The sequence below is a fragment of the Spinacia oleracea genome, chromosome 6 (genome assembly GCF_020520425.1).
Source record: "Spinacia oleracea cultivar Varoflay chromosome 6, BTI_SOV_V1, whole genome shotgun sequence".
NCBI lineage: Eukaryota > Viridiplantae > Streptophyta > Magnoliopsida > Caryophyllales > Amaranthaceae > Spinacia > Spinacia oleracea.
Window position 1 is genome coordinate 89,554,672 of NC_079492.1, and position 72,089 is coordinate 89,626,760.

At 39.6% G+C, this 72,089-nt stretch overlaps 2 protein-coding genes across 3 annotated transcripts; both read left to right on the plus strand.

Annotated features, from left to right (window-relative positions):
• The first annotated feature begins 18,719 nt into the window (after positions 1-18,719).
• LOC110787023 (DNA replication complex GINS protein PSF3) lies at positions 18,720-29,631 on the plus strand. Of its 2 annotated transcripts, none has more exons than XM_021991603.2 (8): positions 18,720-19,099; positions 20,626-20,709; positions 22,832-22,970; positions 23,068-23,139; positions 23,223-23,323; positions 24,514-24,606; positions 28,779-28,918; positions 29,002-29,631. In XM_021991603.2, exons 3-8 carry the CDS (start codon positions 22,926-22,928, stop codon positions 29,112-29,114), a joined length of 564 nt encoding a protein of 187 aa, XP_021847295.1. In that variant the 5' UTR covers positions 18,720-19,099; positions 20,626-20,709; positions 22,832-22,925; the 3' UTR covers positions 29,115-29,631. The 2 variants fall into 2 exon arrangements, with proteins under 2 accessions (XP_021847295.1, XP_021847296.1); XM_021991604.2 differs by having other exon boundaries at positions 18,741-19,099; positions 20,626-20,704.
• Positions 29,632-30,984: 1,353 nt separating this feature from the next.
• LOC130463350 (uncharacterized) lies at positions 30,985-32,701 on the plus strand. The gene is made up of 3 exons (XM_056832448.1): positions 30,985-31,377; positions 31,435-31,888; positions 32,100-32,701. Exons 1-3 carry the CDS (start codon positions 30,985-30,987, stop codon positions 32,699-32,701), a joined length of 1,449 nt encoding a protein of 482 aa, XP_056688426.1.
• Positions 32,702-72,089: the final 39,388 nt, after the last annotated feature.

Genomic DNA, 72,089 nt, shown 5'->3' on the forward strand with positions numbered 1-72,089 from the left:
GAAGAAGTCTTTGAAAATCATTTGAAATCCGAGTCCTATTGTGTACAATCCGAGGTGTCCTAAGTAAGTTGACTTATAGAAGGGTTCATACAGGATTACATGAGTGAATCAAAATACTGTTACGATTTTTAGAATGATGTCTAAGGATTTGCTGGAAGCCAGGGTGCAGGCGTCAAGATATGACTTGTGCCCGTGTGGCACATGCTTTAGGCTTTTAGGGCCATCATTTCCAGAATTGCGGGAATATAAACCTCTTTCAAATTGACTTAGATTTACTTGGTGTATGCCTGCACAAAAGGTCAAGGTATACTTAGTTCTTTCCCTAGCTCTTTCATTTCAATTTTTAGCCCCCATTTGCTATTATGTCTTCTCATTAATGATGCTTTCAGATTTCGATTTTTAGATGCCCGTGTCATATGTCTGAGTAGGGTGAGCCTTGGTTAAGTGCTAAGTCCTATTGACAATGTCTGATTTTTTCAAAGGGGATTCGTAAGCATTTGAATTACCATGAACGGGTGCCCTGAGTTCGAAGGAACGATGGGGCGATGCCGTAGAACAATCCTCTTTATTGCAAGCTTACTGCCTTTACTACTTGTTGGCGATTATGACTGTGTCTAGTGGTGAGAGAAGGTCTTTATGTGAGTTACTTTGCTTTAGGGAGGGTCAAGTCGAGTACTTTAGAGGTCAGGGACGCTCGCGCTAGCCCCCATTCAATTGAGGCAAGGCGATCTTTTGAGTATTGGCTAAGTGCCCAGGAGTGTGAGTGCTCCTTATGGCAAGGGTACGTGCCCTTATTATTTTTCGATGTGTGCTCATTTTGGCATCTTGATGACTTGGATTCTTCCTTTGACTTGAATTTTTCTTTCGACTTGGATTGCAAGTAATTAAATTTCAATAAGGGACTCTATTCTTTATTCTTGTTATTCTATAGGCTTTAACATTTTTGTAAATTGGTTGGACCGAATCATGGATTGCCTACGTATCCGCCTTAAATAGATTTAATTTGGAATCAGGTCTTGCGTAGTTCTTAGCCAGAAAATGGTTTCTTAGAATGTCGATTTTAAACAAGTACGTTCGAGTGGAATCGTAACGTTTGAAATAGGGTGAAATAAGTGAAGTTTATTATTATTTTAATCTGCTGCTTTGCCGTAAGCCAAAATTTTGTTTTATTTTTTAAGTACATGTATTTGCACAAAAATCTTTTCATGTGTTTTTTGGTACGTATATCTGAATACGTGTTGTACCCCTCCAAGTGTTCGTTATTGTTCCGTGTATGTGCGGATAAAATGACGAGCACTTCTGGACAAAATTTGGCAAGCAGAGAGATTCAGCGCCCAGGCTGGGGCGTTATAGATTCCGGCGCCCAACTCTGGGCACGGAAAATGATTTCTGGGCAGATTTTTTTTGGTGCGTTGCTTCTTTTCCTTTTGTGCCAAATATTTGCGAATCTTTTTTTGTGCGCTAAATGCTTTTTTTTCTTTTTAGACGAACTTTAAAGGCGCTTTGCAAAGTTTCTTTTTTATTTTTTATTTATTTTTTATGTTAAGCGTAGAATGTACTTTTCATTTGTCTTTTTTTTTTATTCGTGACTCAAGACGGCTTGAAAGATGGGTTGAATGAGATAGGATAATTTGTATTGGTATTAGTTAAGCATGAGGATTGGAAAGGGTAAAAGATCGTAGAACTTTATGTAATTTTTGTGGTATGATTTGGATTGGTTGACTCAATTCTTTTCCTTTGTTTACTTGGGTAAATTTCGCACTTTGGGAGGTACGGCTAAGTATTTCATGGCTCGCTCTTTTCGCTCTCCCTTTTCTCTTTCTCTTTTTTTCTTTTTTGCTTGGGATTCCCCCCCCCCCCCTTTTTTATTTGGGCTAAAAGGTAGATGGTTGTGGTCTTTGAGTCACGAGGCGAGACTGAGTGAGCCTCGTTTGGTAGGCCTATAGTGGACCTTTAGTTTTAGTAGGCCTAGGGTGGACCTTTAAATTGTCTCACTTTGCAAGCGTATTTAGTCGTTTCTTAAAATGTGCAAATAGCGTAGATTCAAAATGTTGATTTTACTTTATTGAATTTTAACGAAAGAATTACATCGAAAATAATTTTTTGCTTCTTTTCAGACTCCAGTTTCCGGGATTTAATTGGAAGTTGTGATTTAGACTCGAAATTTCATTAATTTTTCTGATTATAACCCGTGTATGAATACAAGGAGGTGGCCTAGACTCAAAATAATGACGTGGCGTAAGCCTATAATACTTGACCAAGCGACTCTCAGACTTAGGCTAATTGGACCATAACTTTCGTTGGTTGACACTTTAGACTTTAACCCTTGGGTGTTCATTTGTCATGCGCCATTTTGCTTAATGTTGGCAAGGTAGTTAGTTGGGGAGATCGAATTTTCATTTTTACAAGACTAGAATTATTAGTGCGGCTTCCCTCTTAGTGTGTATTGCTTTACCCCAATGGTAGCCTTATGGCATGCCGATTTGGGTATTTTCATGGTTCGTCATGTTGCATTCATGGAAAATCTTTTAGTCCGTACTTAGGAGTATTTCAAGGAGCGAGTGGCTCGAGAGGACTATGATAGTCGTGACCCAATGTGATCATAAGCCTTGAGGCCATTAATTTTTTTTTGCCAATGGTATTGACACCTTAGGTTCACTTTGGGGGTTGTGCGACTATGGAGGAATGATTTTCAGAATGTGATTGTTTCCATTTTTGCAAATACTTGAATTACATAATATATTCTTTTTATTGGTGAGAGAGAGTATTGAGGCTGTAGATTCTTAGCAAGGGATGACCATTACATATGGGTGCTTATTGATTTCTTTTAAATGTTAGGAAGGGAGACTCAATATGGTTTAACCTTTTAACTTGCAGGACGACACCAAGCATTAGGACCGATTCTATGTATAAGACAACTAAGACTTAGGATTTAGATTGTACTTTGGCATAGCCTAGTCTAGACTCGGATTTATTTATTTTTTATTCGGACGTTATTTTTCCTTGAAAACTTTATTTGAACATCATTTTTTGAATACTTTGCCCATGTGACATTCAAGGTTATTCAATCATCGTGCTCGATTTAGTGCCGAACATAGTCGTCATAGAAAGCCTGATGACGACACAAGGAGTTGTTTATTTTATAAGTCGTTCTTAGAATTGAGTGCCTTTTTCATACGTCCTCGTAGCAAATTTGTTACGAATTTTTTATTGCTACGTATATTTTGTGTGCGGGCACCGAGGCTACGGTGCCTGGCCAAAAGGCCAAGCAGCAACTTTAGCGCCCAGCAGGGGCGTTGAAATAATTGGCGCAAAGCCAGGGGCGCTGAAAATGCGTCCCTGACTGGTACTCGTATTCTGTTCGTATATTTTTTTTCGTACGTACGACTTAATTTTGCGTGCTTGCCCAATAACGTCCTTTGCGCGTTATGCAGCATCGTGGGATCCGTTACAGGCCGTCCTAGGCGTCGCTTATTTTTGTGGCGATCGCCCGGGATTGCGGGACACGTATTTAGGTATAACTCTTTGGCCAATTGATGTTTATGAATGTTTGGGCAATTTTTAGGGTCGTTGGTTTTCTAGCGTTATTTGTCACACACAATCACAACACAATCACGTAATTCGCTACACATAACTAACATTACAACGTAAAGCAAAAATAATATGTCACGTAGTTTATGATAGGCTTCTATGGGTAATATTTGCGCCGGCTTGGTACCGCTTCTATCGTAGATCTAACACATGCCCCGGTCAAGGTAGTGCATTCAACAGACGAATTTCGTCCCAAGAGGCCAATCACGATGTAAGCCAAGGGGGCATGCACCAATGAGAGGGACCTTAGTGGGCGAGCGATTGGGTTTGGGACGGGTGTACTACTAGCGAAAAGTGCCGAGTGGACAACATTCGAAGCGTATGCACCCCCCGGTTGGCGATGGGTATCCTTAGTCCCAACTCCCGAGATGAAACATGCCAAGGGAGCCGAGATTCGTTATGCGGTTCTGTCCGTTCACATTAATATGCTGATTTTCAGGTCGTCCCAACTTGATAAGGAAATAAACGCGGAGTAGGATCGTTTCACCCTTCGGCTATTTTAATTACCTACGAGCACAAGTATTTCATTAACGTTCCCCAGCGGAGTCGCCACTGTGAGGGGGTCGAAAAAGCACGAGGCTAATGCATGACCTCGTCCCTCGTGGGCGTGACGTCGTCAGATCAAGTGTAGTTAGATTTCCTGTGAGTTTACACCCAATCGACTAGTAATATAGGAGTCGCCATTCAGTTTTTATCGACAATGAGAAAAACTGACAAAACCCGGTTATCGTAACATAAAGGGAGTGCAATTATGTTCGACCACGACGGCCGTAGGTTCCCTTGTGATCCCTGGTGTGGGGATCGCTCAACGTACACCCGCAGGACAGAGATTGAGAGTTCGGGGAACTACCGAGAGGAGTGCTCATCGATAACTCTAGAGGCAGGTTATCCTTACTAGCTCAGCATAAATAATTGAAGGACATGCGTTAAACTATTAAACTACTCTGAATTGATTTTAGCAATATGCAACACATAATACTAAATCGATCGTGATTATCTTATTTAGATTGATTTAAGGTACCTAGCATGATAATTCAATTGTCCAGGGTATTATCTTATTAGGCGTGATAGATCAATCAAGTTAATAGTTTGACAATTTTATAAAAGGGTGATGAAAGCGATTAAATCATATGAGGGACACATTACAACGCACCCTTGAGAGGTGCGTCACGGTTCTCAGAAAACTAACCACTTGGCTTTGCTATTTCTCCTTTTATTTAACGAATCTCTGGTTTCTGAGCAGTGTTCCAGTATTTAGGCTTAATTCATCAGCTATAAGGGACAGGATACATTCTGTTCGACTTTTGGGTCGATTGCGACAGAACGCGGGATCAATTTCGCAGCGTGAGGCTTAGGTTTAGGGTGGAGTCAATACTCAGATTATGAATTGTGTGTTGTGTTCTTTTCACGTCGGCTTTAGGGGTCTATTTATAGGAAAAGGTGGCGTAGAAAGATAGATTTTCAGGAATATGAATACGAAACGGATTAGGAAAAGAATCCGTCCCAGGTATTTTCGGCGCCCAGCACTGGGCGTCAAAGATTTCGGCGCCCAGGGCTTGGCGTTGAAAATAGGATATGGGCAGAATTCTTTGTCAGATTGGACTCTAGAGTATGGAGTCCATTAAGAGACTTAATCCGAGTTATTTGGTGCGTATCAATTTACGACGGAATGCGTCTGGGCCCTTTACGAACTATAGGTTCGTTATGAGTTTAATTAATACGTTAACTCTTTTATCGAATTGCGATAGGAATAGAATTCTTTTTACAATTTCTATCTCTTTTAGGATTTATGTTGGAGTGCAACGCCTAATTCTGACAGGTTTCTATCTTTTTATTCTTACTACTTTTAGCAAGTACCTTTTACGGCAGCTACTATTTTTAGCAGGTTTCTATAAATGGAAGCTTTGGCTGAAATGAAAGGGTGATTTGAGATTCGTTATTTTATAGGAGATGCGTTGCCAAGTGGAGATTTATGTTCTCATCATCGAACCTTCCCTTTCGGGAATGGGGACAAAAGTAGGTGTCTACACTACTAGATTTAATAATCTCATTAGTAGCCTCTTGAGATCTAGTACACTAAATCTCAATCTCAGAGTTTAATCTTCTTAATTGCTTTAAGAAGCTATCTCTGCTTTCTGATTCGGGTTGAACAGGATTGGGCAAGGATTCACAATAATACTCGGGAGAAGCAATAGTGGAATCATGAGGCAAAATATTGATATCCATGCAAGGTTTAGATACGTCATTAGAATAGGCATGATTATCATAAACATTAGAATGCACCTCATTATAACAAGCATTCAAGGGAGAGGGGGTAGAAACATGTAGATTATGCTCATAAATAGGATTAGCACATGGAACATGAATGGCCATTTCACACTCATATAAATCTCTTGCAAACCACATATAGTAATCCCACATATCATCCAAAGACAAGGCTCGAAAATCACCTTTAAATTTACTTTCTATCACATTCCTTGTATACTCATTTAAACCACCATAAGCAAAACCACAAGAATCCCAAAGATTAAGATTGTGGTAACCAATAAAATCATTTAGTCTATCGAAATACACCCAAAAAGGCTCATTTACGAATTGTGGGAAAGAATAATAATCCATTTATTTTCAAAAAAAACAAAAAAACAAAAAACAAAAAAAAAACTAAAGAAAATAAAATATATACATGGTCTCAAAGAACTGGAAGTTCTCCGAGACTCAAGAAAATAATCTAGACCATAAAATTAGAAAGCAGAAAATAAAACCGTTTCCCCGGCAACGGCGCCAAAATTTGACAGGCTAAAGTCGTATCACCTTATCAAAAATAAACCTAAGTCCACTAGCTAGGTAGCAAGGGAAGTCAGGATCGAATCCACAGGGAAACAGTGTTCTTTCTATTACTAAGAATAAAATCTAGACTATTGGGAACAAGAAAGTTGGTTGATTTGTGTACTAAAGCTACGACAATAATTAAACGAATGAGAATTCAGATATTAAAGAATCTAGGGCATAGGTTCACCAACGAATAACAATCCAGGATGATAAACAATCGAAAATAATCAATAAAGTAATTAATTAGACTAGCATGCTCTCTCGAATCGATACTAATCATAGACTTAGAATTAACGGGCTCTCGCTACGTATTAATCCTAATTCCACCTATTGACACAAGCGTAAACATCAAATTGCATCTTTAGAATCTTAACTTGATATTGCTAGACTATCACAATCAGACCTGCGCAAATCTTATCGCATAGTAGAATAAACCAATCAATAGGAATCAATTACAATACCAACAATCAACAACATTCAATCATCCCTTCATAATTATTCATGGATCCCCAAACCCTAGAAATTAGACTACTCACACATGTTACCAATAAACAAAGCAATTAATATGATTGAAAACATGATTAAAGCAAACAATAAATTAAAGTAAGAAGCAATACCTAAATGAAGAACAATGAAATAAGAAAGCTTGAATTTTTGATTGAAAATAAAAACTAAGTCTTGGAACAAATTTAGAGAGAATAACTAAGCTTAGGAAAATAAACTAAGTGCTTAATACTAGAAAATAAGGTGTCAACTAAAATAATAGGGCTTAGTATTTATAGTTTTCCCAAAATAACACGCAAAAACCGGAAATAAACTCGCGAAAAACCGCATCAGGTTGACGTCGCCCGATCGGGCATTCTGCTCGACAAACAAGTCGATCGGGCGAAATTCGGCCCAATCGGGCGGATGAGAAAAGATCCATATAACTTCCAGGATGGCTGCCCGATCCGGATCGGGCGAAGCCCGCCCGATCGGGCGCGCGTTGATACTGCACGATTCTCTATCTTCAAAACCTCATATCTCCTCCGGTATTCGTTAGAATTACGCGAGTGACCACTCGTTGGAAAGATATTGAAGTCTAGAATCCAAAACAATTGGAATGACTTCATTTTGAGTTTTAGAACTTGAGTTATGATTATAATAGTGGACTACATTCATTTTTCTACTTCTTTCATTATTCGCTTTGCTTCAAAACTCTTCCAACTTAATTTGTGCTCTTGAAAGTACATAATCTCTTGTATTGATTCAAATGAGTAGGAAATGCACTAAAATATGCTAATTCCTACAATAATGAACCTGAAACTACAAACACACTACAAGGAGCACATTAGTACTAAAAATCGCTCTGAAGAGCTCATTTAAGATCAAAAAGTACTAAGGGACGGGGGTAAAAACACTATAAAATATGAACATATCAACATGTTTGGTTGGACAGGTTTATAGCTGTTTCAGATCCAATTAGTTAGCCTGTTACAGCTGCCCCGGTGTTGTCGTGTTTCAGTCTGTGAAACACTGACCGTCTTGGGTCACGTTTCCATGCCTAACATGCTTGTTGTTATTGTAGAGGATTAGGGTGCCTGCATTTATGTGGGAAGGGTATCTTTATTTCTACAGTTAAAAGAAATTATTCTCTTATGTAGGTGGTTATGTTTGTATAGTTCTTCTTTTGGGTTAGGGTTTGGCATATGTTCATGTTGTTATTCGGCTTGTTAAATTGTTCAGATATTCATTTGATTGAATATTCTGCTAATATGAACGATTTGATTGAATTTTATTTGTTTATTTGAAATCTTGCTTTGAATAATGGGGAATCGAAAAGTTTGGGAAATTTAGTATTTTAGGTTCTTTCATTCTATCTGTCCGACTTCATAAATTCGGTCGAATTTGAAGTGAAAGGACAGTTAGAAGCTCTTAATGAGTAATATATGAATAACAACAATTTTAATTGCTCAAATTTGTATTCATTGCGATTTTTTGTTGGTGGAATCTTGCTAATATATTTTTTTGAATGTGAATTTTACGGTGGATTCTTGCTGATATATTCTTCGATGGTGAAATATCTCTTTCGAATTCATTGGCAATATTGGGCATCTGGGCTATTCTATTAGTATTATTACATATGTAATAAATACATTCATAATAAATTACAAATTTACAAATAAATGTGTGTTTAGCCACTCCTGTTGTTCTGTTATCTTCTTATTGTCTTAAATTGGGTGATTTTTAGTTGAATTTCATGTAATAAATTCCAAACGTTGGGTGATTTGTTTTGTTTTATTTGAGTTTTGAGTCGAGTGTTAATTTATTTATTTTTGGTTGAAGAACTGGGGGCAAATGGTGAGACAAAGAATCGGTGTAGCATTTTGGGTTGGAGATAATTGCGAATGAGTTGAGGCTTGATGAAGGGCACCAAGTCTGTGTTTTAGGGGTTTTACAAGAAAGACGGGAAGGGATTAAGTGAATTTATGTCTGCAAAGTTTGATTTGGTAGTGTTTGGATCTCCTTCGTTGAAATTCTTCTTCCAGAATTACTCAATCTCTTTTGCTCACGTACTTGATTTCACTGCTAAATAAAGATTGTAGTGCTACATATAATCGATGTAATTATATTTAACATACAATAATTCTCTTTCTTTTAACCCAAATGTTGTATTTGTGTTATGAATATGTTGCGTTTATTTGATTTTTGAGTGATTCTCTTTTGTTCCAATACGTTGACGTATTCTTGCAAAATTTGTGCCTTCGGTATAGATTTTTGTTGTTTTGCGAGATTATTTGGTTTAGATTAGTTTATTTTGTGAATGTGATGTTTCTACAATATATCCACACTTTAGGGTTAGATTATTTGGATATTAATGTTGTAGTAGCCGATCATCGTTATTGATTTAAGTGAGTGGTTGATTTTCTTCATATGCAAAATTAGGGTTAGGTTGCAGTATGGACTAATACTTCAATCATACAATTGATTATTGTTTGAATGGTTGATTGATTCATGTTGTCTATATGATTTCTTTTAGGTGATCCAAATTATTGTCAACAACCTAATTGGCAAGACCATCATTCTCGAGGTTCAGAGTTCTGACACATTTATCAATGTTAAGATCAAAAGCCATGACGAACAAGGAATCCCCCAAATCAGTAGCATCTGATATTTGCTGGGAAAAAGCACGAGGATGACGGAATCCTTGCAGACTATAATATTTAGAAGGAGTCTACCCTAAACTTAGTTGTTCGCCTTCGTGGTGGAATGCAGATCTTAGTGAAGAATTTAATTGGGAAAACAATTACCTTGGAGGTCTAAATCACATGCGCTATTGAGTGTTGACAATGTTAAAGCCAAGATTCAGGATAAGCAGAGGTCGATCTTTGTCGGGAAGCAGCTTGAGGATGGGCGTACATATTGCTGATTACAACATCCATAAGGTGTCTAGTGCTTACTTTTCTAACTGGTATGAAGTTGATTCATTATTTATTTGTTTCAGTCGTCTTCATAACAAGTATCCCTCTACCCCCAGTCTCCCACTATGTCCTTTTCTTGTCCATATTATGCATGTCATCTGAACTCCTGTTAGTAGGAGAAATTTAGCTCCTTTGTCTGATGGGAGCTCAAGACTGTGAGCTTGAACCTCTATTTGATAATTTTCATCAACGTATGGCTGAATATTACTATGTTCAAGTGGTGTTGACATTCCCCTGCTTGCAGGATGCGCTGGTTGGCTTATCTTCAAATTTGTGGGCAGTCCTATGATTGCAGGCGTCGTGCCAGGAACCAGTAGAATGATACTCTAAGATAGTGAGGAAGGTTCTAAGTGGCACGAGGCTCTCGTAATTTTTATTCAAGACTTTTGTTTGCTTCACTGCTGCTAACTTCTAAGCATGCTATACTAGAGTATTATTAGTTTACTCAGCCATTATAAAAGGTATGACTAAACAACTGCACAATCTATGATATGGAAAACCAATTATAAACATAATCACATTTTACAAGTCACAACTTCTTACATAAATCAAGGTATCAACTAGCAAAGTAAATGGAAATTTCACCAAAATTAAGAGGAAAAACGAAAGAAAAATTCTTGTACTCCGTTTCCGTGTGAGAATGTTCAACAATTAAAATAACTACAGAAGAACCCCGAAGTAGAAAAAAAAAAAAGAGTTATGGAAATTTCTTGACATCTAAAATCCTATATAGAATGGCCCAAAACACGGGTTAAATTATACTCATAGTTGACATTATGTTCTAAACAAATCGTTAGGTAATATTATTCACTTAATGCACCCTGTTGAGTAACTTCTCATAATTTATGACTTTGTTTTTATCTTGTTCCACATTTATGATTAATTGTGTATGGTTATTGGTCTCTTTTTGTGACTAGATCAGGTAGCAAAACAGGCATCCCACATGGTACTAGCAGATGATAATTTCAGCACAATTTTTGCTGCTATCTTTGAAGGTCGACCAATCTACGACAACATAAAAGCCTTCATCAGATGGTTTGACCCCCTCATTTCTCCTCTACCTGATTTTGTCCGCCCTTTCTTTTAGGAAGTCCCTAATGTAGACATGAATACATGGATCTTATGTTGCAAGTTTAATATGACCGGGGCAAACAACTACATGTTAAGGTTTTAGAGTGAGTGCATTGAGGAAAAAGGTGTTACCTAGATTTATTATAGCTAATTTACATATACAGTCATGATTACCTTTATGAATCTTTGAAGTCCTTCATTCATTTTGGTATTGAGTTGGTTCTCTGTCTCTATTCAGTTTTACCCCTTTAATTGCCAAACTATGTCGAGAATGAGGTTATGAGGGTGATCGGGTCATTGTATGTCTAAAAACCTTTGTTGGCTTATGGCTCATATTGAGGGAAAAGAGAGTGAGGGGAAAAGGAGATAAGTGTCTGTTTTCTTCTATATATATGGAAATTAACATTGATATTGTCTATAACTATACTCAGCAGTGGTTAATAATTAATCTGGTAATTGGTACGTTTCCTGATTGTAACCATCTTGATAGGATAATATTGTACTGTTATTGAATGACATAGGTTAATAGTGTACAATCTTTCAAAAAAAAGAGTTAATAGTGTACAAATACTACGTAGTAGTAATTAATTGGTCTTCAATTAATCATGATAAGGACTATGGTTATATCATAGCTAATTGCAGATCATATAGGAGGCTAAACAAATAATGTCCATTGAATTCATGTGTTAATTCCAACATGCAGTTCCTTCCCTTTTCTGTCAACACATCTGCAACCCGGAATCTCCGAACTAAACTGACGGGCCATGACATTTAGTTTTGGAACATAACGTCCATCATTGGTATTTGGTAATAACTGAAATCATTTCTGTAGGGGGGGGGGGAGACTTTTACCTGACATGACGTTATCTATGAGAGATATGTTTCTTGTAGTTGCTTTGATGTTTTGTTTGATTTCAATGTTGAATAGTTAATTTACATATGTCTACCTTCTGCTGTTTGGTGTTCTCATTATAGACAGTTAACAAAAACACAAGAACATATAGGTGGCCTTTGCATAGATTTCCTCAGCTTCTTTACATAGGAGGGTCTGATAATACATATTTTTGAAAGGACTCCCTGGGTTCTAAGTTCTAAGCAGAGTAGCAGACTACTTACATGAAACAATGTGATAACGCCCAACTAACAACCTTAAAATTGAAGTTTTTTTTCTATATTGTACTCCAGGCTTCCCAATTCCAAGTTTGTTCATTGGTGATAGCAGGGCCTAATTATCATTTAATTGTATGCGTATTTATTTCCATGTTCAAGTTTGGTCATTGACAATATTTTTGCATGTGCAATAAAGTGTTTTGCATCAATCTTTTATGTAATCCTATTTAACATAACAAACTTTTATATCTTGGGGGACCGTGCGCGCTGAAACATATAGGTTGAGGTAGGATCGACAACAACCCTCTTCAAGAGTGATGCGCTCCAATGGTGTGTTAAACTAATGGCATTAGAAAAGATGGCGCTATAGGGTAATGTTGAGGAGTCTTTACAGCCGGAGAGTAAACGCTTTAAGAAATGCCTCCATTTTGTATGTGTGCAAGCCCTATTAGGATCAATATTATTTATGTGTGGAAGCTATGTAGTACAAGAACATATGTGTTGCATGATTTTAATATTTAAACAATCTTATATGATGGGTTTTTTTCATGACAGGAGTGAAAACAAGAGTTAAACAAACTCTCAACCTCTTCCAATCTCTAATGAGATCAGAGTACAACTTTCTAATATGGAATGCATGGGATTTTGTGTTCTTAGGAAATACCAATTGCAAATTTTGATCACTTCTGATTTATGTATTAGGGATTTCTACTTAGCCTACTTTAAGTAATTAACCATGTTTTTCATCATCTAATTACAACTATATTCATAGACGAATTAGGCTAGTGATGTGTATAGTGGTTTATGATATAGTTTTTCATATCTTGGGGGACCGTGCGCGCTAGCGCACGGTCCAACAACTAGTCATTAAAAAATCAACACTTTAAGCTTTATGATAAATCTGAAAATTTAAGTTGATTCCCATAATTTAAATCGTCATTAAATTATGTGAATCAATCGCTTGAACAATCGGAATTAAAATCCTACTAATAGGTCATTAATAAAACCATGTATTGACCTTAAAAATCGACACTTTAATTAATCATTAAATCTGAAAATTATAATTCTTTTGAATTAAAATCAATTTTTTCAATTCAAATACGAAATATTAAAACACGATGTTCATAACCGTTCCCAACAATTTAAATAATCCAAAACAATTAAATAATTGGAAAATTTGGTAATATTAATCCAACCTTTTGCCGATTTTCTTTTATTAAGCCCACCTATGGCATATTTCTTAATAATCCCACCTTTACTACCTAACGACTTTTATTACGCCTAACATGTCATAAACTTGTTGTAGACGGTAATATGTCTTTAAGTGGCAGTACTCTCTCTCGATATATTCAGTCATCATCATCACTTTATCACCACATTGTTGACTTTTTCACCTGTTATTGGTCAATTAAGCCCAATAAAAGTCGTCGGGTAGTAAAGGTGGGATTATTAAAAAATATGTCGAATGTGGGATTAATAAAAGAAAATCGGCCAAAGGTTGGATTAATATTTCCAATTTTTCCTAAATAATTTTAAAACGAAATTGGAAAATTTAAAAGTATACAGAGATTAACAACAACAACAACAACAACAACAACACACACACGCAACAATTGATGTGTTATGTGTGGGGCAGCGACGTGGAGCAGGAGCAGCACGAAGCAACAACAGCCATAGCATGAGCAGCGCGGGTGTGCGATGTGGGCGAGGGCGAGGGCTGCAGGCGAGGGCGAGGGCGAGAGCTGGGCGCAGAGGTGCTCGGCACAGCAGCAACCGCGCGCAACGTGTGCGCGCGAGGCTACGAGGGTGAGTACGCGAGAGCGAGGGTGAGTGTGCGCGTGAGGCGGGCACGGTGCGTGCACAATGGCAACACACGAGGCCGGAGCTGGCAACGAGCAAAGGCAACGCTCGTTGCCTTGGATCCGAAGGAAAGGGCGGACGAAAAGAAGGAGAGAGAGAGATTGCTGAAAAATATTAAGTAGGGATTTAATGAAGGGAAGGGGTATTTATAGTTTTTCCTTCCCTCATGGGCTAGGTTTAAGGGTTTTGAGTTGGGCTTGCTTACGGGCTTAATTAGAATTAACTCCTTGCAAGCCTTGTTGGGTTTGATCATGAAATTGGATTGGGCATAGATTAAAATTAAATTCGTTTTCAAAATGTGACCTAACAATTCTCAATTAAATAAATTCGTTGAATTTATTTAATAAAAATCCAGTTTCGTAAATAATTAATTATTTAATTATTTAAAAATAAAATACATTTAATTCCTATTAAATGCAATTAAATTCATAAAATCTTTATAAATACAATAAAATATATTTATAAATTACGAAAAATATGAGGTATTACAGCGATCTAGCCCCTTATGACCAATGTGATTCAAAATGTTATGTGCGGAATGTGGATATTCTTTATGGATGAGTGACGATGATTACTCTAATATTGTTATACTTTCTTGAATAAGTGTTTGTTGATGCGATTTCTATTATCAAATCTTTCCTTTTAAAGAATACATATGAGTTATGTATCGAACATAAAGTAGAATATATTAATGTCATGTCGCGCTCTAGAATGGCCAACAATAATGACCTAGCTGATGTTATTCGCATCTTGACAGAAAAGCTGACCCAGGAAAAAACTGAGCGCCCGATTCTGCTGGGGACATGTTTGAAAGACTTGCTAAAGTTAAGCCACCATAATTTAAGGGGCAAGCTGGCGCTACCTTTTTAGAGAACTGGGTTAGAGAGTTTGAGAAACTCTTTGGGGCGGTAAATTGTCCTGAAAACATGAGAGTAGGCCAAGCTGTCTTATACATAAAAGATGAGACCGATCTGTGGTGGAGAGAGAATGGAATTAAACTAAGTTCTATTGAGAGGTTTAATTGGGACTCATTTGTTGTTGCAGTAAGGGGGAAGCTTTACCATCCTTTTATGAGAAAGCAAAAAGCACAGGAATTCATAAACCTTAGGATGGGGACTATGACCATTGCTGATTACTATAGAAAATTTATAGCATTGTCAAGGTTTGCACCTGAGGTTGTAGCCACGGAGGAGCTAAAGGCTCAAAGGTTTGAGAAAGGGTTGACCGACAAGATCCAGCTGGGATTAGGTGGGGAAACCTTTGCGTCTTTAGATATTGTGTATGGGAGAGCTGCCCATAATTATGGCTTGTAGTCCAGAAGGGACAAGAAAAATGTTGTAATATAATTGGGGAGAAAAAAAAAGAGTTTAATGCTAGGGGAAGTCAAGGGAACTTCAAAAGGAACAGGAATGGAAACGGGAATGGAAATGGAAATGGAAATTTCCAAGGGAGAAAAAATCAGGGCAACAACTACAACAATAGGATCCAATCCGAGAGAGTGTACCACTGCAAGAGGTGCAACAATAACCACCCTGGGAAGGACTGTAACGGAGAATTAGTGACCTGTAACAATTGTCAGAAAAATGGGCGTAGGGAGTATGAGTTCTTCACTAAGAAAAAGGGGCACAATGGTAATGGGAGTGGTAACCCGGGGAAATCAGAGTTTAGCCATTCAGGGAACCAGAGTTCGAAGCCAGTAGGGGCACTAAACAACCAGCGAAACCGCAGTAAGTCTGCCAATGAGAACAAAAACCATAATAAGGCTCCGGGTAAACTGTTCGTGATGAGTAGAAATGAAGCTGAACGTTCTGCAGACGTAGTTTATGGTACTTTTTTTTATTAACTTTGTGCTAGTTAAAACATTTGTTTGATTCGGGGGAGACTTATTCTTTTTTTTCGTCATATTTTGGTAAAAGTCTGAAGTTAGTAGATTTTGAAATGATTAATGTACATGTTAGTATGCCTACTGGTACAACCATAAGGTGTACCAAATTGTTTAAGAACTTGCCTTTGAAGATAAAAGATTGCGTTTTTCCTTCTGATTTGATAAAGTTTAATCCGAGGGACCTAGATGTAATTCCGGGGATGGACTGGCTAAGTTTGTACAAGGATAAGATAGATTGTGAAATTCAGAAAGTAAGTTTAAGGAACCCTATTGGAAAGTTGACCTCATGTAGACGTTTTGAGAAGTCCAAGAACATTGAGTTATTTCTGTAATGCAAGTAAGGAAATTGATGAAAAAAGGGTGTGAATTATTTTTCTGTAGTGTGCTAGATGTGACTAAAGAAGTCGAAATGAAGATCGAGGATGTTCCAAGTGTGAATGAATTCATGGTTGTGTTTCTGAGTGAGGTTGCAGGTCTGCCACCCGCTAAAGTCGTTAAGTTCACTATAGACTTAGTTCCTAGAACGACACCTATATCTAAAGCACCATATAGAATGACACCTCCTGATAAAAAACGAATTGAATACACGGTTGCAAGAGTTGTTCGATAAGGGTTATATTATGCCTAGTGCACCACCGTGGGGAGCTCCGGTGTTGTTTGTTAAGAAGAAAGATGGGAGTATGGGATTGTGTATCGATTTTAGGGAGCTAAACAATGCAACCATCAAGAACAATTAAGTATCCTTTGCCTAGGATAGATGGCCTATTTGATCAATTGAATGGGGCGAGTGTGTTCTCGAAGATTGATTTGCGTTCGGAGTATCACCAATTAAGGATAACTGATAAGGATATACCTAAGACCTCATTTAAGACTCGTTATGGTCATTGTGAGTTTACAGTAATGCCTTCTGGGTTAACCAATGCACTTTCCATAGGATGGATTTGATGAATATGTTTTCCACGAATTCCTAAATAAGTTCGTTGTTGTATTTATTAATCATATCCTGATTTATTCAAAGAATGAAAAGAACATGATGAACACTTGAGGGTTATATTGGAGATGCTTAGGAAGAATCAATTGTATGCAAAGTCCTCTAAGTGTGAGTTTCGTTTGGAGAAAGTAGCATTTTTGGGTCATTATGTATCGAAGGAAGGAGTCTTTGAAGATCCTGCTAAGATCCAAGCTGGGAGTGAGTGGCCAACTCTAAAGAATGTGTCTGATATCCGAAGTTTTCTAGGTCTAACTGGCTATTATAGGAGGGTTGTGACATATTTCTCGAAGATAGCAAGACCAATGACCAATCTTGATGAAAAAGGAGTCAAAATTAGAGTGAAGTGAGAAATGTGAGGAAACTTTCTAGATTTTAAAAGAGAGAATGACCTCCGCACATGTGTCGTGTCATTTGAAACCGTAGGAGACTAATTACACTACCCATGACCTAGAGCTAGTTGATATTGTATTCGCTTTGAAGATTTGGAGAAATTACCTTTATGGGGCAACATGTAAGATCCTTACCGACCATAATAATTTTGGCAAAAAGGTACAGTTGAATCTTGGGACAACATTGAAAAGGAGTACTGCTTCCCACCCTACAACAAATGGTCAGACTGAAAGGACTAACCAAACAATGGAAGCGATGTTGAGAGCATGTGCTATTTACTTTAAGGATAGTTGGGAAGACCAACTAGATTCGATTGAAATTTCTTACAACAATAGTTACCATGCGACCATTAAGATGTCACATGTTGATGCATTGTATGGAAATAAGTGTAGAAGTCCCACTTGCTGAAATGATTTGAGTGAAAATATAGTATAGGGGATAGAATTCGTTGAAGGAGATATATCAAGAGTTATTTTTTGAGGTGAGTTACAAGGGCGTAACTCGTTTTCTTTAAGAGGGGTAGAATGCGATAGAAATTCACGCTTTCCCCCTTATTTTTTATGGCACTTTTATGCATTTTATGCTCATTTTTAGCAAATTATACATGTTGATGCAAAGTAAATAGATTTTCCGCATAAGAAAAAAGTGTACATGAGTAACACAAACAACTTTAAGTTGGCAAAACTGCAAAAGAGTGCACATGAGTGGCACAAGTACTTCTCCAATAAGAATAAGTTGAAAACTTTTGAAAAATGTGTGAATTTCCGTGTCAAGTTTCGGGACGAAACTTCTTTTAAGAGAGGTAGATTGTAATCCCCGTAAATTTATAAATTTTATTAATATATTTTAACGTATAGTTATTTATAATTAAATAGAATTTACGAATTTTAGTAATAAATATATAATTAATGTATATTTATTTTATTTAATTACATTCTGAATATTTTAAATATTTATGCAATCAAAAATAATTTTTAGAATCATAATTCGAAAACGATTTGAACATTGAAACACTTTGGCTTTGGAAAAGTATTTCTAATCGGATTTGAACTCAAACACTTTTAAATTGGAAAAATAATCCTAATTCTAATCCAATTAATAACAATTGGTAAAAGGTACACCCGGTTGTATGTAGCTCTACATGCAACCGGGTAGTTTTGGTTTTTAACCCCTCAAAAAGCACAATTTTATAGTTTAAAGCACATTTTTACAGGTTAAAGTATATTTTTATAGCTTAAAAGCAGATGCATTTCGAAAGAACACATTGTTAGTACAAAAGAACATACGAGCGCGAAGAATTTGAGAGGATATGTAAACTGATGTTGGTTGCTCACCTTTTAAGTTTAGGTTTTTTTCCCAACTGGAAGAAGATATTCAACATCATAATATTTGAAAAACATATGTGCATTAAAATTGTAAAAATGTGTTTTTAAACTGAAAATGTGCTTTTAAACTGAAAAATGTGTTTTTTTTTTAGGGATTAAAAAATACAGTACAAAATGATCCGATTGCACGTAGAACTACATACAACCTGGTGTACACTAATTCTCTCTCCTCTCTAACTCAACCTCACAAAACTCGTGTGAAACTCTCCTTCACGTTTTCTTTCTTCTCTTCGGTTCCTGCTTCTTGCTCCCTCACGCACACCACCACCACCCAGCCGTACCAGCCACCCCATCCCTGCTGCTGCGCCACCCCTTCTGCGCTGCCGCGTCCTACGCCCGCACCAGCCGGCGACCTTCCTCCTCTCCCTCTCGTTCGTGCCTTCTTTTCTCCCATTTGCTTCGTGCTTCCCTTCTTGCTTCGCAAGCAACCACCGCCGCACCACCCATCCGCGTCTCCAGCCACCGCGCCGCCCACTCACTGCCGCGCCTGCACCACCGCCGGCCAGCACTCTTCTCTTCTCTTTTGGTTATTTCTTCCCCTTCAATTTATTTAAATTACTATTTATGTGTTAATAAATTAATTAATGTTTTCATGATTTAAATTATTAGTTTTGATGATGTATATTTAGAATTCAGTTTTTATGTTGATATTATAAACTAGTTTATTTTCAGATTTGTTAATCACGTTTAAATTAGGGTTTAAATTATGTTTATTAATTTAATTCATGTTTTCTTGGATTAAATTTATAGTTTTTTGGTTTAATTATAATTTTCAGATTATATGTTTTATATAATTAAGTTGTTAATTCCAGATTCTATAATTTGATTGAAATTAGGGTTTTAAATTATTAAAGTGTGCATTATTAAGGTTTTAATAGTTTTAAATCATGGTAGGATGACTATAGCCTATTAAAATTATTGTTTTTATGTTTTTAAGCATGCTAATTAAGTTTTGGAGAAGTTTTAAACTAGTTGATATTGCTGGAAATTTAAAAAGAAATGTTTATTGGAGTTTATGATAACTTGTGGTCATTAGTGAAGTAATCACTATCCTAGGAACTTAAGTAGTTAAGTTTTGATAGCGGGAAAGTTCTAATTATGTTTAGGAAGGGGTTGAAGCACCATAGTTGCTGAAAATTCAATGTGAATTGATACGAATCTATATTGGTTGTTTTTAGCTGGAAAATTCTCTGTAGGCAACTTTTGAAATTGTTAAAAGTGACCTATCAATTTTTTTACACAAGGTATGTACATACCTGTGTATGTGAATGTGTGCTATTGTTGAAACTATGTTGAATGTATGTATGAACTGGTGTATGTTGAAATTTCATGTTCAATGTCGTTGAATGAATGCATTGAGCATAGAACTTTATTATAAGAGTTATAACATGTTAGCATGGATGATTGGTGCAAGCATGTCAGTTGTGAACTTTATATTATTTTATATATTAGTTTAGATCGATTGATCGTTGTTCCTTTTTAGTATTTCACTACTTTATGAGGGCCGATGACCTTGTTTAGTAAGTTGATAGTTTACACCTATATAAAGGTGGTTATCCATTGTTAAGGAAAAATTGAATTAATTGGAATGAGTTTTTGATTGATACCTCTGTGATCTCTTACTTAATTCCAAGATAAAAACAGTTAGATTTATGTGATTGGCGAGTCATAACAAGGTATTAATTGGTAAATCATGTAAAGTGAAACTGAATAACAATAGCTTTAGACTGAAGTGACGGACAATCAGGAGTTAGAGTTCATGGTGGTAGCCCATGACTTTTTCCGGGACCAGATTGATCACCGCGTTCTATTTTATTTAAAAGGTTTCTCGATATCGCAGGTCATTGAGCTTACGGAGTCGCGCCCGTACCTCGTCTTCCTTAGTAAAGGCTTCTAGTTAGACAACTATTTTTTAATAAAATAATATTATTATATGCTATATTAGTTATTATAGCCAATATGCTATTTGGGCAAATCGTTCCTCCTGTAATTCGGGCTTGCTGCAGGGTCGGAATTATTAGGTTTACCTTATGGTAATTTTCTTGATGCTAGGTCTTCAAAGAAACCTGCATTTTAGCATCGTCTTTCTAGAGAACGGCAAACTCATTGGCGATCGGCGTCGACTTCTCCGGTGAGGTATTCCCGTCTCTTAATCTCTCTCCTCCCCTTTCTCCTCCCTCACCCCTCCCGTTGCTTCTGTTTTCTTCCCTTTACTCAAATATTTTATATTATTTGCTTCAATCAAACACTATTTCAATTCTGCAATTTATTTTGTTGCAATTTAATTTGTTTAACTTCATAAATTGAATCAAATAGTACGATAATCGCATAGTCAATTTTACAATTTTGCTTGGTTTTTGTTCCATATTTCAAACAACCTCTCCGTATTTGCAGGGGTAAGGTTGCGTACACCCGACCCCCCCTTATCCCGCTTCTTGCGGGAGCCTCTTTGAGGCAATGGGGTAATGATAATGATAATGATTTGTTCCATATTTTGCAAAAAAGCCGCAGATTCAATTCAATCAGAAAATTTGAAACATTAGGCATTTGGTAGCTATTTGGTGGGCGATTAGTTACCAATGATGAAAATAGGTTTACGTTCAAGAAATGATCTGCAATGCGCGTAAGTAAAAGAAAACCCGAAACCAGTGACAAAGTAACTTGATCTATGACCATTTCTGCTTAAGAAAATGAAATCATAAGGAACTTCTTCTGCACATCTTTTAGGTTGTGTGACTTGAAGTAAACTAGCTTTTGGGCCCGTTCGACGAACGGGCTAGTTATTTGTTCGTCGTGCAATGGAGTTTAGAAGATATGTTGTTCTTAAGTAGGTGTTAGAAGGTGTTTAAACCAAATGATAATAATAAAACTTTACGACCTATGAAGTCTTGTCTTTTTAATCATTACATTATTCTGCTTATGTTCATCTCTCCTGAAAAAATAGATCCACTTTAATCACCTATTACCACCAATAACATATCATTTGTGCAAAGACCAAACAAATTTGACTGTTACAGTTTACGACTATACTCATGTTATCCAATTAAAGGAAATGCTAACAAATTCTAACTATTGAACTACACTGACAAAACGTTTCTTATAGGAGAACTAAAACTAATTGTAAGTTCCCTAACAACAATAATATACAAATAAAATCCACCTAAAAGTCTCAAATGTCGATGACAATTTACCCACCTTTAATCATTTTAATGGAAATCATACATTATAAGATTCTCATTCTCTGCGAAATGAATTGCAACTAATTAAACAAGAAAAATAAACAACATACTTCTAATATACTTAAGAAAAATGAAGTACAACGTGCTTAGAGAAAGAGAGAGAGGGGGAGGTGGTACTACAACTTGAATTGCATGCATGAAAATAAACAATCGAAATGTTGAATTAAACACCTTATTATCTCCTGCCGTTTCAAAACGGATCAATAAAAAAGTCTATTAGTGGGAGGATAATTTTGAATGAATGCTTCAGGAGAAGGGGAGAAGATTTGGGGATTGAATTAAATTGACATTGAAAATGATTAAGGTTGGAGAGTTAATGGGAAGGTGAAGAATGGGAAAGATGAAGTAGGGGACGGTTGTTTATGGATGCTCAAGTTGAGTATCGATCCTAATTTTTGGTACAATTCTAGTAAATTAAAGAAACGGGGATTAGTGGTATACTACGAAATAACTAATGACAATAAAGTGGAATAATGAATGACCATGACCTTTTTTATAACAAAGTAATAAGGTTGGGACACGTGTCCTCAAAATGGTGTTGCTACGTGTCATTGAAATGATGGTGTTTTTTTTTTTTTTGAAGGGGGTTATGTTTTTTAAATACTAGGTATTAATTAATAAATTAAAAGGTGGTTTACTGGTGGCTGTCTTAATAACAAGAAAGAAAGAGTCGAGGAAAATGTTATACCTTGGGTGTTTGTAACTTTGCAGTAGCGTTATGTGTTGTCTTTCTGATTTTGGTTGTACACTTATTTTTTATAACCTGCATCAATTCTTGGCTACATGGTTAGGTTCATGGAAGGAGCAAAATCTTGCTTTATCGTACTTTGTGATGCATCCTCAGTAGCCATATCGTATATTTGTTTATAAGTTTTCCATCATACCTTCATTTTCTAAATCCTTAATTTGATTTTGGCTACTGAATCAGCTTCATCCAGTAGCAATTACTTTGTTCCGGCATGATACATCAATAGAACCGTCTGTGCACTGATATGTTTCCATAATATACTTTCTTACAGAAGCCTTTTGAGGGACATTGGGACTGCAGTTAATCACACTAGTTCTCGCTTGTACATTTTTACAAACTAGCAAAATCTTGTGAAACTCTTGTGTATGGCAAGTTACTATGACATTGATGATATCCTTGCAGAAGAGGAGGTAAACACTCATTTTTTATCGTTCAGATGTTCTCATGTGACCGAGTACTCATTACTCAATGCTTATTATCCTTTTTTTTCTTTTGATTTTCTTTAAGTTCATTCCAGTCGTGTTCCAGAAGGCAGCAACTGGAGTAGGACTCCTTGACCCGAGTTCTGAAACTAACAATGTAAGTTTCCTGAAGGAATGAAATTAGAATAAAGGAATAAAACCAACATCCATTTTCACTATTTTCCCTGGATATATTTCCAGATTGAACAAGGTGCAAAAGTGGAGTTGCCTTTCTGGCTTGCTCATGAGTTACATACAAGACAAGCCGTGGTTATGAGCATCCCATCCTGCTTTAATCAAATGTAAGTGGTGCATCGTGTCTCGTCTTCAATAGGCATTTTGTATTATTACTTAAATGAGTTAATAGTCCTTGGTATTAGAATTTTATTCCCTCCGTCCCTTTTTGTTCCTTACGTTTGGTATTGTACACGCGATTTAACGACTAATTAATGTGAACTTAGATTCATCTAATTTTTTTTATTTAAACAAGACAGATTACGTGTATTTATAATGTTTTCAATTTTATAAAAAATCTGATATTCGGAAAATGGGAAAGATTTAAATGCCCAAATGAAAAAGTGTGAGAGATTAGATGCCCCAGTAAATTTAATTGGTTAAGATAATTCCCTGGACACAAATTTTGATAGAATATTACACTAAATTTTACATGGACCTGGTACACGCTAAATTTATTGTGGACCATGCCCTAAAAAGAAAATCCCAGTAAATTTAATTGGTTAGATGCCCCAGTAAATTTAATTGGTTAAGATAATCCCCTGGACACAAATTTTGATAGAATATTACACTAAATTTTACATGTACCTGTTACACGCTAAATTTATTGTGGACCATGCCCTAAAAAGAAAAGGTAACAACTTGATTCTAATTTATTTTGGCGTGTTTATTAGAATTATTACGAAAAAAATATCAAATTGGTGTCGTTAGTAAATGTTGTGCTTGAATAATGTGATTTTAGGTCACCATTCTCGTTCAAAAACATAGGGTTTATTGTGGTTGAATAATGTGATTTTAGGTCACCATTCTCGTTCAAAAACATAGGGTTTATTGTGGTTGAATAATGTGATTTTAGGTCACCATTCTCGTTCAAAAACATAGGGTAACTTTAATTCAAAAAATGGTTACTATGTCTAAGAAAACTGGTGTTTAATTTATTATAGTTACTATGTGAACAACAAATGTCAATATGTATTTAAAATGGGTGCTAGAGTAAATTGCTGGTTTTGGGTCCTCAATAATATTATTGTGGACCAGGTCGATGCAAGAATAATCTATTAAGGCATTTATGTGATAATATAAAAGGAAAGATTTTCAATATAAAGAACAAAATGTGACACCCGAAATGGAATACGTAAAGAACAAAATGGGACGGAGGGAGTACGTGACTGCCTGTAGACTGGCCTACTGGCCTACTGTAGAGCATGCAACTTTAATCTAATATAGAACCTTGTTACCTGTTTGTTTCTTATTCCAGGACAAAGAAGGAAATCCAGGCAGATCCTGGATCTGTTGATCTTCGAAATCGATGTCAATATTTTTATGAATTAGGATGCAAGCTAGCACCTATGTAAGCTTTCGATCCTTTGGTTATCATATGCATGTGACTCCTAATTTCTTGCTATTGTTTAAAAATTGCACGTCTGTAAGCTACACTAAAAGAATAATGTTGAGTGTTGTTTCATCTTTAAAGGGTGCAAAACTGCAAATCAGCTCAAGTAACATCAATATATTTGCTTGCATGTGGTGTTAAGTTGCTTTTTGCGTAGTACACAGGAGATCTCAATTGCTCACTGTTCTTAGCAAAACATGTGGCAAAGAACCTAAACAACTCCGAGGATTGGCTTTTAGCTGTGCTCTTATAAAGATTCCTAAAGGAACATGATATTGCATTGTTTACCTTTATTTGTCATAATTTTGTCAGGTTATAATTTATATCTAGGTTTGAGAGAAGCCACAATTATCAAGGTTAGTTATATGTTGGCTATTGATGTTAAACATTAGGTATTTTGTCAGGCTATTGATGTTAAACATTAGGTATTTCTGTATATTTTGGCCTTGTTTGATAACAAGAGATTTATTTTGGCAGAAAGTGAGTGCATTGGAGTGGTTTTAGATATTTGACGTTTGTGCCTTGTGTAGCCCATATGAATTTTGTGACCATTGTTATGTTTAGTGAACATATAGGGATGTTGAATCTCTAATACTGTGTGGTATTGTTGGAATACGAATTTAGATTTAATCCAATAACAACAACAACAACCAAGTCTTAGTCCCAAAATGATTGGGGCGGCTAACATGAACTGTCATAAGGAACTGTTCGCGGAATGTGAAGTAAGAGAAATAAAAGTTTATGTTAAAGAGAGTAAACATGAAGCACGAAAAAGAGGAACACAAAAACAAGATAGGCCGGTTTAGAGAAGAGGCAAAATAATGTTTAGAAAACATAAAATAGGAAAACGAGAGAAATTTGCAAAGAAAATAGAGCAGAAAGAGATGGAAAATAAGTCATGTTAACTCGCCGACAGGTATTATCTCCCTCCACTTCGCTTTATCTAACACCATACTTTCCTCAATCCCTAATAAACTCAAATCACTCTCACTTAGTGGTGGCAATCAGGTCGGGTTGTGTCTGGTTCGTGTTTGGATTTGTTGAACCTGATTTTTTTACATTGAATTTATACAAATATGTTAACCCATTTAATTTAACCTACCTATTTCGGGTCAACCAGAGCCCTTTTTATTTATGGCTTTAAATCTAGAGTAACATCAAACGAATTATAGGAAAGAAATTGAGAAAATAATACGAAGTATCCAAATTAAGATTGCAAATGATAGATACTAAGTTATACTTATATTACAACTAATTGAACAAATAGAATTTAGATTTACTACACAAATTAAATAAAATAAGATCTTAAAATCTAAAATATATGTTCCAAGTCCTACCCTTGATGGTAATTGTGATGAACACGTGCAATTTTCTTCAAATTAGCCCGCCTTTGCTGCTAAACTCAAATAAGGACAAACAATTAGATTTTTATTCGTTTTCGAAAATAAAACAGAAACATGAGAAAATAAATAACTGCAACACTCAACTAAAAATCAACATATAAATAAACAAAATTACTGTAAATCAAGTTATGATCTACAAAATAACTCTTAAACAAAGATATAAATCTGCAAAATTACTCTAAAATGAACATATAAATCAAGAATTACTCTAAAATCCAAATAAACCACGAAATTACTCTAAAATCAACATAAATGCCCACAAAATTACTCTAATATTAACATATAATCAATCATAAGTAGAAAATTGAATTAAAAATAAATGTAATATAAATCATGAAGATAATCTTTAGAACAATCGAAAATTACCTTTGCGTAGGTGGAGACTAGAGGAGGGAGACGGAGATGATACCCTGAATACCCTTCTTTGAGTACGAGAGCGTTAGATCTGAGAAATAGAGGGATGAGGATGAAAATATGGAACACCGAATGTGGGAGAGAGTATGGCTGTTGAATGAATAAAAAAGGGTTAGGGTTGGAGAGTGGCTACTATTTAAATTAGGAACGTTTGATATTAGCTAAATGCTAATGGCCCAAATGTTCGGCTCATTTTTCACTAAATTTTCCTCATTAATTTGGGTTATCAGATCGAGTTGACAAAAACTGACCCATTTTATTTATTCAGGATTTAACTTCAGCTCGGGTTCGTGTCGACCCATTTAATTAATCGTATTGAAAATCTCAACCAAAACCCGCTATATTCAGGTCGGGGTTATCGCCTTATCGGGCCGGGTCATCTTTTGCGAGTCCTTCTCTCAATCACCCACTGCCGGTCTGTTTTGGTTTTCCATACCCTCAAAATTCCATCTTTTTGCCACTCTTCAATCCTTCTAACCGGCGTATAATTTGGCCTCAATCATGGCCAAACCACCTTAGTCGATACTCCCTCATATTGTTCTGAATTAGTGTAACCCCACTTTCTTCCTAATCACCTCATTACTCAAATGTTCGTTTCTTATATGGCCACACATCCAACGCAACATACGCATCTCCGCCACATTCATCTTATGAATGTGACATTGTTTCAGGGCCCGACATTTCGTACCATATAATTGTGCAGATCAAATTGCTAATTGTCCTGCACTGGAATTTCCCCTATCACATTAAACCCTCAAGTACTCTTCCACTTCAACCAACCTGATTTAATTCTATGGGTGACATCTCCATCCAACTCCCCATTCTTTTGGATAGGATCCTAGGTAGCGAAAGAAATCTGAACCTTCTACCGTCCTCCCATCCAAGGTGATCGCCCCCGCTACTCTGCTTCTATTTAACTTACACTACTAATATTTGTCTTACTTCTCCTCAACTTAAAGCCACGAGATTCCAAAGTATGTCTCCGTAATTCCAACTTACTTTCCGCACCTTTTTTCGTTTCGTCGACCAACACAATATCATCCGCAAACAACATGCATCATGGTATACTATCTTGAATTTAACTCGTCTATTCTTCCATTATTATGGCGAAGAGAAAAGGGCCAAGTGTTAGAACCTTGGTGTACTCCAATCGTGATAGGGAACTCCTCTGTCTTTCTTTCTTTCTAACACTGGTCCGCACACTCTTGCTAGCTCTCCCATACATGTCCTTGATGATGTCAAATATGTTTTCGCGAAATTCCTTTCCTTGTTAAATCCCACCAAAGTACTTCCCTCGGAACCTTATCATATGCCTTCTCCAAAATCAATGATTTTCATATGTAAAGTTTTCTTCTTATCTTGATAGTTCTCCATTAGTTATCTCATAAGGTGAATGACCTCGCATGAAGCCAAATTGGTTCTCCGAAATATTAACACTTCTCCTTAACCTTTGTTCAATCACTCGCTCCCAAAGTTTCATGGTATGACTCATTAGTTTGATCCCTCGATAGTTGTCACAATCTTGGGCGTCTCCTTTATTCTTGTACAAAGGGATTAACGTACTTTTCCTCCACTCCAACGTTTGAAGAAAGTTGTCAAACAATCAATTTCTCTCTCTCTCCCAACTCCAGTTCTTGATAGGAAAGACATCAGGACCTACTGCTATCTTCAATCTAATATTTTTCAATGTCATTTTGACTTCTCTCTTTTGAATTCTCCACATAAAGTCACGATTAACCATATCGTGAGAGATACTTATATCCCCAAAATCTTGCCCTTGATCTCAATTAAATAGGTTGTCAAAATACGACCTCCATCTCTCCTTTATCTCCTTTTCTCCAACCAGAACTCTTTGTACCACATCCTTTACACACCTAACCTTTCCAAGATCTCGCTTCTTTCCCATCTCTCATACGAGCCACCTTTTAAAAAGCTGTGTATAAGAGGTTCTTCAAGAAGTAATTAATTTAAAAGAAATCCTAACTTGCTTGAAGTTACCGTAGACACTGACCAACAAATCATTGTTGTGTCAATGTTCCTGTAAGTTATTTTGACAACCAAGTATAGCTATTTGGATTTTACTAAACGTCTTTAGAAAGATAACAAATGCAATTAGCTGATCAAATCAGCTAAATAAAATCGAATAATCGCTGTAATGAAACTAGTCATCAGCTTCAGTGTGTTCTGGTGCTCTTTGGGAGGAATCTGTTAATCACCTAATAAGATTATTAATTGTTATACTGCTTTATTCAATTGATGCCATTTGCAAAATTTTGGCAGAAGTCTTACTGATACTGGTCGTACAATGAATAGGGTAAGTGATAGAACGATTGGGTCATTCCTCTTGTACGCATTTAAGAACAGGTATAAGGAAGTGTTGAGCAAGGCCCATACTTCAACTTTCATTGCTTCAACAAAGCCCCTGACTCTGCTAACTAAAGAAGAAACTCACTGTAAGTTAATTTTATCTTGGTCCCTTAATACAATTTGGGCACCCCATCTGTGTACTGAGATTGTTTCTGGTATGTTTGCACAGTGTGTGATGCAGCTCAGTCTTCAATGGCAGCCTTCAAGAAGTGGAGAATAGGAGGATCTCGATTCGAAAGACCTGCTGTTCTAGGGAAGAAAAGAAAACCTTCTGATGAATAACTTATTGTTTGTACGCATTGGTGCGAAGATGCATAAAATGTTAGAGAGAGTACATTCCATGTTCTAACTTGACTCCAATGCAGAAAATAGTAACTTCTTAGAAAAGGTTGGCACTATCAACACTCCCCCACTGATCCTTTAGATGAACGGATGGGCTGTGCTTTATTAGGACAAAAAGAAGAAAGCCTCAGAAGAACCATATACTGGTAAGTGGTAACTGCTAGAAGGCTTCAATTTCAGACCCTGTAGTTGACAGCCACACCGTCCAACTGAGCTTTTCCAGTTTCTTGAGTAGCTGTTTTTCATTCTCGAGTGTACTTAGCAATGTGATTGCCTACTCATTTGTCATGTTTTCTTGCCTTCTGGAAAAGCTTGAATGCAGATCATTGTCTTTGCATTAAAATCAAGCAGACTGACATTACTTTTTTTCTTTTCTTTCTTTTATTTTTTATTTTTTATTTTTTAATATTTAAAATCAACTACGAGTAAAAGGGAAACATATAGAAGTCTTCTATCATCTTTATTTTCTGTTAAGATTTTATCAATCACGATATCAATTTATCTAGAAATGTGAGGATTAGTAGTGAGTAGGACCGTAGATTATAGATAAACTAGTGGTTGGGGTGTGAGTTGCGCGCGGTGTTGCTGGGTATTCAAATTTGGCGCCAATGATGTTCTAGTGCTTATGAATCTATAAAATATTAATATTTATGGCTTTATTGTGATTTCATTTTATAATGGCGAACTTATTAATTAGGGACAAGGTACAACTTATAGCCTTTTTAAGCCAGCCATAGGACTATTTCATTACTTAATTATAATATAAAGTTTACAACTTTCTTCGAAAAAAATATAAAGTTAACAACATTAAGGGGTCAATATTTCCAAATCAAACCACTTTAATTAAGGTGGTTTGTTACGTGATACCCAATTGTTAAGATAGTTGTTTGTCCAACATAGTTACAAGTTAGAGTCTTGTTTTGGAAAATAATATAATTTACTACATTTCCAAAAGTGGGCAAATAATTGGTAAAACAAAAGGCGTGTTATAGGAACACATAACTTGTTTTTCTATACAAGTTCAAGAAATCATATGTTCCTAGCTATAAGAAGCCCAAGAGAGTTCGAACATAACCCATTAAGAAACGATATTCTAGTCGAAAGAATTGGATTTGATGTGGAGGTCCCTATACTTTTTTCAGTAAGCCAATGATCATTAAACCCTGGTCTCCAGAGTTCAATTTCTATGAAGAAGTATTAAGGGTCATACCATTATGGATTCGATTGCCTAATCTTCCACTTAACTGCTGGAGTGGCGATTCTCTTAGTAGGATTGCTAGTCTGTTGGGGGTTCCAATTTGTGCTGATGACTGCACTACTAGACAACAGAGGCTGTCTTTTGCTCGAGTTTTGGTGGAGATGGATGGAACAACTGCTTTGCCTGATCACATATGGATTGAAGATGTGAATGGCCAGGAATTTAAACAGCAGGTTCAATATGACTGGAAACCCTCTTATTGTCATAAATGCCAATTGCCAGGCCATAATTGTGCTAGTGTTGCTAAAACTCAAGTGCAGCAGGCTAGTAAGCCACCTCAGGTGAAGAAGGTGTGGGTTCCAAAGAAACCAACTGCACCAGTTCAAGCAATTAATGTAACTCCTTCAGCTACCCCTCTGAATCAGAGCATGGCTGTGAATCAATCAGGTGCTGATGCTGGTTGGAAGGTGGCTACTAAAGGAGCAAGAAGTAGGGGTGTCCCTGTGTCACACAACAACTCCTTTGGTCCTTTGAATGAAGAGATTTAGATGAGGTTCTTGCGGAAGATGATATAGAGGAGTTGGTGGAAGGGGATCCTGGTTTAACTTCTGAATGCTGAATCTTTGCACTTGGAATATTAGAGGGCTGAATGAACCCTCTAAGATTACTAAGGTAAAAAAGCTGGTTAGTTCTTATAATATAAAACTTATTGCACTTTTGGAAACTAGAGTCAAAAGTAGTAAGTACCAGTCTATAATGAATAAGTTTGGTCACTCCTGGGCTTGGGAAAATAATTATTTGCATTGTCCTAGAGGAAGGATTTGGTTAGGATGGCAGACTAATTGTGTCACAGTGAAAGTTGTGAGGTGTAATACTCAATTCATTCAATGTGAGGTTATTGATCAGCAGTGTGTGCATTGCTTCTTCTTTACTGCAGGCTATGGGTTGCATACCATAGATGATAGGAAATCTTTGTGGCATGATTTAGGAGATATTAGTTCTGCGGTTAGCAATTCAACTTGGTTGATTTCTGGTGATTTTAATGCAATCATGGGACTGTAGGATAGAGTAAATGGTGGTATTGTAACATTGGCTGAAATTAAAGTTTTTTCTGAATTTGTGGATTCCTATCAGCTCTATGAGTTGCAGAGTAAAGGTCATTTCTATTCATGGCATAAAGGAGGTGATATTACTAAAACTGCTAGCAGAATTGACAGATGTCTTGGTAATGGGGAATGGATGAATGTGAAAGGGGATGTGTGTTCTGAATACCTTAATTCCTCTCTTTGTGACCACTGTCCTATTCTTGTTAAGTGTATTCCAGAATCACATGGTGGGGGTAGGCCTTTCAGGTTTTTAAACTACTTAGTTGAACATGATGATTTCTTGCCTTTTGTGGAGCATTGTTGGAAAGAGCCCTTGTCAGGTTCTGGTATGTTACTTGTGTGGGAAAAGTTGAAGCTGGTGAAACTAAAGTTGAAGACTGTTCATAAACAGGAATTCCAAGGCATTTCAAGTAAGATAGACCAAGCAAGGCTGCAACTTGATTCTATCCAAAATCAACTCCAGCAGAACCACTATGATAGTTTTCTGTTGAGTCAGGAACACATTTGTTCTGCAGATTTGAGGAAGTGGTTGAGAATTGAAGAAGTAGCTTTGAGACAGAAATCTAGGCTCCAATGGTTAAAAGTGGGTGATTCTAATTGTATATTCTTTTTTGGCTGCAGTCAAGGAGAGGAATAGAGTCAACAGGATCACTGAACTAATTGATGATAACAGTAATAAGCTAGTAATGCCTGCTGAAATTCAAGGCGAGGTTTTGAAGTTTTATGGGCAGTTGCTTGGTACAACGGCTAACTCCTTGCCTCTGATTGACCTTCCCACTATGAGAGCTGGTCCCACATTGAGCAATTCTGCGAGATTATCTTTGTGCCAGCCAGTAACTGAAAGGGAGATTGATTTAGCTTTGAAGGGGATTAATGACAATAAGGCACCAGGAATTGATGGATTTAATGCAGTTTTCTTCAAAAAAACATGGGGGATAATTAAAACTGATGTGTATGCTGCTGTTATGGATTTCTTTGCTAACAAGAAGATGCTGAAGCAAGTGAAGTGCACCACTGTTACTCTAGTTCCTAAAGTTCCTAACCCATCTAAGGTCAAGGAATTTAGACCTATTGCTTGCTGTACAACTATTTACAAGATTATTTCCAAAATCTTGACTAGCAGACTTCAGAAGGTGATTGGTTCCATTGTAAGTGATTGCCAAGCAGGATTATTCCAGGAAGAATCATCTCAGATAACATCCTATTGGCCACTGAGCTTGTGAAAGGGTATAACAGGAAGAATCTCTCTCCTAGATGCATGATTAAGGTTGACTTAAAGAAAGCCTATGATTCAATTGAATGGAGTTATTTGATGGATGTTATGAAGGAGTTAGGGTTTCCAGAGATGTTTCTTGGTTGGATTCTGGAGTGTATATCGTCTGTCTCCTATAACATTCTTATTAATGGTCAACCTTGTCCTCCTTTTCCTGCTAAAAAAGGGTTAAGGCAAGGTGATCCATTATCTCCCTTTTTGTTTGCTATTGGTATGGAGTATTTATCCAGGAGTCTTATGCAGTTGAAAGCTGACCCAAACTTGAATTTTCATCCAAAATGTGAGGTTGAATATCACTCATCTCATATTTGCAGATGATTTTCTTATGTTTGTCAGAGCAGATCCTATTTCAACTCATATGCTATTTCAGAAGTTCATGTTGTTTTCCAAGGCTTCAGGATTGGAAGCCAATTTGGATAAGAGTAATGCCTATATTTGTGGTGTGAGTTCAGATATTTAGCAGCAGATCATGCTCACCTTGAACATTCCTCCTGGTGAGTTTCCTTTTAGGTATTTGGGTGTTCCCTTATCTACTAAGAAGCTTTCCTATCCTCAATGCAAACATCTAGTTGATAAAGTGCTGAGTAGAGCTAAGAGTTGGACTGTAAGGTATTTTTCCTATGCTGGCAGGCTTCAGTTAGTTAAAACAATTCTTCTTAGCCTTCAGTCCTTTTGGTGTCAGATATTTGTGTTACCTAAGAAAGTTATTAAGGAAGTTCAAAGCTACTGCAGAATTTTCTTATGGACAGGAGGTACTGAATGCTCCAAGAAAGCTCTTGTTTCTTTGTCTCATATGTGTTTACCTAAAGCTGCTGGTGGCTGGAACATTAAAGATATGGAGATTTGGAATAAGGTAGCAGTGTGCAAGCTACTGTGGGCTATCACTCATAAGAAAGATAGGCTTTGGTCTAGATGGGTAGCTGGGTACTATATGAAAGGGAGGTCCATTGCTGATGTTCATTGCCCCTCTACTATGTCATGGTCATTGAGGAAGATTTTTGGTTGTAAGGAGCTGGTAACTAATGTTGGAGGATGGTCAGCTGTTGAGAAGAATGGTTGTTTCTCAATTAAACTGATGTACAACAAGTTATGTGGGGTTCACCCTAAAGTTCCATGGAGGAGGATCTTTTGCAACAATTTGGCAACTCCTAAAAGTCTTTTCATCATGTGGATTGCTATTTGGAGGAGATTACCTACCCTGGACAGGTTGTTTAAATGGGGAGTTGTTACTTCTTAGGTTTGTCCTGTATGCAGCATGTGTTCTGAATCTGTTGAGCACCTGTTCTTTACTTGCACCTTATCTTGCAGAGTCTGGCAGAAAGTGTTGGATTTGCTGCAGTTTAAGAGAAGACCAGAACCCTTTGGTCATGAGATGCAGTGGGTGCTTAAGAGTTGTAAAAGGAATGGGAGTAGGCACAAGTTACTGGGAATGTTCTTTGCTGAATGTATCTATTCCATTTGGTTGAATAGGAATGAAGTTGTTTACAATCAGGTTTGTAAAACCCCTGAGATGCTGTTTAGACAGATCCAGTTTCATGTAGCTAGTAGATCCTCTGACGTACTAAGCTCTACTTTGTTAAACTTGAGTAGATAAGTGTATTAGGGCTTTAGTAGCAGTTTTGCTTGAGCTTGTAACTGGGCAGCTTGCCTAATTCTTCCCCCTTTTGGTAACAAAACTCTTATTTGCCAAAAAAAAGAATTTGATTTGATCATCCATCTTAAAATGCCTATCCTTAACAAGGATGTTGCCGATGATATTTGGATGAATGTGTTTTTTGTCTTCAACTCCTTTGTGGGTTTCACAAAGTTTCCATTCACCTTGGAATTGAAATTTGTGTTAATATTAGGGAACTTGAAATGTACATTTACATGTTTTGTAGATATATGAGGCAGAAAGTTGTATTTATGTGTTCACGAATATTTATAACATGTTTTATAGTTTTCGTACCCCCGAAACAAAGAAAAAAGTCATTAAGTAGGCGACAACCATTAAGTAGCTCTCATATACATATACGGAGTATTAGGTATTCTTGCGAGTTGAAAATGATTACATTAGTAACCGCTATTTTCTACTGTTGATTAAGGTCACAAAGTCAATTTATTGCTTAAAATATATGATGCGTTTTCCACAAATAATCACATCTCCAAAGGACCAAGGTGTGTTGATGTAGCGAGTTGTTGGACTTGTAGGGAAGGCTTGGACTTAAGCAGTTTCAGTTTTTTCTAGTTTCTTATCTTCATCTGACTGTGTCTAAGAGTAAGACCTTATGTTAGAAAAGGAGAAGCTCATATTTGGTTTTACATGTGTATTTTGCAAAGAGAGGGGGTGGAATATTGAATTACAAGATCGAGTTCTAAGTTGACCAAATTTAGGGAATACGTGACCATAAACTTCGAAACCGTATAACTTAATGCAACAAGCAAATTAATGTACTAGTCTAAATCTAAGTAATTACCCAAATAAGATTAGCAAATTTTATACAAATAATATTATAGAAAACGAAAATTGGCTATATTTTCCACCAATTAAATGTACAAATTAACTAGGCTTAACAAATTTCAATTTCTTTTAAAAAAAATTGAAGAAAAACCCATAGAATTTTTAGCAGAAAGAACAAAAAAGAGCTAACCTTGGATAAAAAAAAAATCAAAGTTCAGATGAAGTCCATGTCTTTCTAGTTTTTCCACCACACGTTTAACCTTAGTGATTAAAACTTCAATTGATCTTCGCTCTTATTCTTCTCACGACGCTTCTTTAGCTGCTCACCACTATTGCTGACCATATCTTGGATATTGCGAGAGAATTAAACATTTATTTAATTTTGAAGCAGAAAGAAATGGTTAATCCCAATGATGTTCAGTATCGCTGGTGGTTCTGAGCCGTTTGTAGGAGATGTTATATGTAAATGCTTGGTTGAGTTGGCTACTGATGAGAATACTGTGGAACAAGGAGAAGATGGATAAAAGTATCTAACAATTGAAAGTGAGATGGGTGAGTTAGAGAGAGAAAGTGAGAGAGATCTCCCACCCACTCCACAAACGCCAGATTCGACTGCTCGCCCTAAGGTTCAGCCGTCATCGTTCTCGCCAACCTCAACCGTCAATGCCAGCCACCACTCCCATCTACCACACTAGCCACCACCCCAAACCTCTAAACCTTCCTATGCAGCCACTCTCCAGCGCCAACACAAACCTGAACCTTTCTCTTCCTCTCTCTCCCATGCCTCCCTTCTTCCCATAATCTCCCCAAACCCACCCCCAAATTTCGACCCCAATATGGATGCATTCATCAGTTTAGATTACACGGATGCAGATGCCTTGCCAGTCAAATGGATTAACTCACTCATGGTTAAGGTAGTGGGTACATCCTTCTTAGTGGAATACCTGAAATCGTCTCTACAAAGGATTTGGAAAATTCAACATCCAATCCAATCGATAGGCTTAAACATCCAACTTGGAAAAGGCTTCTACAATATAACACTTCCATGAGTGAATTATAGGGAGAATGCTCTCTCGAATGGACCCTGGTTCATTGCGAATTACATGCTTTTGGTGCAACCATGGGTCCCGGGGTTCAAGCCTTCTCAAGCGACAATCTCGAAAGTGCCAATGTGGTGACTCTACCTGAGTTACCTATTGAGTTCCACTCTTCTAAATTGTTGCAGAGCGATTGAACAAAACAGAGTACGGTTTGCAAGGGTCCAAGTCCTACTTGATTTGGCACTCCAAAGGAAGGAAGTAATTTGGATAGGTGCCTTTAAGAAAATTAACATCTACGATGAAACACCATATTTCTGCAAAGAATATAACTCAATTGGCCATGGCATAGGTCTATGTCCATTACAAGCAAAGGAAGATGAAGCTAATGTCGGCGGGAAAGAGAACCAAGCGGAAAACCTAGTACAAGAGACAAATCAGATTGATCATCAACCGTTGATGGAAGAGGGAGAGATTAATCCTAACCCTTAGATCAATGTCACCAGAAAGAAAACACAAATCAAGAGAAGTACAAATAAAGTTTTAGTAGGGAAAAGTTCTTCATAAAAAGAGGAAGGAAAAAACAAAAAAGAAGAGGGAAAGAAGAAGATAAAACAAAAACAAGGTTTCCAGTTGAAAAAGAATTCGGGTCCACCAGGAAAGCAACCAATCTTGATCCAAAAAATCACTTCCGGAATTTCAGCCCAATTACAAAAGAAAGATGCAGGGGCCCAACCCAATAAGCTCAAACCCACCGACCGTGTTGGTGCCAACCCAAAACAAAAACACCACTTCACTCAAACCCTTCCATATCCCCAAACCCATTTCTGCTACTACTGAACCGACAAATCAACCAATAGAAATCCCACTCACAAAAACACCAATCAACACCCATTCAAATAACTTACCTCTCACCAACCAAAACCCTAAACCTTTCACCTTCACTTCAGAAATAACCACCTCCAAAAAACCAGAAACTCTTCCTCCTTCCATCTCTCTTCTCTCTCCCATCACCAGAAAAGAGAAAGAAAATGTCGAGCGAAATGGATTCCGACATGTTCGACTTTCGCGACGATTCTTCGGAGGACAACGACTTCACCCAACCACGACTGTATGTTCACCGGTACTTCAAGAGCCGCAAACTTCTAAACCCCAAATTCACACTACCCTTTCAACCACTACCCCTGTATTTCCCACTCCCTGTGCTAGAGGCCACCGACGCTCAAACTCTCAACCACTTTGTTTGCAAAGAATCCCCTAATTCCGACCTACCCGGAGATCCATGTCAACAACATGAGTTTCAGCCTCAAAACTCCCTCCAAATGGTTTCGAGTCACTGTAGAGAAGATTCGGTCTTTCTTCCTCAACCCCCATGGTGTGGATACACCGTACCAGGACATGATAATGTCTCCATAAAGCGGAGGTAAGATGTATCATGTGCATCTCCCGGATCTGAACACAATGAAGGCACTTTGCCCTATTCTCGCGGCATTTGTGAAATGGTGGATAACCAGCCTGGAAGCAAGGAAAGGGACACTAATCATCCCACAGGAATTGGAATTCATGAGCGACCCTATACCGGTCTTCCCTCAATTGAGAAAGACCTGACAGTTATCATCCAGGTCTCCCCTGAGAGAGACGTTTTAGGATACCTCCAACGGCCTAATGGTGATATCGACAACGGAAAGTTTTCCACAAGTGGAGATAAGGGCAATACTGGTCAAGGAAATCGAGGAGGAGACTTGGGAGGCGGAGCTGGAATTTGTGGCAAGGAAGTAAATATTGTGGAGCAAGAGGAGAAGGGAGTTTATGGACAAAACAAACCCAATGACTCGGAAGAAGTATAAGGAGTTATCCAAAACTCACAAAATTCTTGATCCAATGGTGATTGTTGCTTGGAATTGCAGAGGGATCACTTGCTGAGGCTTTCATACTAGTCTTTACCATCTTTACAATGAACAACAACCAAGTGTCATCATACTCACTGAAACCGAAACCAGCAAAGCTCGCACCAAACACATCTTAGAAAGAAGTTCCACCCCTCTTGAGAATTATGTATTGGCTGAACGTTATGGGCTAGCAGGAGGAATCGTAGTCATGTGAACCCCATATTCATCAATTTCCAGATGATAGGATCAGATCGACATGTTATTCATGGCATTGTGGAGGTAAACACTAACCCTAAAACTCAATACTTTTTATCTTCTATTTATGCTAGTACTAAATTTAAACATAGACTAGAAACTTGGCATGATTTGTGATGTGGGACTAATTGCTTCCACCACAAGGCCCAAAGAAGTCATAATATCCAACCAAGTTAGCCTAACTGACCCATGGCCCAAGCCCGGGAAGTAGGCTTAGACCTTGGTGCTCAAACAACATAAAGGCACGACCCTAATTGGGAAAGCCCACGATCTCTGGCCCAGTTTATAAAAGGGCCAAGATTGACGGCCAAAGGACACGTGTCCCAAATCCCCAGGGGGCACGCATCCCACAGATAGGGTTGAGGGATCACTTCCCGAGAAACCCTAGCCCTATAAAAGGCTCAGATCCCAAGGTAAGAGGTAATCAATTCATTCCCACCAACCTGAAATTATCTTTGCTCTGCCTTCTCTCTACAAATTACTTCTCTCTCTAGCTTATACTTACTTAAGCATCAGAGGGAATATTCCTACGGGAAGATTCTTGTTTTTGCAGGTTGCCAGAGGTTCGTGCCAGCTCATACTTGATACCTCCGAGGAACGTGTGAATGGCAAGAAGGGTTTCAACACGTCCTCCAAAAAGAAATCACCAGGTCTTTCCACAGAGCCAACCCTGAGCAGGATAACGGCAGAATGGTGGAACCCTTATCAGACGATCTTGATCCACCCCTGGATGGACGCACCCTGGAAAAAGGAAGTCAGCATGTAAGAGAAGAACGTCCGGGGAGGCGGACGAGTCTAGCTTCACGGCAGACAAATTGTGAATCTCAAGATCATCACTCTCTCAGGATTTCTAGAAGGCGGCATGAGAACATCACCCTGAGAAAAAGTGGCCGCGACACTGAAATAAAAAGAAAACGAAGGAAGTCGTTGGCAAGAAGCTCCTTTATATTTAACACGACTCTTGAAGACATTCTCTTAGCTGAGGGACAGAATCTGGGAATAGAGCAACAGACCCCTCGACGACCGGCTACCTCAAACCAACAGGCCCCGTTCTGTGTTTTTCCCAAAGAAGAGGGGCACGACACTCAAAACTGTCGGATGTTGAGGAAGATACTGATTGACCACGCGGCTAAAGGACGCCTACGTCAGTACATCCGTTTAACGGACGCAGGCGAAGAAACGAGTCTCCCCACCAATAGCAATAGTTATTCAGACAAAGGAGTCGTTACAGTGATATCAGGGGGGATAGCTGCGGGAGAACCATGTAAGGAAGGACGGCAAGCAGGTCCATCTTATCGCCGGCCCGCACAAATGAATTTACCTTCTGTGGAAATTTCCAAAGACGATTACAGAAAGGCAGCAGCACCACATGATGATGACCCTTTGGTTTTAGAGATTAAGGTGGCTAATCTTAGGGGTGAAGAGAGTACTAGTGGACACGGGGAGCTCATCCGACATAATCAGTCTCCACTGTTTGCAAAAATTGAAGCACGATGCCGGAGCCATCGAGAAATTATTCAGGCCCTTAGTAGGATTTGGAGGAAGCATCGTCCGCCCAATTGGCTCCATCTTGCTCCCAGTCTCCATTGGTGACCCTCCGGTGACCAAGGAAGGGGTCATCCGATTTACTATTGTAGCAAGCCTCACCGCATTCAATATCATACTTGGCCGCCCAGCACTCAATGATTTAAAAGCTGTGATTGTTCCCCATTTACTACTGGTTAAGTTCGTAGGAAGCAATGGACGCATTGGGCCCCTCTATGGAAACCAACAGCTGGCCAGAGATTGTTACCTATCAACGCTGGAACCACCGGCATGGGGAGCCTCTCCAAAGAAAAACGAACAAGTTAAACCACTGACAAACCAGCGTAAACTCCGAGAGACACCCACGGCACATAATGTGGATAGACGTCCTGAGCCAGTGGGAGCACACTATGCTATAATTCTGGACCTAGCGGATCCATCTCGAACAGTCCCCATTGGAGTCCCTCCTGACGACCCCATGGCAGCGGCATTGGTACAACTGCTTCAAGAATACAAAGAAATATTTGCTTTCACGGTAGAGGAGATGCCAGGCATTGATCCGGCAGTAGCCGTGCACAAGCTGAATGTAGATAGGGCCATGAAACCAGTACGTCAGAAGAAAAGGAATCATGGAGAAGCAAGAAATTTAGCCGCTGCGGCTGAAGTTCAGAAGCTAATGGACGCAAGCTTCATACGTCCATGTCAGTACCCAGACTGAGTAGCCAATGCAGTACTAGTACCTAAGCCCAATGGGACGTGGAGGATGTGTGTCGATTACACTGATCTAAATAAAGCCTGCCCCAAGGACAGTTTCCCGCTGCCAAAGATAGATCGACTCGTCGACTCAACGGCAGGGCATGCCATGATGAGCTTCATGGACGCTTACTCCGGATTTCATCAGATCCCTTTGTGGCCTAAAGACCAGGAGAAGACATCATTTGTCACAGAACAAGGATTGTACTGCTACAAAGTAATGCCGTTCGGCCTAAAAAATGCCCCAGCCACTTTCCAACGATGGGTGAACACGATTTTTGCAAAGCAACTAGGGAGGAATATAAAAGCCTATATTGATGATATGATTGTAAAAAGCAAGCAGAAAATGGATCACCTCGATGACTTGCGGGAGACCTTTGAGACCCTTAGGACTTACCAAATGAGACTCAATCCAAAGAAATGCATTTTCGGGGTGTCTTCTGGCAAGTTCCTTGGCTTTTTAATTGATGAAAGGGGCATTGAGGCCAATCCGGACAAGGTACAAGCCGTCATCACTATGACGTCGCCAAAGACGGTCAAAGATGTGCAACGCTTAACTGGTTGTCTTGCCACCTTGGGACGATTTTTGTCTAGAGCTGGAGATAAGTGTCATTACTTTTTCAGTACCATAAAAAAGGGCACCCAGTTTGAATGGACGCCGCAGGCAGAGGCCGCCTTCCTTCGTTTGAAAGAACATCTGCACACTATGCCACGGCCTGTCAGCCCCCTCTCAGGAGAGGTTCTGTGCCTCTACCTTGCCATCTCAGACTACGCTCTAAGTGCCGTCCTACTCACAGAGAGGGATGGGATGCAACTACCTGTCTATTTCGTCAGCCACATGTTGCAGAATGCAGAACTCAAATACCCAACTGTTGAAAAATTCGGCTTCGCTCTGTTCTTGGCTAGCAAAAAGCTTCGTCCATACTTCCTGGCCCATCGGCTAATAGTGTACACGGATCAACCTCTAAAACGGCCATTTACCAATCTGGAAGCATCCGGGAGAATGCTCAACTGGGAAATCGAGCTTAATGCGTTTGATATTTCGTATGAGCCACGGAAAGCTATAAAGGGTCAGGCTTTTGCTGACTTTATTGCGGAATGACTAGGCCACCCTATTTGAAAAATGAAAAAACTCAGTGGGTGGTTCACGTGGACGGATATGCCACCCAAGCAGGCAGAAAGATTACAAAAGAAATGCACCTGGTTCGAGATATGAACGGGACTCTATACAAAAAAGCTTTCTCACTGCCTCTTCTTCGCTGCGTAACCCCCGAAAAGGGGCATGAAGTACTGGAAGATCTTCATGAGGGATTATGCAGCTCGCACATAGGGGGGAGGGCCCTGGCAGAAAAAGCTCTAAGAACTGGATACTATTGGCCCACTCTCAAAGAGGACGCTCTTGACTTGGTTAAGCGGTGTGATAAATGTCAACGGTTTTCTCATCTAATTCGACGACCAACACAGAGACTGACACCAATCACCAGCGCAATACCATTTGCCAAATGGGGGATGGACCTATTAGGCCCTTATACGACGGCACCAGGTGGACTGCGTTATGTGATAGTTGCCGTCGACTATTTCACCAAATGGGTAGAAGCTGAAGCTCTGAAAAACACTAAGGCCCAAGATGTGAGAGAATTCATCTCGAAAAATATCATCACAAGATTCGGCGTGCCTCAGTCCATTGTCTTTGACAATGGGCCACAATTCAAGACACCCAAATTGGAGGGTTGGTTGGCTGACCATGGCATCACATCATGTTTTGCATCAGTAGGCCGTCCCCAAGCTAACGGACAGGTAGAATCATTCAACAAAATCATCTCTGAGGGGATGAAAAAGAAACTTGATGAAGCAAAAGGCTTATGGGCCGACGAGTTACCCAATGTCTTATGGTCTATACGGACCACGACAAAGAACTCCACAGGAGAAACACCATTCTTATTAGCCTATGGAGCTGAGGCCGTCCTACCCATTGAAATGTGTGAACCAACCCTGCGTGTCATGTTATTTGACGAAGACGCCAATTGGGAAATGATGAAAGCGGCCTTGGATTTCTTGCCAGAAACTAAAGGGAACGCGGCTTTGCGCCAGCAACTATACAAACTCCGGATGACTAGGGAGTACAACAAAAGGGTCTCTAGAAGAATCTCAAAAGTTGGAGATTTTGTGATTAGGAAGATGGAAGCCGTCGGACGCGCCAATGAACAAGGGAAACTCACTCCTACTTGGGAAGGTCCATACGGGATTTACGAGGAAGTCCGAGACGGAACCTACCGGATCCAAGACATGCAGGGACGTCCGATTTTGCGTACTTGGAATGCAGACAACCTGAAGAAGTAATTTTTCTAAATTAACATCTATGTTATCTTGATTAAATTTTTTTTAAAGACGTCCAAACTATAGACGCATCATGTAGCATGGCTCAATGAATTTTAAATGAAGAATTTCCTGCAAGCCGACCTTACTGGGAAACCTTTATGACAAATATGTTATCAAATCTCTTGGAGAAGTGCAAACTAACATTCTCTTAAGAATTAAAGACTAGTCGTTTAAAGGCCTAAGAAGTGGCCCAGATTAGCACCCTCACTAGGCTGATCACCTAGAACACAGGGGACACACATTTTTCAGTAGCTATATAAAGTAGCTAAAGAACTTGGCAAAAAGACCAAGGCAAATATTTTCCGTGTCTATTTAGGGGCGTCAGCCATAAATGATGAATTAATAAAAAATAAACAGAAACGACAAAAGCTAGGAACAAAAACGTTCAAAAGACGCCTAGTCATTCCAATAAGTTAGTCATAATTACAAATTATGCACATAGTGCCATAAAGCAAGGCGTCACAAAAACAAATCCAAAATAAATACAAGGCACCTAGAATGCCTCATTCATCATCATCGTTGGGAACAAACTCAGGAGGAGCGCGCCCTTCTTTCTGGGCCTTCTCCACCTCAACCTGATAGTTGAGGAACTTCTCAAACCAGCTGAAGGGGCGTTGACTGCCGAACTCGGCATTCCAGGCAAGCTCCATGCCCCCTCGAATCGACTTCTCACCCAGCACGGCTGACTGGTTAAGCACACCCTTTGACATGGCCACCTCCTTGTGAGCCGCCTCCAACTGTGCTTCCAACTCCTTAAACTGAGTCTCAATACGAGAAAACTCAGCCTCTTTCTCCTTAATCCTCCCAGAAAGATCTTCAATCTGAGAGAAGTTCTGATCAATCTGTTCAAGACGGTGCTTATTCCCAGCAAGTTGGGAGGACAGGGACTTGGTCACAACATCGATTTCCTCCTGCATGTTGAAACGAAGCCCTTCCAGTTCGGCAAAATGCTGATTGCCGCACTGACTAGCAAGAAGACGGTGTCTAGCCTCTTCATGCACCAGAGCAGTGCGCCACTTCTTTAGCGAATTCAGCAGAATAAACATCTGCGCAAAACAACAAGAGTACTTATAAAAGATAGAACGTAAAAAGAAGAAAAATAATAAAAAAATAAAGCTTACATCCAGTGCAGAGGACTGCATGGCGGCAAGTTGATTCTCGGCTGCCTCGGGAAGGGTCTCAGCGTACTTAGGAGGAATAGCATTGCGCATCAGACTCATTATCCGCCTCCGGTCCTGAGAAGTAAACCCGCTTGAAGAAGGGATCTGATCCAATTCAGCGTCAATGGCTTTTTGAGGGTCGGGTATTTCTATTGGAAAAACAACGACCTTAGAATCTCTGGGAGAGACTATAGAACTGCTAGACGAGGAACGACAAGTGGTTATGATGTTGGAGTAAAACTTACCACCAGAATTCCTAGCCCTCTCCGCCGTCCTCAGAGGAATGTTCCGGCGGACGACTTCAGGAATTCCCCCAAGAGGATCAACCGCCGCCTCAGCTTTTTGAGAGCTAGGAGAAGCGGACGCCGTCTGATGCGCAGTAGATACCTTGGACGCCTTCGAGGCTGTTGACTTGAAGACAGGTTTCCCTGTGCCACCAGCCCTACGCTTGGAAGGAAGTGCCGCGTCCGAGACAACCTTCCTCGAACTCTGAAGAGATAAGGCCACGTCAGTTGCAAACATTGAAGGAAATCACATGTTTTGGAAGGCTTGAACAATACCTTCTTCTCTTCTACGGGAGGGGTAGGATGATGAACCGCCTGCTCAGGGGCAGCCTGTTCAGCCGCCTTCTGACGCTGTAAGGCCTCAAAAGTGCTGGCGTCAAGCACCTCTGCCAGCCAGGACGACATATCTACTCGGCCTTTGGCCGCATCATCCAGCTTCTCCATAGCCTCGTCTGAAAATCAAGGAAGACGTAGTATAAAGAGAGGCATTGATAAAACCAAAAAAAATCTGAAGTACAATACATTACCTCTCGGCATATACGGACATAAGCCCACAGCCGAGAGGAAAAAGGGATCGCCCAACTGATCCAAATGAGGCAACCACCCCTCGGGTATATAAGCCGTCTTGGTCCCAACTGTGAGCGGCTTGGCCCTGAATAAGGACGAGATCCGTTTCCAGAGGGCGGGGGAGATTGGAGGAAAGGAGCCGCTTTTTCCCACAAAATTGGGCTGAAGCGTTCAACGTCTCATCCTGTCACACATCTCCAAATTAGTGGTTCTGATAACCACCCACTTCTTCCTCCAGTGATGCCACTTGGACGCCTTGCCCATCACCGTCCGGTAAGTGCCCTTGTAAGTAAGAGCTAACCAACCTTCGGCGGACCGAGGAACCTGACACATGGAGGCTATCCTGAGGAATGCTGGGAAGGAGGGAGTAATGCCCTCAAGCTCACACCGGGAAATATAGCCAAAGACACCAGCCCAGGAGTTGGGGGACATTTGGTTTAGACCGATATTGAAGCCGTCCAACACCTCCACCACAAAAGGGTGAGGAGGAAACCTCATGCCGAGCTTCAGAAAGGAGCTGTATACGGCGAACTCCCCTTTTGCTAAGCCAAAGCTAGTACAGTCTATGCCAGCCGGCATACAAAACTTGTACTCAGAACCCAGGTTTAGGGACGCCCCATAATCCGCCCCCTGGGCGTAAGAAAAGTCAACCACGTCTGAAGTGGGAAAATCTCACTAGGGTGAAGGTGGCCTTCTTCTCCACCTGAAGGGCCCGCTGGCGCACCGTCGGCACGCTCGTTTGTGGGGGCGTCCTCCTCCATGGGGGAAGAAGATTCCCCTTCGAAATGTGGCTCATCTTCTAACCGCACCATGATATCCTGCACAGGCTGAAGAATTGGCTCAAGACGAGGGGCATAACTTGAGAAGTGAAGACGTCAAAATGGCAGGTCGCCGCCCTCAGTTTTGACGAGGCCCTCACATCATTGATAAGGAAAGGGAACAAGGTATGACCGAAATCAACAAACAAGTTTATCCAAAACAAATGTTACCTCATAGATCGAAGAGAAGATTTCCAAAGAAATTCGATGAAGAACTGCAAGAACAGGACCTTGAAGATTATGGTGGTGCTACAGTGTTTCCTGGTGGATGCTGGACGCCGGAAATCGCCTTCTCTTATGGCTCTCAAATGATCACTAAAAATGAGGGGGATATTCACTCAAACTTGTCACTTATTTATAGAGGGGTAAGAAATGATTACCCATGCCACGCGTGAAGGAAATAATGCCCTTGGTCTAAGTATGCATTCAATGTTAAGTCTAATAAATGCGGTTCAGTATTAATTAACAAGTTAATAATTCAGTGAGATCAAGTGAGCTGAATGCCTAGCTAGAGGCCGCTTCAGTTCAAGTGGAATTAATGATATTAATCCACAGCTTACTCTTGACTGAACCCGTAGGGTCACACAAATAGTACGTAAACGGATCAAGTATTTAATGGCATTAAATACTCCATCTATGGATATTCGGAATCGACGGATCTTGGTTTCAGTGGGAGCTGAGATCGTCACAGGCAAGAAATGAATACTCCGGAAACGATGATATTGCCGGAAACGGAAATATGGATCGTATCGGAAATATAAATATTATCCAAGTCGTAGATGTTGCCGGAAACGGAAACATGGTACGTATCGGAAAATATTATCGGAAATGGAAATATTGCCGGAATCGGAAATATTGCCGGAAACGGAAATATTGTCAGAAACGGAAATATTATCGGAATCGGAAAATAATTCCGGAAACGGAAATATTAAATATTTGTTCGAAACGGAAATTAATTCCGGAATCGGAAATATTAAATATTGTTCGTATCGGAAATAAATTCCGGAATCGGGAATTTAATCGAAAGCGTATCGTACGAATTAGCATCGGACGAGGCTCGCTAGACGAAGGCCCAGCACGAAGCCAGGCCATCGCCCAGCAAGCCACACGCATCACCAACACACGCCAAAGCCTCGACCAGGCCCAGCGCAAGCCAGGCCCAGCCGAAGCCATGGGCGCGCGCGGACAGTACCATGGGCCGAGCGCTGTGCGCTCATTGTGGGCCGCAAGGCCTGCGCGGGTGTACGGTGCTCGTGCGATGCTCGTGTGCGAATCCTAAAGCTATCGGGATTCGATAAAAGATTAAATCCTAAACCTATTAGATAAAGTTTATTTAAATAGAGTCCTAGCAGGATTCTAATTAAATAAATTAGTATCCTAATAGGATTCCAATTCCTTTTCCATACCTCTATAAATAAGGGCCTAGGGTCATTATTTATACATAACTTTTCAAGTATTCAAAGCTAGGATTTTTAAGCAGAAAAATCAGCCATAACTCTTGCCCATTTAGCCGAAAATAAGTAGTACCTTAAGGGCGATTCTAGTTGGTTCTTAAGGCGGATCCGGACGTGCTGTGGACTATCTACGGAGGGATGACACTTGGAGTCCTAAAGACTTGTTCTTGTTCGGTTCGGGCGCAGCTAGGGAAGACACGCAACAAAGAGTATGCATCTAAACTATGCTAAATGATTATGTGTAAATAATATGTTTTCCTGGCTTTATGGTTTTTCCGCATGATTTATGAATTGTCATATGTATCATAACTAGACCTGTCAAACGGGTCGGTCGGGTCGGGTTGTACAAAATTACTTTCGGGTTCGGGTTAAATCGGGTCGGTCACTTTCGGGTTCGGGTTTGCAAATGCTTGTTCAAGACCCAGAACTTTCGGGTTCGGGTTGACCCAACGGGTTGAGAGATTTTAAAACGCGCGTTATATTTTCATTAATTTAGGTTATAAAAATACAAAATATTGGGACAAATTAACAAATTTTCCTAAGAAAGTTTATATTTAGTCAAATTCAACCATAAAATGGCGTATAATTCAAATTAAAATCATATTACACACAACAATAGTAAAAACAACGTGTCTATTATGCTTAAATTTTTCTCATAATCTCATTTATTACTATAAATACAATGATTTTCAATCGGTCGGGTCCAAAACGGGTTCGGTCGGGTTTTGACCCATTCCTTTTCGGGTTGCTCGGGTTCGAATAAAATCGGGTTACGGGTCACAAAATCTTGTTCAGGACCCAGTATTTTCGGGTCGGGTTCGGGTCGGTTTTCGGGTCGGGTCGATTTTTGACAGCTCTAATCATAACCTAACAGTGGTATCATAGGCTATGATTATCTGTTTATTTGATCAGTTGAACTCTGAAACCGAGGAACACCTCTGGACATAATAAGGATGACAACTCTTACCTTATGTTCAAGAGCAAGCATCGAGCGACAAAGGAATTAGGAAATGCACACTTGTCCCTAAGGACAAGTGGGAGACTGAAGGAAATAATGCCCTTGGTCCAAGTATGCATTCAATGTTAAGTCTAATAAATGCGGTTCAGTATTAATTAACAAGTTAATAATTCAGTGAGATCAAGTGAGCTGAATGCCTAGCTAGAGGCCGCTTCAGTTCAAGTGGAATTAATGATATTAATCCACAGCTTACTCTTGACTGAACCCGTAGGGTCACACAAATAGTACGTAAACGGATCAAGTATTTAATGGCATTAAATACTCCATCTATGGATATTCGGAATCGACGGATCTTGGTTTCAGTGGGAGCTGAGATCGTCACAGGCAAGAAAGAATACTCCGGAAACGATGATATTGCCGGAAACGGAAATATGGATCGTATCGGAAATATAAATATTATCCAAGTCGTAGATGTTGCCGGAAACGGAAACATGGTACGTATCGGAAAATATTATCGGAAATGGAAATATTGCCGGAATCGGAAATATTGCCGGAAACGGAAATATTGTCAGAAACGGAAATATTATCGGAATCGGAAAATAATTCCGGAAACGGAAATATTAAATATTTGTTCGAAACGAAAATTAATTCCGGAATCGGAAATATTAAATATTGTTCGTATCGGAAATAAATTCCGGAATCTGGAATTTAATCGAAAGCGTATTGTACGAATTAGCATCGGACGAGGCTCGCTAGACGAAGGCCCAGCACGAAGCCAGGCCATCGCCCAGCAAGCCACACGCATCACCAACACACGCCAAAGCCTCGACCAGGCCCAGCGCAAGCCAGGCCCAGCCGAAGCCATGGGCGCGCGCGGACAGTAGCATGGGCCGAGCGCTGTGCGCTCAGCGTGGGCCGCAAGGCCTGCGCGGGTGTACGGTGCTCGTGCGATGCTCGTGTGCGTATCCTAAAGCTATCGGGATTCGATAAAAGATTAAATCCTAAACCTATTAGATAAAGTTTATTTAAATAGAGTCCTAGCAGGATTCTAATTAAATAAATTAGTATCCTAATAGGATTCCAATTCCTTTTCCATACCTCTATAAATAAGGGCCTAGGGTCATTATTTATACATAACTTTTCAAGTATTCAAAGCTAGGATTTTTAAGCAGAAAAATCAGCCATAACTCTTGCCCATTTAGCCGAAAATAGGTAGTACCTTAAGGGCGATTCTAGTTGGTCAATCTTAAGGCGGATCCGGACGTGCTGTGGACTATCTACGGAGGGACGACACTTGGAGTCCTAAAGACTTGTTCTTGTTCGGTTCGGGCGCAGCTAGGGAAGGCACGCAACAAAGAGTATGCATCTAAACTATGCTAAATGATTATGTGTAAATAATATGTTTTCCTGGCTTTATGGTTTTTCCGCATGATTTATGAATTGTCATATGTATCATAACCTAACAACGCGTCGTCACCTTATTGGACAACCCAAGAGCAGTGAAAACTAACGTCCGTTTTCACCCCTCATGAGGGGCAAATGATGAGGGCCTAATTGATTCCACCACAAGTCCCAAAGAAGTCATAATATCCAACCAAGTTAGCCTAACTGACCCATGGCCCAAGCCTAGGAAGTAGGCTTGGACCTTGGTTCTCAAACAACATAAAGGCACGACCCTAATTGGGAAAGCCCACGATCTCTGGCCCAGTTTATAAAAGGGCCAAGATTGACGGCCAAAGGACACGTGTCCCAAATCCCCAGGGCAAGCATCCCACAGATAGGGTTGAGGGATCACTTCTCGAGAAACCCTAGCCCTATAAAAGGCTCAGATCCCAAGGTAAGAGGTAATCAATTCATTCCCACCAACCTGAAATTATCTTTGCTCTGCCTTCTCTCTACAAATTACTTCTCTCTCTAGCTTATACATACTTAAGCATCAGAGGGAATATTCCTACGAGAATATTCTTGTTTTTGCAGGTTGCCAGAGGTTCATGCCAGCTCATACTTGATACCTCCGAGGAACGCGTGACATGTCATCACCGTAAAAGATCCCACAACAATTTGGTTGATTTGTCTTCCCATATGATTTTAATGAAGTTAGTTGTCAATCTGAGAAACTTGGGGGGAGACCGATTAATCAAAGAAGAGTTGATAAGTATAACCAAACAATGGATAAATGTGGATTAGTTGATGCTAGTTGTGTTGGAAGTAGGTTCACATGGCATAATAAGCAAAAAGATAAACCTATTTTTCAAAGGGTTGACAGGGCTTGGGTCAATATGCATTGACTTGATGTTTTCCCATCTAATGTGGTTCATACTTTACCCAAAGATACCTCTGATCATAACCCCATTAAATTGATAACCAAAACAATACCCCTAACCATTATTAATCTTCAAAATGTTTTTAAAATGGAGCCAATGTGGTACTCCCAACCTGGTTTTTCAAACATGGTGGATTAAAATTGGAATAATGGTAATATTGAGTTAGTGGATAAACTTAGTCATATTACAAAAGTCATGTCTGCCTGGGTTAAGGACAATATTGACAATATCTTTAAAATGAGGAAACACTTGTCAGCTAGACTAAATGGGATTCAGAAGGCACTTGAATCTAGACCAACATGTAGGCATCTTCTTAATCTAAACGAGGAACTCACTAAAGAGATGTACCTCATTTCTGAACAAGAAGAAGCATACTGGATGGCTAGAGCAAGAGCAAACTGGATCAAGTGTGGGGACCAAAACACAAGCTATTTCCACAAATTTGCCACTGCGAGGAGAAGAAGAAATAAGATCACTTCTCTAAACTCTAAAGTGGGCCAAAATGTTGAGGGTGAGGACCTTGTACCACACATAATGAACTATTTTTCAAACCTCTTCACTTCAGAACCTACTGTTCCCCTGTGTGCCAACCACCACTACCTGAACACAATAAGAATAGATCAACCGGTTATTAAAATCGCGATTTAAATCGTAGAATCTTACGATTCTACGATTTAAATATTGTCAACGATTCGATTTACGATTCTACACGATTCTACACTTTTTTCTTGACTAGCGAAAACCTCATAAATTTAAATCACATTGAGAAAGTTATTAATAGATAGATATTGTTAATTATTGCTTATTTAGCTATTATACAACTATATATTTCAATTATTAAGTTTTTTACTTATAATATAAGCATTTTAAATGAATTTTAAGAATAAAATCTTGATTATCTGGTTCGTAGAATCTTACGATTCTACGATTCTCTTTTATGATTCGATTCTAAGTGTCCCTTCCGGTTCAAAGTAGAATCACGGTTTTGATAACCTTGGATCAACCAACCACCATAGAAGAGGTAGGAAAGGTAGTGTTTGACTTAGGACCCCTCAAAGCCCCTGAGATTGATGGTTTACATGCTCATTTGTATCAACAACACTGGGGTAATGTGGAAGGATATTTATAGTTTTGTAGATAATATCTTACAAACTAGGAGGTTCCCGGCCAGAAACAATCAATAATACTACTATCTGTATTATTCCTAAGACTGACCATCCTGACACAATCAAGCAATTTAGACCCATTAGTTTGTGTAATGCTAGCTAGAAAATAGTGTTCAAACTTCTAGTCAATAGAATCAGACCCTATCTTAAGGACCTTATTTCATCCAATCAGAACAGTTTCCTCCTAGATAGAGGATGTGATGTGAATTATATTGTTGCCTCTGAAGTTCTCCATGCTATGAACTTAGAAAAGGAAAGTTTGGATGGTTTGCTCTTAAAATTGACTTAGAAAATGCCTATGACGGACTTGAATGGAATTTCATTAGGTTTTGTCTAGCTAGGAAGGGGTTTGATAGAAACTCTTGTGACTCGATCCTTAGTTCTATTGCCTCCCCCTCCCCCTCTGTTCTTGTAAATGGAAAAGCATCCCAACCCTTCCAAACCACTAGAGGTATCAGACAAGGAGACCCCATTTCTCCCTACATATTCATTTTATGTATGGAATATCTAGCTTATTTGATATCTGAGGCTTCTTACCATGGAAAATGGAAACCATTCTGCCTGAAAAGGAAAGGTATCCCCATCACTCATCTAATGTTTGCTAATGATCTAATTATTTTTGGGGATACCTCTCCTGAAACCCTCCATGGAATGAAAGATGTGCTTTTCAATTCTGGAAATGTTCAGGGCAGAAAATGAACAACACTAAGAGCAAGTTATATTTCTCCAAACATACCCCCCAGCAGAAAGACATGTTCAGTAGATTTTTAGATGTGGATCCAAGTCCTGACCTAGGTGTCTACTTATGTTTTCCTCAAACAGATAAAAGACCAACCCAAGCCCAAACTGTTAATATCTGTAGAAACATCAAAAGTAAGATCAACTCTTGGAAAGCTAAGACCCTCTCCAAAGCAGTAAGGTTAGTTTTGATCAAGTCCACCTTCACTACCATAGCCAGTTACACTATGCAAGTTCTGTCTCTCCCAAAAAAGACTCTTCATGAAATAGACCAAACCCGTGCCCAGTTTCTTTGGGGGTCTGACTTAGAGAAAAAGAAAATTCATATAGTAGCTTGGTTTAAAACCTATAGTGACACCAATGCTGGAGGACTAAACATCAGATCTTCCATCATTATGAACCAAGTGGCCATGAATTTTTTTGATGGAATTTAACTATGCACAAAATCTAGCCACTGACCTTGTTAAGGAGAAGTATATTAAGAATAGAGCCTACCCTTCTTCCTTTAAAAATGGATCCCATATTTGGAAGAATGTAGGTAGAGTGTTAGGATATGTATAGTAAACTTACAGCTTGGTGTATAGGGGATGGTAACCACATTAATCTGTGGAATGATAACTGGTCAGGCAAGGGTTCCCTTAGATCCTTAGTAGCTAGCCCTTTACCAAGAGGAGAGGAAGAACTTCCCCTTAGCACCATAATGAAGGATAGCCATTGGAACTTGACCAATATCTCCTGCAGAATCCCAACAGACCTGATTCATTGGATCCATGCCATTCCTATACCTAAGTTTGGGAGTGACACACCCTTATTCTCCCTTTCACAAGGCTTACACTTTGATACTAAAACTGCATACAATCACATTTGGAACTCTAAGTTTCATCAAACATTCATTGAAAGAAAATGGAGCTCCATGTGGAAAGCTAGATGCCCTCCAAAAATCAAATTCTTTATGTGGTTGTGCATATGGAACATACTCCCCACTTCTCACCATCTAGCTAGCAGGCATGTTATACCAATGGGAAATTGCCAATTTTGTCCTAATAATCAGGAAACTCTGGAACATATTTTCATTACTTGTCCTAGAGCAATAGAGTTCTGATGAAATGTTAAGTTTATCCCCAAAGTCAAGCTTCCTAAATCTGATTTTACCTCATGGTTTTGTAAATGTGTTGGAAAATGATATGAACATTGATTTAAATATTGCACATGCCACTATGTTTGGTTTTTGTATTTGGAGGATATGGTTAAGGAGAAATGATAGGCGATTTCCGTGTCGTTATACGAGAACGACCTAATCAAACAATATTTGTAGAACACCTAAACAAACCGACTATATTGACTATAGTGGAAAGATAGGGATCGTCCCAAGAGAACGGTGAGAAACAGTCTAACAAGATCAAGCTAGCTTAGAATAGGAATGTGATTTGGATTATAGTAAACTAACAATTCTACACTAATTAACAAGTTAATCAATAAGGAATAAGCTAGGGGAATTGGGGATCAACTCGGTTTCAATGGAAAAAGAGAATAGAATACGACCATGACAATGCAAGGACATGAAGTCAAGGGGGCAAAACCAAATAATATAGCGTTCAACGCCTCTCGGTTAGAACGCAATGCCAAACTAATTCCAATAGCACGCTCTCGCGTCACCTCAAAACTAGCATGACTCATGAAACAACAAGTTCACTGATAAGTTCTCACCAATTCTCAATCTCTTGATAAATTAGTAATGAACACTCCAATCAAATAACCATCATAGTATTTGCAACTACTATTAAAGCTGAACATGGAAATCCTATCCAACACATCACAATTTAATCACAAAATCATCATCAATTCAATTTTAATTCCCCTAATACTTTCCAAACTTTCACCCCTAGCATGAAACTACTCAAGAGCCATGGAAATGAAAATTAAAAGTAATCTAAGTATGAAATTCAAACAAAGAAGCATACTAATTAAGCAAAAACTAATTTGAAATCAACAAAATCAAACAAGCAAGCTTTTAGAGAATTTTAAGTATGAAGAAAACTAGCAACAATAAACAAGAGAACAAAATTGAAGAGAAAAATTGAAAGAACAAGATGAAAGAGGAAAGAAATTGTTTGAAACTTCAAAGGATTCTACACTTGGAGTTGGATTATCAAAAGTAATAAAAATAGACTAAGTGTTTCTCTCTCTAAAACTTCTAAAATCTGGAAAATTAGAACAATAATAGGATGTACCCAAAAATTGGGGAAAAAGGAGTATTTATACTCTTTCCTAAAAACAGAACAAAATAACTAAAAGATTCGAATTCCGGACGTCGGTGCGGGCGCACAAATATAGGTCTTCGAGGGCGCACCAAATCGGGTGTGGGCACACCGATGAGTGAGAGAAAACTAGAAATCCAAAGTTACGTCGACGGTGAGGGCGTACCAAAACAAGGTGCGGGCGCGCGCCTCTGAGGCGTTGGGGGCGCAGTGATGCTCAACTGTCAATGAAGAAGTCAGCTAAGGAGAACGGTGCGGGCGCACCAAAAACAGGTGTGAGCGCACCGTTCCAGAAGTGTCACTTTTTCCACAAACAGAATGTTGCTAGGAATTTGCTACAGAGGGGTCTCCCATCTGGTGCGGGCGCGCCCAGAAGCGATGCGGGTGCACCGGCCTAGAAAGCTCGATTTGGCATTTTCAAAAAGTTCTTGCAACTTTGTTCCCATTTGTGCGCGCGCACCAAGACTGGGTGCGGGCACACCGATCTGCACTTGCACTTGATCTTTATTTCCCTTTGAAAATCCTATAAAATCAAATAAAAACAGAATAAAACCTAAGGAAAAACGAATTAAACTAAGAGTCACAATGAATTCAATTAAAACTAAAACGTAAGTAAAATCATAGAATAAAAGGAGAAATAAGAACACAAACTAGAAGAAAATAATAAGAAAACAAAGGTTTAGAGCGACATAAATGTCGCTCATCAAACTCCCCCAAGCTAAGCCTTTGTTAGTCCTCTAGCAAATCAATCAAGAAACGGGAGGAGAATGCGTTTATTAAGAGACACACTACCAAGGATTAAAAGAATAGACACTAACCCACTGTCGTGGGAATCACGATTGCATTTAAGCACATGCAACAAGCTCTTTGAACCCCACAATCGCTCATGAGGGCGAGTGGGATCTCGCAAGGGTTTTCTAAGAGATTGACCCATGACTCTCCAAAAATAAGGCCAAGGAAAGAACTAGAAAGAAAATAAAACTAAAAAAACCAACAAATGAAAATGAAAAACTACAAAAATTCTAGAACCGGACTTTCATTATGGAACAAGCAAAAGAGGATGCAAATATTTCTAAGCCAATAAACGAGTGCACGCTAAACGATGTCCAAAGGTCGAGTGGAAGATTCAAATTCAAAGCATAGAAAACTAAGAAGTTTACACTCCTCTACCCCCCTACAACCATTCTTACTATGTTCACTCTCTAGTTTCAAATCCACCCTCAAAGATAGCTTCTCGTGACACCGCGAATGTGCCGGAAAAGAATAGAATTTCAAGAGAGAAAAGAACGCTACATGACAATCTCGGCATGACATTCTCGCTCCATAGGCTTGACAATTTCCTCCTTCCACCGACAATGACTCAACTCTATAGGGTCAAAAGGACTTTTGGGGTGTAATGTTAGGCTAGGGTGAAGGGTGTGGAAAAATTTGGGGTTTGGAGCTCAAACCTAAAGTGAAGCATCAAATGAACTTAACTCAAGCAATAAGACCAAAACCAAATTACACCCCTTATTTGGGGCTCCCCAAGCTTAGTTAACAAATAAAATCAAACTAAAGTTCTTTTTGAACTTGTCTTGCATCATTTTTCTCATTTTTTGTGTTTCAAGGGAAACTTTTCTAGTTGCTTTGTTTTCTCTATTTTTGGTTTTTCCATATTTTTGCTTTTCTTTTATTCAACATATACAAGGGACTTTCCCATACTTTCCATTTAAAATCTCTTTCCATCATTCTTCTCAAGTATGCATAACTAATCACAACATAGGCACAATAACACCAAGCTTCACGGTCACTTCTAAGGGTGAAAAACAAAACAATGGCTATCGGCTTGTAATGAGCTAATAAGAAATGAGAAGGAAATAATGCCCTTGGTCCAAGTATGCATTCAATGCTAAGTCTAATAAATGCGGTTCAGTATTAATTGATTAAAACAAGTTAATAATTGTGAGATCAAGTGAGCTGAATGCCTAGCTAGAGGCCGCTTCAGTTCAAGTGGAATTAATAATATTAATCCACAACTTACTCTTGACTGAACCCATAGGGTCACACAAATAGTACGTGAACGGATCAAGTATTTAAGTGAATATATTATTCATTAAAAACTCTATTTATGAACATTCGGAAACGACGAATCTCAGTTCTAGTGGGAGTTGAAATCGTCAAAAGGCAAAATATAGAATGCTCCGGAAATGATGATATTGCCGGAAACGGAAATATGGATCATGACGGAAATATAAATATTATCCAAGTCGTAGATTTTGCCCGAAACGGAAACATGGTACGTATCGGAAAATATTATTGGAAATAGAAATATTGTCGGAAACGGAAATATTGCCGGAATCGGAAATATTGTCGGAGTCGGAAATAAATTCCGGAAACGGAAATATTAAATATTTGTTCGAATCGAAAATAAATGCCGGAATCGGAAATAAAAAATATTTGTTCGAATCGGAAATGAATTCCGTAATCGGAAAACGAATCGGAAGCGCGATGTACGAACGATCGACGAACGAGCTTGCAAGACGCAAGCCCAACGCAAAGCTAGGCCCAGTGCCTAGAAAGCCCTCGCGCGCAGAGCAGGCCGAGTAAGGCAGGCCGAGCAACAATAGCGCCTAAACGAGATGGGCCGCGTGCTTGCTGCCAGCGCCCAACGCTCTTGGGCCAAGGGAGCAGCAGTGCCCACTCGTGGGCTTGCGTGCTGCGAGGCTGCGGGCTGCATAGCAGCGTGGGCTCAAGGCCACGCATACAATGCCTTGGCCGGTTAGGATTACTTCGTTAGAAAGTAATCGCATTTTCCTAATTCTACTCAAATTGGATATTTTAGTTAAATCTGAAATACTTAAGTATTTGACTAAACGTAAAATTCTAATGATATTATTTAACTAGAATCCTAATGGATTTAGTTATTCGATTCCTAGTAGAATTCAAACTCCGTTATTTCCACACTATAATTATGTGGTTAATGATCACAATTTATAATGCAATTCATAAGTATTCTTATACATTAAGTTCAAGAGAGAATTTAATAGTTTCCTAACTTTATTCTGAGTTTCCCGAGTGCACATAATACCTTAGAGAATATTCTAGTTGGTTGAATCTAAGGCGGATCTGGACGTGCTTTGGACTATGTACGGAGGGGCGACATTTGGAGTCCTAAACTTGTTCTTTTTCGGTTTGGGAGCAGCTAGGGAAGACAAGCATCACATTGTATGTATCATAATTATGCTAATTGACTATGTGGCAATTAATTTGGATTCCTAGCTTTATGGCTTTTCTGCATGAATTATATTGTTTACATTATTCATAACCTAACAGTGGTATCACGAGCCTCTAATTAATTCCATAATCAATTATAGTTAACATGGATTAAATTTTATAAATTTGCAATGAATTAAAGGGGTGATTAATTTCGTGTATGTAATTAATTGCAAATTCGTGCGATTGTTTAACTATATGTTCGCAGGATTTTTTGGCAGTTTTGTCAATAATTTTCGGAATCTTATAATTTTATAGTGAATTTCGCATGTAAACGACGTTTTAAAATTTTGACAAAAATCAAAGATAAAATCAAAGATTTGATGTCGAACCCAGAATTCCCAAATTCGAAGCCTAACTATGACTTTTCGTAGGTTTTATTTTTTCGAATGTAAAATTTGTAATTTTTATGATGTTAAATTAAATATTTGCGAATATTGTATGTAAATCTTGAATCCATGATTGACCTACTGTATATGTTTAACAATTTTAAAGCCTAATCTTGTTAATTATACAACCTAATTTGTAATTGTAATTAATTTGTTGCATTTCGAATAATTTAGAATTTGTTTTGATTTTCATAATTAATTGGTAAATTAATTAGGATCCTATGATTAAAAACCACCATAAAATTTGTTAAAATTGAAAAGTTTTTGTAGACACCTACTGTTGTCCCCATTCCCGAAAGGGAAAGGTTCGATGATGAAAACATAAATCTCCACTTGACAACGCATCTCCTATAAAATAAACGAATCTCAATTCCCCTTTTCATTTCACCCGAAACCTGATATTTATAGAAAACAGCTATTTATAGAAACCTGCTAAAAATAGTAACTGCCGTAAAAGGTAGCTTCTAAAAGTGGCAAATCATAAAGGATAGAAACCTGTAAGAATTAGGTGTTGCATTCCAACATAAATCCTAAATGAGATAGAAAACTGCGAGAATCCTATTCCTAATATGATTCGGAAAAAAGAGTTACGTATTAATTAAAATTCAAACGAGCCTAGAGTTCGTAACGGGCCCAGACGCATCCTGTCGCAAGGTTAATACGCACTAAAAGACTCGATTAAGTCTCAAACTCTACGGATTTCAGGAATCCGAATCTGACTAAGAAAACAGCCCAGACCCTATTTTCAACGCCTGGCTCTGGGCGCCGAAATCTTCGGCGCCCAGGCCTGGGCGCTGAAAATAACTGGGTACGTGTTTTTTCCTAATTCTTTATGGATTAGAACTATGCAATTCTATCTTTCCCCGAACTCTTCCCTATAAATACAACCCTAAATTCGACGTGAAAAGAACACACACAATTATATTCTGAGTATTGACTCCAACCCTTAGCCTAAGCCTCACGCTGTGAAATCGTTCACGCGTTCTGTCGCAATCGATCCATAAATCGAACAGAACGTATCCTGTCCCATAATTGAGATTCGTTAAATAAAAAGGAGAAATAGCAAAGTCAAAGTGGTTAGTTTTCTGTAATGTGTCCCTTTTCGATGATTTAACTGCTTCCCTCGCCCTTTTTATGAACTGTTAAACTAACTAAATCTGATTGTTCTATCACGCCTAACAAATATAATATTTTCGGGAAATTGGATTATCATGCTAGGTCCCTTAATACTATTTAAATCAGATAATCACGATCGATCTAGTATTATATGTTGCATATTGCTAAAATCAACTCAGATTAGTTTAATAGTTAACGCATGTCCCTTCAATTATTTATGCTGAGCTAGTAAGGATATCCTGCCTCTGGAGTTATCGACGAGCGAAGTACTCCTCTCGGTAGTTACAGTCCCCCGAACCCTCAATCTCTACCTTGCGGGTGTATGTTGAGAGATCCCCACACCAGGGATCACAAGGGAACCTACGGCCGTCGTGGTCAAACATAATTACACTCCCTTTATGTCACGATAACCGGGTTTTGTCAGTTTTTCTCATTGTCGTTAAAAACTGAACGGCGACTCCTATATTACTAGTCAATTGGGTGTAAACTCACAGGAAATCCAATTACACTTGATTGAATAAAAAGAATCGTCACACCCACGAGGGACGAGGTCACGCATTAGCCTCGTGCTTTTTCGACCCCCTCACAGTGGCAACTCCACTGGGGATAGTGAAGGAAATACTCGTGCTTGTAGGTAATCAAAATAGCCGAAGGGTGAAACGATCCTACCCCGCGTTTATTTCCCCATCAAGTTGGGACGACCTGAAAATCAGCATATTAATGTGAACGGGCAGAACCGCATAACGAATCTCGGCTCCCTCGGGAGTTGGGACTAAGGATACCTTTTTCGCAAATAGGGGGGTGCATACGCCGCGCATGTTGCCCACTCGGTACTTGTGCAGGTAGTACACCTATCCCGAACCCAATCGCTTGCTCATTAGGTCCCTCTCGCCTGCATGCCCCCTTGGCTTGCACTTGCGGGTTGACCTCTTGAGCGAAATTCGTCTGTTGAAGACACTACCTCGACCGGGGCATGTGTTGGATCTACGATAGAAGCGGTACCAAGCAGGCGCAAATAAACTACCCATAGAAGCCTATCATAAGCTACGTGACATATTTAATTTTCAAATCCATGTTTGTAATGTAGTTATGTGTAGCAAAATATGTGATTGTGTGTGACAAACTATCCTAGAAAACCAACGACCTTAAAAATTGCCCAAACATTCATAGACTAATTTGCCAAAGAGTTATACCGAAACACGTGTTCCGCAAACCCGAATGATCACCACAAAAATAAGCGACGCTCGGGATGGCATGTAACGAATCCCACAAACGCTGCTACGCGTAAAGGACTTTATTAGGCAAGCACGCAAATCGAAGTCGCATAAACAGAAGACAGAAAACGAGAACCAGCCAGGGACGCATTTTCAACGCCCCTGGATGGGCGCCAGATTTTCTCACGCCCCTCGCTGGGCGCTGAAGTTGTTGCTTGGCCTTCTGGTCAGGCGCAGCAGCCTCGGTGCCCGCGCGAAAGGAAAATACGTAGCGCAAAAAATGTTCATAAAAAGAATTGCTACGAGGGCGTAAGAAGAGCACTTGATTTCAAAAGCAACTCGTGAAAAAATTAATAACTCTTTGTGTCGTTGTTAGGCCTCCTACGACGACAATGCTCGGCACCAAACCGAACATGCTAACAACTATGAATGTCACACGGGCAAGTGTTTCGAAAATCCAAAGAATGACCAAAATAAAAAAAAACCAAAAAGTGTACCAACAAAAGAAAGAGTGAAAAACCAATAGAGAGAGTCGAAGTCTAGACTAAGTAATGCTTGAAACTTTGGGAACCTAAACTTTAGCTTATCTTATGCCTAGGACTGGTCCTGCCACTTGGTGCCGATCAGGGAATCAACGGTTAGTGCGTCTCGAAGATACATCACCAACATCAGGTTTAGTGACTCCAAGCTCCGTCCGTCGTCCCTCATTTCAAGGATCTCCGCTTCCCCAACCTCGATTCGCACCTTCAAACATGTCCATCGAAGATTTGCGAGACCAGATGGTCCAAATGACCCAACTTATGGGCCAATTGAAAATGGAAAGTGAAGCTCTAGCGGCTGCGCAAGCCAAAAATGACCTCGATAACGAGAAGAGGATTGAAAAAATGGTCCTACAACAAACCATGGGGAGAAAATACTTCTCCCTCGATCCTGAACCTTTTCCTGGCAAACTACCAGAAAAGTTCAGTTCATCTGACTTACCAAAGTTCAAGGCCACGGACAACCCCCGTGATCATCTACTGAGCTTTGTGAATGCCATGAACTTGAAAGGCGTGGACAAGTCCATGTATTTACCTGCCTTTCCTTTGTCCTTGGAACCTGTGCCGCTCAAATGGTACTATCACCAGGACCCTAAGCTCTTCCCCACTTTGGAAGAATTTGTCAATGTCTTCATCAAGCAATACTCGTCGAACATGGATTTCCAAGTCACCATGCGTGAGCTGGAAGTTCTCTTCCAAAAGAAAAATGAGGGTTTCACGACCATTTTGCTAGATGGAGGGACCAGGCGGCCCAGCTAATCAATAGGCCTCCCGGAACAGAATTGGTCGAAAAATTCATTGACAACCTGGACCCGGCTTACAGACAACACCTTAGGTACCTGGGACTTGACACTTTCAAAAGAGTTTATGATGTGGGAATAAAGATCGAGGACGACCTCGCCAAAACCATACAAAGCAAACCCACATATAAGAACAACACCTATAATCGGGGTAACACATCCTAAGCCCAAGAAGTCCATGCTGTAGAAGAGACTCCCGCCCGAAGAAGCCCTGGAAGATGGGTCCGAGACCGAAAGTTTGCCCCACTCGGGTCGACTTTGGTACAAGCCTTTGAAAGACTAACCAATCAAGGAAAGTTGAGACCTATAGGCCCCACCCGTGACCCTCCTGTCAAGAGAAAATATTGGGTCGAAGGTACTTACTGCAAATTCCATCAAGGAAATGTGCATGACACTGAAAACTGCTGGAATCTAAAACATACCATCCAGGACATGATGGAGGATGAAGTGATACCTCTCCCTAACGTTGGCAAACCCAACAACAACAAGAGCCCACTCGGCTCTTGTCACATCTCTCTCGACCAACCAGAAAATTTCGACCCCACGGTGTATATTACACCTCAAGGTGCACCACTCGCTGTGGTCCCTATGGATCGAATCGAGAGAGAAGTGTGCGGTGTGTGGAATGATGATGCTGAAGATATCTACCTATCTTAAGTGTCGGGTCAGGACCTCTTCACTGAAACTTGGCCCGGGTATGCTCTCATTGACACCACCTCTCAGGAGCCCGAGGTCGACAACCTCACCCGATCCGGAAGAATATACCAACCAGATATTCACCCACCTCCTATGGACGACATCCCGGTTAGGCAAACTCCTGAGAATGGACGGCACGCCACCGTCGCGGAAGTCATTGAAAATCCTCTCCTGAAACAACTAAAAAGAACCAAGGCCGAGATTACCATCTGGGATCTCATGTGTACTTCAAAGGAACATCGCGAAAAGCTTATTCGCTCACTTGACCTCATCTCAGTACCTACAGATATCACACCTGACTCATTGGTTAGCCATGTCACGAGAGATGCCGGAGAAAAGACCATAGTTTTCACTGATAAAGCCCTTTACCTAGTGGTTGGATGCAAAGGACAAAACATCCCCCTAGCGCTCGTAGATAATGGTTCGGCAGTTAATGTCTGCCCATTGCGAACCGCCCATTGCTTGGGGCTAGGAAATGATGACTTCCAAACCTCCACGCAAGGGGTACGAGCTTATGATAACTCCCGAAGGCCTGTACTGGGAAAAATCAACCTTACCATACAAACCGGGCATGTGGCACGCACCACAGAGTTTCAAATAATCGACATCAAGCCCACTTTCAACCTCCTCTTGGGGCGACCTTGGCTCCATGACTAAGGAGGTGTGGCTTCTACCTTACACCAAATGGTTAAACTTAACCATAACGGGGTAATACTAGAAATCCACGCCCCTCCTCTCGACGTCAGTTGCACTATGGTTGGAACGGCCGAAACTGCAGACGACCTTTACGGGTTTCAAATGGAAGAAACAATCCAGTTCATCGAAGATTATGATCCAGCATTCCTAGACCCGCATGCATCCCGAGTCATCCCTAGAATGCTGTTAGCTCAAGGTTATATCCCACGAACCCCATTGGGCATAAGGAAGAAGGAATACACATTCCATCCTTTTCCCAACAAATCTACTCCCTTTGGCTTAGGCTATGAACCAACGGAGGAAGATATTGCTGACCGCCTGTCTAGGCTACGCCTTAAAAAGGCCAAACAAACCACCCTCCTTCCCCGGTATCGAAGGACCCTTAACGGGATGTTCGTTCGGGAAGGAGAAGAACACCCATGTTGTGATTTCCCTGAACCCTTCGTTCAGGATGGCTTGCTAAAACCCGGATTTGAAATTTTCCATGACTGCCACACCTTGGATGAGGCACCCCACCTCACCAAGACTAAAACAGCTGAAATATTGGACAACCAGGCTCTATGGACATTGTTTAACGAATCGAGGCCTATGGAGAACGAGACTGTGATGACTACCCTAGCTTTACAAGATGAAGGTTTCGATCCAACCCGGTTAATCTCTCCTGCATCAACACTAGAAGAGGTCGAGAACGGATGGGTGAAGACATATCAGTGGGTCAATGCAAAAGGAATGGAATTCAAGATGAGTACCGGTGAAGGACCGAAGTTTTATGAGACTAAACCCCAGGCTTTAGCCATATAGAGCACCATTAGTAAAAAGCGCCTAGTAGTTCTTTAGATTGATAGAAAATAATAGAGACTTTAGATGGTCCTAAGGCCCCTTAGAATATGGGACAGTTTTATTTCAATGTGTTTTCCTTACTCAATAAAGGCATAATATTTCTCCTAAAATTTTTATTCTAACACTAAATAAACACCAAATGTACTTGCAAATACAAAAATAAAGAGGCGGCCCACTCCAGGCCCAACAAACAAAGCCCACTCGGTTTTGAAATAGTGCCATGGGAACCAATTCCCGAAACCCACAAAATAAACCACACTATCCCATTCATATCCCCAAAACCTAAAAAGCCCAACCAGTGTCATCATAAGAGTCAATCCATGCAACCCAGAATCAAAGGAAATCAAAATCCAAAACAATGCAAATGTTACCAAAAAAACAGATTCATAAAACATAGATTCCATCATACCCTTCACTAACAACACGCACTTCAACCCACCTCAAAAACCTACACAAAGATCTTCATAACTTCCGCACCCTAACCCCATTTTCAAAACTGTTTCGAGTCACGAATAGAAAAAATTGATTCGGACAAAAACGCATTTCACGCTAACAGTAAAAAAGCCTCCAAAGTAGCCTCAAAATTGTCCTTTAAATACGAGCAAAATATCAAGGCACAAAAAAAAGAAATAAATGCAAGAACATGTGAAGCAAAGCGTCAAAAATTGACCGCCCAAGTCATTTTCAGCGCCCAGGGTTGGGCGCCGAAATTTCTGACGCCCCAGCCTGGGCGTTGAAACTCTCTGCCTGACAAAAATTTTCTTTTCAGAAAGTGCTCGTCATTTTATCCGCACACAACGGAAAAATAACGAACACTTGGGGGGTACAGTACGTATCCAAGTATCCAAATAGGCTTACCAACCAAGAATATAGCCATACAAATTAGTCGAATTTCGAGTTTCATATTTTACGCGACTTATGGCAAAAAAAAACGGCAGATGAAAATAATGATAATACTTCACTCATTTGACCGATTAAGTAATATGTTTCCACCTCAGGGCATATCTACCGAAATCCGGCATACTAGAACTTATTCTAAAGCTAGAACTACGCGCGACCTGATTCTGACAAGATACGTAGGCAATCCTTACCAAGGATTCGGTCCAATAAAAAAAACGAATATTCTTTGTGCAAAAAGTGTTAGACATATAAAATACATAAAAAAAGGAGAAACAAAAATAAATGAAATTGAAAAATAAAAATACGCCTTTATTGAGAAATAATAAGAAGGAAAACAAAGTGCTAGGAATAAAAACAAACACAACTGAAATAAATAGAGGGCACCTACACCCTAGCAAGAACTACACTACTCTAGTTCTTCCTGATCATCAAATAAAGTCTTGTAAAGGGCAATGTTCGCAGGGTCCACCCCCACGATCTTCTGCGCTGCCCAAATGTCAATCTCCATATGAACCGGCTCCTGGACACTGACTTCCAAAGATGCCAAGGCTTCAGAAACATTCTCAGTTATAGCCCGCTCGGCCTCAAGGGCACAGACAATGGTGGGAGAAGGATTATTATCATCAACTAGACTAGCCACTGTTTCTACAGGCGGCTGAGCCTTCCTAACCCATACATTGTTCCGGCGACGATCTCCGCGAGAGCTTGCATTTCTTTTAACAACAGCAGGTCCCTTCATGTTAGGCATCTTTTTAGGCCTAAAACTGGAACGGGGAGGAACTTCCTTTCGCTTTCGATCAGGACGAGCTTTCATAGTCTTAATACTATAGGTACGAGGTCTGGCAGAATCAGGACCCTCATACTTAACACGAATACGAGGTATCAAAAGCTCAGCCGGCTCCCCATTACGAGCCTCGGTCCTCACATCTTTATCATCGGAGCTCATCCACAACTTGTAGTTTTCAGAAAGACCCACAAAGCCATTTGTAGCTACGGCCCAACGCGGGAGACCATCATAATACTTGGCCCACGCTAGGACCCGTGTTTGTGAAAAGGCCGCTACCTTAGGTGGTACCGTATCAGAAAAGGGGATAGTCTTCCTTAAACCATATTGACGCATGACTCGATAAGGGAAAATATAAATGGGACGAGATAGCCCCAACAAATACATCAGAACCCCCTGTCATAGTAGTCAAACCCCACCATGGTACCACCCACTTAATAGAACAAATGCCATAAGTAAAAAGGGAGGTCCATTCGGCCTCATCCTGGCCTTGGTGCAAGTATTTTCGGTTACCCAAGGCTATAGGGAGATAATGTTTAGGATCGGCAGGAGCTTCCAAAAGTCTAAGCCGTTCCGCAAGTCAAATCTGCAAAAACAGTTACGATCGAATCAAAAGAATGAAAAAAATGGTCCCTAGGGCGCAGTTTCAACGCCCAGGACCAGGCGCCGAAAACTCCAGCGCCCAGCCCTGGGCGCTGAAACTCAGCCCCAGGCAAAAGAAATATATGCAAAAGTGGCGTATGCGTGCGCAAAGAAGAAAATTGATTACCTGCAGTAATAGGGGGCTTCCCTTAAAATGTTCAGATTTCGCATCCTTCTTCAGCTCATCCGCACTCAGCAAAGTCTCGGCAACAACCAACGGCATAATAGAATAGCAACTCTCCATCTGGCTAATCAAGGGGATCAACCTTATGTCACCGAACTCACCATTGTTATTCGACAACAAATAATGATTCAACAAGCAAAATACAAGGGCTCGAATATTCAATTTCTGTTCGGTCATATTCTTACTAGGCCTAAAGTGATGTTTTACAAGTTTTGCCAAATAAACCTCATCACCTACAACAATTTCAGCAAGCATGTTAGCATCTAGTCCTAGGAAAGCCCCTGTGGTTGTTTTACCCTCTTCAATAGTGCCAGGAGTGGCAGGGGTAGCATTAGTAGGATAACCAAGGATCGCAACGAATTCATCTGGAAAAGGACATATTTCGTTGCCCCGAAAGACAAAAACATGATGATCGGAATCCCATAAGCTTAGGGCTGCATGCAGAAAATTATAGTCAATATTAATTTGTTGTAAGCCTAAAAGTGCCTCTAAGTGGTATTCTTTTAACAAAGCCTTTTCTGTGGGAGTAAGGGCTCGTAGCCAACGCCTAACAGTCCGTTGGAGTGAGAAAGTAGGGATCGACATGGTAAAAGCGATGAGTAATTAAAACACAGCAAAAAGAGAGAAAGAATTTGAGAGTGGTGGAAAATAGGGACGTATCTAGCCCCTATATATAGCTGGACGCACCCAGTAACATCCTGATCCCATTCGGAAACGTGTTAGGAAATCCGAAAGTCAAATATCACCAGGAAAAGACTTTCAGCGCCCACGGCTGGGCGCCGAAATGTTTAACGCCTGGCCTTGGGCGCTGAAAATTCAGCCCAAGGCCCAGATTTCACAAAACACGGAACAGGAAAGGACTTAAGACCGTGTTGCTAAACACGATGCCCTATTGCAATAGGATCAAGACCAAAGCACCTTTAGCTCCCAAATAAAAAAATAATAAACATTAAAACTTGGTCGAAACTTAGACTCGTCTCAGAATATGCTTATGTACACTTTTCAAAAAACAAGTTAAATATCATGGTTATTCTTCGAAACACCAAAAATGTGTATCGTTAAGTCGTTGGTTTTCCAAATAAAAAATCTTTGTCTGTCAAAGGATTAATCCGGGCCAAGCTAAAGCCGGATGTCGCCTGAAAACTAAAGTCGCACTCCACGGCTTCGCTAAAGTAGCACACTACTATAAAAGGTCGCTCGCACATACGAGTATGACCCCAAACATGATTACAAGATGCGAAAAACAGCCGACGAGCCCCCGTGCTTGGGTGCTCGCGGAAAATAGACTCCAACAAGGAGCGCACGATCAAAATCACATTCCCGGACTACGCCATACACCATATCATGTTTGGATATCTCAAAAAAAACAACAACAGGTTCGACCTCATCGAAAGGTCGTCATTGACACTTGTGCATGGTCCTCTGATCGAAGACCAAGTCGAGCCGTAAAGACTAGCTCAAAATCACGAAAGCAGATGGTCGCAAGACAAAGGTCCGTCTGAACACGTTGTCAGCCCACGCTCAGGTTACAACTAAATTCGAGCATCCCTCGAAAGAATTCGCTCTTGCAAGAATGAATAAAAAGAAATTCTCAAAAGAAATCACAAAGAACCAAAGAAATAGGAACTTGCCCATCTTCAGTCGGCAGGATCGCGTCACAAACCGCGCGAGTTCCCTAATCGAAAAAACGAATTCAGGGACGTCCTCCCTTAGCGGACAGGGCTCGCCCACCCTCAGTGGGCGGGGTCTGCGTCAATAGCCGCGCAGGTCCTCAGTTTTCGAAAAAATAAAGTCTTCAAATTTAAAATAGGCTCGCCATCTTCAGCCGGCGGGGTCTACGTCACAAACCACGTAGGTCCTTATCTTCAAAAAAAACACAAAACAAATTTCAAAATAGATTCGTCCACTTCTATCGGACGGGGTGTCCACCCTTAGCGGACAGGTTCGCCATCTTTAGCCGGCGGGGTCTACGTCACAAGCCGCGTAGGTCCTTATTTTCAAATTTCAAAAACAGATTCGTCCACTTCTATCGGACGGGGTGTCCACCCTTAGCGGACAGGCTCGCCATCTTTAGCCGGCGGGGTCTGCATCACTAACCGTGCAGGTCCTTAGTCGCTGCATCGATAACTTTTTCTGGTTTTCCCTTTTCCAAAAATTAAAAGGAGTGGTTTTCCGTTTTTTCCAAAAAAAGAGCGATGTGCTGGATTTTCCTTCGTTTTACGCTCCATAAAAACAAGGGGGTTTTCTCGTTTAGCTAGCCCTAAAAATGAGAATCTTTAAAAACACTTTTACCTCGTGATTGGGCTTGGCCAGGCCCAATTACACTTTATAGATTTGATTTCGAAAACATCTGTAGCTACTCCCAATGACAAAGTGAGGGAGTTTCTACGCACCTTTAGATCCTTCCAATGACAAAGTGAGGAAGTTTCTATACTATCAGTTGACAAATCCCAATGACACGTGAGGGATATGTCGACATTTCAAGTGATGACCCTTAAGTCAAATGTTATCACTCGGGGGCTCGTGAGACCCTCGCAAAACAGGTCACATACACCATGGCTTGTGTGACGCACTCCGTCTAATACTTTGACCATCGTCTTACTCCAAGACTCAGTCAAAGTGGGGGCTAACTGTAGACACCTACTGTTGTCCCCATTCCCGAAAGGGAAAGGTTCGATGATGAAAACATAAATCTCCACTTGACAACGCATCTCCTATAAAATAAACGAATCTCAATTTCCCTTTTCATTTCACCCGAAACCTGATATTTATAGAAAACTGCTATTTATGGAAACCTGCTAAAAATAGTAACTGCCGTAAAAGGTAGCTTCTAAAAGTGGCAAATCATAAAGGATAGAAACCTGTCAGAATTAGGTGTTGCATTCCAACATAAATCCTAAATGAGATAGAAAACTGCGAGAATCCTATTCCTAATATGATTCGGAAATAAGAGTTACGTATTAATTAAAATCCTAACGAGCCTAGAGTTCGTAACGGGCCCAGACTCATCCCGTCGCAAGGTTAATACGCACTAAAAGACTCGATTAAGTCTCAAACTCTACCGATTTCAGGAATCCGAATCTGACTAAGAAAACAGCCCAGACCCTATTTTCAACGCCTGGCTCTGGGCGCCGAAATCTTCGGCGCCCAGGCCTGGGCGCTGAAAATACCTGGGTACGTGTTTTTTCCTAATTCTTTATGGATTAGAACTCTGCAATTCTATCTTTCCACGAACTCTTCCCTATAAATACAGCCCTAAATTCGACGTGAAAATAACACACACAATTATATTCTGAGTATTGACTCCAACCCTTAGCCTAAGCCTCACGCTGTGAAATCGTTCACGCGTTCTGTCGCAATCGATCCATAAATCGAACAGAACGTATCCTGTCCCATAATTGAGATTCATTAAATAAAAAGGAGAAATAGCAAGTCAAAGTGGTTAGTTTTCTGAGAACCGTGACGCACCTCTCAAGGGTACGTCGTAATGTGTCCCTTTTCGATGATTTAACTGCTTTCCTCGCCCTTTTTATGAACTGTTAAACTAACTAAATCTGATTGTTCTATCACGCCTAACAAATATAATATTTTCGGGAAATTGGATTATCATGCTAGGTCCCTTAATACTATTTAAATCAGATAATCACGATCGATCTAGTATTATATGTTGCATATTGCTAAAATCAACTCAGATTAGTTTAATAGTTAACGCATGTCCCTTCAATTATTTATGCTGAGCTAGTAAGGATATCCTGCCTCTGGAGTTATCGACGAGCGAAGTACTCCTCTCGGTAGTTACAGTCCCCTGAACCCTCAATCTCTACCTTGCGGGTGTATGTTGAGAGATCCCCACACCAGGGATCACAAGGGAACCTACGGCCGTCGTGGTCGAACATAATTGCACTCCCTTTATGTCACGATAACCGGGTTTTGTCAGTTTTTCTCATTGTCGTTAAAAACTGAATGGCGACTCCTATATTACTAGTCAATTGGGTGTAAACTCACAGGAAATCCAATTACACTTGATTGAATAAAAAGAATCGTCACACCCACGAGGGACGAGGTCACGCATTAGCCTCGTGCTTTTTCGACCCCCTCACAGTGGCGACTCCACTGGGGATAGTGAAGGATCTTGGATTCATTTTATTCACACCTGCCGGAACAATAAATTCGAATAAAAAGTCAATGACTTGTTTAAATTGCATGATTGCTTTAATTTTCAAGTTATTACTCATGATAAATGTTTAGACTTTGCATGCTTCAATGTATGTTTTAATTATTGTTTATAATTAAATATATTGCACTGCAGTAAATCCTTTTAGGAAGGTAACAGTAAATTTCCTCGATTGGTAATGAATCCAAGAACGATTCACGGAAATGAGAGAAAGTGAGCAATTTAAAATGTTCGTTTCTTTTAGCGACTTTATGGTTGTTTTCGAGTATCAAAATCAAATGGCAAACCGATTGGTGTTTGTGAATTCAAAATACAATGTAGTTTTGAGATCATAAAGCATTGAGTTTAAACACTCAGTTTTACCAATGGTTAACAACCTAATATCTTTGTCCATTTAATTCTTGAATGAGTCTAGTCCCTAGACATTCGAATAGACCGATGCTTGATTAGAGAACTTTAGAAGCTTCTAGAAAGATCATCTTGTTGAAACAGAATATTCAACATAAATAAAATGGTAAGAAATTTGTTGGAGTGACATTGGACATTCTAACAAAGTATAAAAGTCAACACTAGAGAAGTCAATTCTTAAGACTATAAGAAAGGGTACAAGAAATAGGAAAACAAGGAACAAATGAAAAGAATTTACGATTCCGTTTCTACCTATAAGTTTATGTTTAAGGAAAAAGTAACCTAGCAATCAAACTTCCTTGGTATCATATACCTCTTGAGGTTCTTACTTCGGTAATAACTCAAATGATGGAAGCTGGGATACACTAATGACCTACAAGTGGGAAATGAAGCATGGCAATGCTACATTAGTTGTAAGGTCATCTAGTTTGTTTTAAGTCCTTTCAAGGCTGGAACTTAATGGCTATTTTGTTCCATAATCAACATACCTAAACTTCTGTTTTCAAACACAGAAAGACTCACATTCAAAAGAACAAAAACAATGTTTGTTTGTTTGTTTATTTGGGTGAAATGGTCATTTACGGGTTGAGTCAATATGCTTGATTAAAACAAACAACTCTTTAACAATAAAAAGTTTACTAGGTTCAAATCAATCTCTTGAATTGAGTTCCACTAATCTTTGGCATTGTTACTTAGACCA

What these genes read in the sequence shown, in the direction of transcription:
- LOC130463350 (XM_056832448.1), top strand. Translation starts at nt 30,985, where the DNA reads ATGCTGAATCTTTGCACTTGGAATATTAGAGGGCTGAATGAACCCTCT. An exon ending in TAGGAGATATTAGTTCTGCG is followed by an intron (nt 31,378 to 31,434) that starts GTTAGCAATTCA and finishes ATGGGACTGTAG; the next exon opens with GATAGAGTAAATGGTGGTAT. An exon ending in GGAATTCCAAGGCATTTCAA is followed by an intron (nt 31,889 to 32,099) that starts GTAAGATAGACC and finishes TTTTGGCTGCAG; the next exon opens with TCAAGGAGAGGAATAGAGTC.
- LOC110787023 (XM_021991603.2), top strand. Translation starts at nt 22,926, where the DNA reads ATGGCAAGTTACTATGACATTGATGATATCCTTGCAGAAGAGGAG. An exon ending in ATATCCTTGCAGAAGAGGAG is followed by an intron (nt 22,971 to 23,067) that starts GTAAACACTCAT and finishes ATTTTCTTTAAG; the next exon opens with TTCATTCCAGTCGTGTTCCA. An exon ending in CCATCCTGCTTTAATCAAAT is followed by an intron (nt 23,324 to 24,513) that starts GTAAGTGGTGCA and finishes TTCTTATTCCAG; the next exon opens with GACAAAGAAGGAAATCCAGG.